We start from the raw sequence: 71,815 nt of genomic DNA, 5'->3' as shown, positions 1-71,815 counted from the left end.
GCTCCCTTCTTTTTCCTTGCTGAGCTCATCTCAAGCTGATGGAACATAAAACCTTTTTCCCCTCTTTTCTGATAGGTTCCTAAATTCGCCTATGATTGCAGATATTGAAGGCTGCAAGCTCTTGCCAGCCTTGAGAGGTTTATAGCAAAATCCTCCCACACATGCTATGTACTTCAGAGGGTGGAGTATAAGGGTGCTCTGGGGATGGCTGGGAGATGTCTGTGATGTTTTGGAGATCCCCATTTGTCACTGAAGGGTAAAGTGGGACAACTGTTGTCCCTGGGAGCCCCTGTTCTTCCCAAATGAAGGGATTTGGTGACCCAGCAGCCCAGCTGTAGCCAGAGGAGATTTATTGGGTGTTCTGCATGGGTCCTACAAGTATTCTACACACAGAGCCTACAACTAGGTCCTTGTCAAAGTAATAATTCAAACAGGGTTCCTTTGAAGCTTTTCCAGCTATTCTGGAGACAAATCAGGGACGAAGAGTCTTATTGTTACAGAAAAAAAAAATTTTCCACACAGTAACAGAAGAGAGCTGTTGTGTTGCTTGAAATTCAGGGCTGGATTAAACTAGACATCTGAAAATGGGGAGATGTGAATAATTGGAATCAAAGCTGAAGAAAATGTTCTTGTGATCCCTTGTGAATTCACCCAGATAATGGTTGTTGTGTGACTTAATTATTGTTAAACCAGAATATGTTCCTGCTCTTAGTTTGCTTTTTTCTTTCACTTTGTCTAGCAATTTCTTCCTTCAGAGATCTTAAATATTGTCTGTGTTATTACTGTCATTATTTTGCCTAAGTCAAATTTAAAGTAACCTATCCCTGCCCTGATTCTAAATAAGATCCTAAAATTATTCTTAGTTTACCTAAGGCTGGATTTCTAATGCAGGGAAGGCACTGGAGTTGTCCTGGTGTTGGGAAAGTATTTCCAGCTCTTCAGGCACTGCATAACTCCTCTGTCAAGACTTGTTCCTACAGCCTGGGCTGTCCATGGTGTCATGACAGGAGAAAACACTTGTAAAATACAGACTGTTTCATAGTAATTGATCTCTGGTCCTTCCTGGATGAGGAAGAACTACCCACCACATCCTGTGATGCTGAACAAGATGTACTAATAGACCTTTTAATCCTTCATTTCCCTCTGTCCCACAAGAAATTTGTACCTGCTGAAGGGCTGAGTAGATTGAAATGCTCCCTTTTGGCAGCTGTGTAAGTTCAGGGGAACAATTGAAATGGAAATCAGATTCACAAACCATCACCCACAAGAAGAAGAGAGGGAGCTTTGATTGACTGTGTTTCATTAAAGAAGAAGAGATAAATGGACTGAAGTTTTAGTGTGGAGAAAATGGGAAAAATATCTTGAGGATTATGGTTGGTTCTTTGGTCCTGGGGAGACACTATTCTTCAGCAGCCTGTGGAGTATTTTCCCAGTGAAACACCATTGTGGGGGCATGGAAAACAGAGTCAGAAAGGTACAAATAAGGATGAGACTTATCACTGGCAAGAAACCATGTTTCTGAGGCTTTATAGGGAAAGATTGTAAATTGGTTATTGTGAAAGACCAAAGCAGTCTTATCTATGTACCAGGCTTTGATAAGAATGATGCCGTGTCAAAATTCCCCCTGCATTTTTTTCACTGCGTTTGTTTACTTTTCATCAAGAGTTTTGGGAAGTGAGATGTGGTTTTCATCTCTTAAAGCTGTACTCTTTGGAATGCAAATTGTTCAGGTCAGTTTTTTTTTTTTTTTTTTTCTCTGTAGCTTTTATCAGAATGGTTTTGCTTCTGTGTATCACCTTTCATCTCTACTTCTCCCTCTGTTCTGAGATTTTTCCATTGGCGTCTGTGCCCTCAAAAGCACCTGAGGCCCCTGTTTCTCTGCCCAGACCCCAGACAAACCAGCCTAGGTCTATGTGAGCAGTGGAATTACCAGTACCTGATCCTGGCCTCAGTTGTAGTGTCTTTGCCAGAATTCCTTGCTCTGAGAACCAAACAGATTTGCACCTTTGAAGCCCAACCAGCATTGTCAGTATTAATTAGAAACACACAAGTGCACAAGTTCTGGAGTGACATTTTATTGTTGTTTTACTCAATGAATGTGCTAGGAAGTAATTTTTATTGTAATGCTGACTGTTAAATTGAAAATGACAATTGCATTTTTGCCAGAACTGGGCATCTAGATGACAGGAGGTGTTAACTGCAAAAGATGTTTCTGCATGGCATGTCACACTACCTCTAGCTCCAAAACCAGAGAAGCTAATTGCTAGATTTTTCTTTGTCATATGAAGACTGTCTAGCCCTAAAACTGTACAAGAGCTTAAAATTTATAAATATACCCCAAATTACCAAAAAGCATCACTGAGTGCATTGCTTATGATAACACACTCAGAGATAATTGTACTATTGAATTATGTTAAGAGAGTTTCAGGGAAAAGATAGGTTGAATTACAACTTCTGTGAGCTTGGGACATTGGCTCTGGAAAACATCCTCCATGCAGACCTGCTTTTCTGTCCCTGGGTCATCAGTAGGTGAATGATTTTTTTTTTCTTCCTCTGTGATTCAAGTGGTGAAAAGCACAGAACTTGTGAATTTTGGTTTCCAAAATGTGTTTTGCCAGCTCTGCTGAGCAGGGGCTTGCACTCTAAAGTCACTTTGATGGACTTGTTCTCTCAGTGAAACTGGTGGAAATGGTGGAAAGGGGAGAAAAATGCTTCATTTCACAAAGCACTTCAGTTAAAATCTTTAGATCAAAAAAGTCTGAAAGGGCAATTCTGCAACACAAAGGAGAGCAAGAGAAATGCAGAGCACTCATGGTTGGGAGTGCTGGAGGAAAAATCCATGCCACTGTCCTGGAAAGCTCAGCACTTGAACACTGGAGAGGGAAGAGTGTAACAGCTCTCCTGGACAATGTCTTCCAGGGAAAATTCCTTCCTGGCCTTAAGTTTGGCACCAGGAGACAGGTGAGACATTCCTCAATCAGCCTCAATCGGGAGGAAATTGAAAGCAGAGATAGGAACAAGCTGTGGGCAATTTGAATTGCTTTCGTTATTCAATTAACCTTGCATCAGTATGTGATGCAGAGATGGAGAGTTCTGATAATGCAGTGAACTATTACTCCGGAATCCTCTGGACTTTCAGGACTTTTTGATGACTTGCCTGATAAGAAGACTACTAAGATGAAGACCAGAATCCCTGTGGGAGCCCTTTCAGGTATTGTATTCAAGGAAGATGGCAGCTGATGTCTGGAAAATAGGTTTCCTTAAACTCTTAAACTAACCTAATCTGGACTTTTCTTCTTGCCAGCTACTGTTGCTATTGTAAAAATGTTACCCCTCAGTTGAGAGGGGTCAGCCTGGGGTAGTTTTCAGGCTGCACCTGCACTCTAGTTTTAAAAGCCACTGCACAGAAATGTGCCTTCCTTTCAGAACAGAGATCAGGGAGCAGCAGTGACAGCAGATGGCTTAGAAGGTGTGAGCCCAAGCAAAGACTACACCTGGCTTTGCCAGCCCAGCAGCCAGAAAGAAGGGGACAAGCCATGGATGCTTTGTAAAACCCTGGGCAGACACCTTTCATCGCCAGGGATTTGCTACCAGCATCTCTCTCTTGGCTGTAAATGCCAGGAGAGAAAAGCATGCCATGCATACTTTCAGGAATGACAGGGAGGATCAGGTTTCCCTGCTGTCCTTCGTGGTGACCCTAGACCCAGGTACATCTAAATAGGGTTGTCTGAAATTCTTACAAATAGGGTCCTTGGAGCCCTTAGGGCTGTAAATAACCATTTGTAAAGGCTTTTGAAATGCAGTGGTTCTGTCAGTACTGCTGCGTTCAGACTTTCCGCCCTCCTCTTTGTTTCTTGTGTTGCTCCGATGCAGGAAAACACAGAATTGGTGATAAAGCAGCGCTTGAAATAAAGCCTGGCAAATAGACAGATGATTTTGTGGCCTTGGCCACCTGGTGCAAGAAGGGCCGCCGTGGGTGGCCCGGTCTGTGCCAGGCAGGGATCCCCTGACTGCCCTGGCGGGTGGGATCCTTACCTCTGATGGGGGCTTGGGGATCAGGGGAGGAAGCTCTCTGAAGTTAAGTTAGAGCCGTCCTGCCGGGATAGATTTGCAGTTTCTTTTCTTAGGGAAGCTTGGCCACTTAGCAAGCATGAGAGGGGAAAAAAGGGAGGACATGCCTCGCTTCTCATGCATCTGATAGGTTTCTACTATTTTTTTTTTTCAAGTCTCAGACTGATAAACATTAAACAGTTTGAATCTGTGGGGCTGCGTGTGCCCCTAAAGGCTGTAAAGGCACCTCTCAAGAGTTTTTTTACTGAGAACTTTGTTAGTAATGCATTGAGATGTGCCTTAGGGCACATGGTGTTGTCCTGGGTGCTGTTTGGGAGCAGCAAAGCCCTGAGAGCTCCTGAGTTAAAGGTGATTGAGAGTGAAAGAGATATGGGGAAAGAGTTCTACCATCCCCTCCAGTTCTCAGTCCTTCCTCAAGTGCAATTCCACTTTGGTGCTTGCCTTTTGACTTCTTGCTCAAGTTGATTGAGTAATAGGTCTGTTCCTGGCCTTTTGTTCCTGAGTGCCTCCCAGGTTAATGGGAAATCAGACCTTCTCTGACCATGCTTTTGTTTGAAGTGCTTCAGGAAACTCTACAAGGTCAGGTCATGTAGGTAGGCTTGAAGAGAGCAGTGTTGGATGCTGGAGAGACAGACCACATGGGAATGCTGTGCAAGCTCCTGCCCAAACACAGCACTAGTGGCTGGCTCCCAACCTGTGAGTTATTTATGGAGCTGTTAGCTTGGAGGATGCACAGGTCTGTAGGACTGGGAAAAACTGGAGACACAGGTGTCATCTGGGTAAGCTGTAAGGGAGTTGGAGTGCATTTTCAAAATGCAGGAATTGAGAGCTGGGAAAACCTGTACTGTGAAAAAGTTTTGAGGAAGGAAAATTAATTGTTTTCCCAGGTAGCTTCTGGTCCTCTTTCAGTAAAGTGCTGCCTTCAAAGAAACTGGGAGGGTAGAGGATGGTGCCCAGGTCAGTAGGGGAATGGCAAACTCAAGAGTCCCAGGCTCGTGTACTTACATCCAGAAGAACTAGAACAGGGACAAGCAGGAGAGAAGCACAGGCTGTTACTGGAATCTGCTTATAGCACTGAGCTCTGTTAAACCTGTGTGGAAACCCTGCAGCCAAAGGTGGTGGCCAGGAAGCTCAGCAGCATGAGGGAAGTTCAGAAAATTCCCAGAATGTTCTGAGATAGAAGGGACAAGGATCATCAAGTCCAAATCTTAAGTGAATGTACAGGGATTAAACCAAGTTCACTGCTTCCAAACAAGCAAATAAAAGGACTGTCTCCAGCACAAGTTGATTTAGCTGACAGATGATTACTCGTTGTGCCCACGGGCAGGAGGTGCAATCAGACTGATTTTAATTGAAGTTCCTGGGTCTGCTGGCTCAACTGCCTTGTTTCAAGAATAAATTACAGTGTATTCTGAGAAAATAGTATAGACTTGAGTGTTGGTAGGTCACTTGCAATAAAACTTCCCCAAAGTACCGGTGAGATGATGATTAAGTAATAGCTTGTAATAAACTAAGATGTGTGTACTGTACATAATGATCAACAGCAAAGAGAAGCAGCAGGACAAGGACAGGAGAGGAAGAGAAATGTTTCTGGTGAAGAATATAAAATGGTACTTTCTTATTGGTGTGGTTTTTTTTTTTTTTTTTTTTTTTTACAGAGCATGTGGAGCACGTGGGTGGTTTGACTGGAACGTATTTAGAGTTCTGTCCCTGTGGTGGCTCTGAGGGAGTGAGCGATGGGTGTTCTGTGCTGCCAGGCAGTTTGTTCCTCACAGGCATCACTGTAACAGATCTGTGTAAGAGCCACCCTTAGCACGTCAGTTAAAATGATAAATCCTGCATATTGCACAGGGTTCAGTGCATTGCAGCTCATGCAACACAATCAGGAGAGAAATTGAAGATGCAGAGCAGGGCTATATCGTGCCCTAGGGAGGCACAAAGTCTCCCTGCTTCTCAGTCCTTTCTGCATGGGTGCAGGGAGCTCCCTCCTTGGCCCCCCCCACCCCTTGGGTTTGCTGCTGTTTTATGTGTTCCTCAAGAGCAGCCTCTTAAACCTGAGCAGCTCAGCATCAGCTGTTTCCACCCTCCTCTGGGATGTCACAGATATCTGTGGCATGACTCTGAGTCAAACTGTGTCACTCAGCTATTCCAGAGCACACACAAAGCTCATCTAGGCCTTTACAGAAAAGTTCTACAATTCCCTTAGTGCCTGTATAGATTTTTCCACAGTGTGGTATTTGGCTGCTTAGTCACAGAGTTATCTTTGTGTTTTAAGAATAGACTTGTCTGCCATTTCCTTGGCTGTACAGCAAAAGAAAGACTTTATTTGTCTTAGCACAAACACCTTGTATAAGTGTCAGATGTGCCAGCAAGTATGTGCTTAATTAAACAGGCTCCTTAATAGGTTTTGTTATCATTTTAGAGCTCTGCACTTGAGCCACTTCTCTTAAAGGACTGTTTAATGAATTTCTGAGGCTATCTGACAAGTAATGTTCTTTGCTTGCTTGTTATGCAAAATTCATTAATGTTTTCCTTTGCATGGTGTATACTGAATCACAAATATTATGACTTAATTAGCTTATTGCAATTTATGGTGTGGTGGATGTAGGTTTTTTATTTACTGATCTTATGCAGAACGAACCTGTTTAAAACAAGCAAACAAATAGAAGCTCAAGTTGTTTTGGTATCCCTGCTGACAAATACCTCCCCTTGACCCTCATTGTCTGGGGACTTTTCCATAGCTTGCTAACCCTTTTTTTTTTTTTTTTAATTTTTTTGGCCATAGAAAGGGAGAAAATATGCTAGAAGTAAGCAGAGCTTTAGTTTTAGGGGATTGGCATGACTCAACCAACCTCATTGCTCTAAGCACAGAACTTTCCATGTATATTTTCTTCTTACAAGCAAGTCTCTAGTACACATTTCCTTTGAGCCTCACAGAAATGTTTTGGGGTAATTCCATGGCTGGCATACTTGGACGTGCTTCCCTCACCAGTTCTGAGAAAGGGACAAGAGTTATTTTTCCTCTGCTTCCTTGGGAGTTGAAATTATTCATACTAGTAGACAGAATTGCCACTTGTGGGCAGGCACACAAATCCACAGCAAGGCTGTGTCTCTGAAATGCCTGTGCTAGCAGCATGAAGGAGAATCAGTGTGTGACAGTTATGGGCCAGAAAGGGCACGATGTCCCTGGAAAGACCTACCTAGTGCAGGTAGCTCTAGATAACCATCAAACTGAAGTATCATGTTCCACTTGTACCTTCCGTTGATGTATTTATTTTCCTGTGTCTTTACAACAACCTGGTGTGAAGTTACCATCCACCTAGGCTATCCACATATACTTTCCTAATCAACAGTTCTGCTGGATGGGAAAAATGTGCAGTGGGTCAGAAATCAGTGGGATGGTTTCTGCAGGGTGACACTGGATGGGAGGGGTGTTGTGGTGCCTGCTCCCTTGCAATGCCACAGGCTGGTTTGCACTGGGATTGAGACTGTCTCCTCTACAAATAATGTAGTTATGCTCCCATCTCGCTGGGCTGAGACTGCACAGAGGCAAAATAATAACTGCTTGCCCGGAGCATACAAGAAATCTGTGGCAGAGAAACAGGATTTTGCCAGAGATCACAATGGCAGAAATATCCTTTTTTCCATCTGTGTTGATTCGTGCTTCGTGCTCCCTTTCTGAGTTTTACTCTCATTATAACTTGGGCAAAGTTGAGCTGCTCAGTGGTCTCTCCCCTTCCACTTTCCTTCTCTTCCTACAGCAGCCTCATTGCTATTTTTTGCTATGCAGGGCACTGAAGTCCTTAGGAAATCAGCTGCTGGTGGTGAAGGCTGGACCTGTTTGGAAACTGTAGCCACAAAAGCCAGAATTTCCAGTGTAATAAGGCCATTAAACCTTCTGTGGGAATTTTTAAGGCTGGCTTTATCTGCCCTGCAGAGAGGAGTGTGGGGAGAGGCTGTTTCACCTTTGTTCCTCCTGGTGATGACGCAGACTGGAATTGCTTCTCCTTGAACACTGCCTCCATTGGGATGAAGCCTGGCTTTGTGTTGTCCTAATCCCTCAGTCCAGACCACAGTGACCACATGAAGTTAGAGTAGCCCTGAGGCTGTTCCCTTGTTCTAACACGTGCCACCAGCAAATTACTCAAAAAGATAAAATCTTTGACTAGACTCTGACCCAGTGTCTCAAAATGCTGGTCTGTGAGCAGTCCAATTGAATTTGGACTTTACTAACATAAACAACTGCTTAGAAAATTCAGAGCCTTGTTTCCTTTCTTTCATATCCTTCGTTCTGTCTTCTGTCATTACATGTTTCAGCCCATGACTGTAGACTTTGCTGGAAAGAGTCAGTCTCTCTGGGAGTTACAAATATTCATGCAGTCTCATCCCCATTTTGGATCAGAGGGATGGATTTAGAGTGAAGAGGAAGTTTTCTCATGATGTAAGATTGTTTCAAGATTTTGATTTTCAGTATTTTCCTTGCAAACTGCAGTGAGTTTTATTGTAATTTTGTGTTTCCTGGTAATTGACAAAAAAATCCAAACTGGTTGGCAGCAGCAGAAAAGGCACATAAGGTACCCAAACCTTCTAAAACAAGAACAGTTCTGACCTGTTCCAAGATGCCTCCTCCTCCCAAAATGTTAAACTGGGAGATTGCTGAAGCTGTTATGTTCCCATAGCTGGATTAGACCTCAGTGAATCAGCCCTCTGAGAAATCTCCTTGGGGAATTCCTGGCAGGCTGTACCCCAGGATCCCTTGCTGACTAAGTTGGGAGCTTCCTCAAGTAGTGCTGCTGTGTAGGACAATGGGTCAAACCTTGGTGCTGGAATCCTGGAGCCCAGCTGTGGATCACAGCTAAAAGCCCTGACCCATCCTACATCCCTTTTGTCCTCCAAATTCCCCAGAATGGGAGGGAGCTGAGCCCTTCACTGAAGGTGGTGGATCTGGGATGAAAGCACACTCCTGGCTGCACTGAGCCCTAGGCTGCTCTCCCAGGAATGTCAGTGAATGCTGGGCTGCCTCAGAGAGTGGGGCACCAGGCAGGAGTGTGGGAGCCAAAATATGTACCTGCAGCCTCCCAGACACTGGAAAGTCTCTTGGCTGTGGGGTGCAGATTGGCCACAAAGCTGCAGAGGACAGATGAAAAGACTGTGGGGTTTGTGTTGCTTAGGAGCTCACCAAAAGCTGTTGGAATAAACTGGAGAGCAAAATTCATCCCAGGAGGCATTAGACACAGGCAGAGAGATTTTGCTTTTGAGCTTTTAACTTGATTTGCCTCATGTGACATGCCTGCCTTTTCTCTATTTGGAGTTATCTTGTCCTGTTTGTACCTTTTTAGTGCTTTAATAAAACCCAGCCACGGGGCCAGAAGCCTTTGACTTCTGGCTTGGCTGCTTCCAAGAGCAGATGTAGCAATTTCACCTCCCAATCTGTCTGATTCAACCCAGTCCCAAACAGCTTTTAACTGATGAAGAAAAGGAGACAAATGCTTGTCAAAGTTGCCCTGGTTGAAAGGAGCAGAGCTGGACAACTGTTTTGGCCATGAGGGCTCCAGCTCCCTGCCCAACCAGGAGAGTTTGCTGCCTGCAGTGCTCAATAATGTGTGTTTATGTGGGGGCTGTTCTGTACATACTAATTTTGAGCTGTACATTTTCTTCCAGGAAATCTGTATTTGGCTTTATAACTTCCTAGGAATAGTTTGTGCATTGGAAAACCCCCTCCTGCCATATGGGAAGGAGCATTCTCACTTGTACTCTGTAAAATATGCATGAAGTTTTTTTAATGAAATGAACTTCCGATAATTGCAGAAGTTTGGAATTTTCAGGGACTTTGATGAAATAGGTGTAAATTTGTGACAATTTCTGAGATGCACCTGGCAAAAGAGTGTAGCTGAGTGGGTCTGTCCCTTGTTTGCTCCATGGTCCACGACACAGAAACCACCAGTGTGGTTTGGTACCAGAGCAGCTGGTGCTGCTCTGGTGGTACAGGGTCCATTATTCACCAGCCAGTGGATACAACTTTTGTGTAGATGGCTCAGATCAGTTTCCCATGTCCAGAGGCTGCAGCTGGTCCTGCCTTTATCCTTTCACTCCCTGGTTTCCAAGGCCAGTTGTGCTTGGTTGGTCAATGCATGACAAGGGAATGTCCAAGAGGATGAACCTGTTCTTAATCTTCATTTAATCAGCTCCCAGCTGCCCACCCCCAAAGCTGACTACTCATCAACCTGGGTGCTCCTCACCCTGATTTTTGGGTATCTTTTTAGTGCAGCAGAGCTAAATTATCTGGACGGAACGAGTGCTGGAGGAGAAACAGGACTTCAACAGAAATCACTTTTTTCAGCTTCCCAGCAGTTACAGCTCCTTGAATGGAGACTCTTACCTCCTCAGCAAACAGTTTACACTGGCATATCCTGCTGTTTGCAAGGAATGAAACTTGACAGAGGTTCCATGTGTAAAGCAGGCTTGAGTAAAAATGCTGTTAGTGTCACAAATTCCTGCCCCTTCTGAGGCTCTGTTGTTCCTACAAAACTGTTTGGATGTTGATTGTGCAGTATTCTGGTGTCCCTTGTGTGTATGAGGGTCAAAGCAAAGCAGTTAAATGATATTTTGCATCTCAGAACTGAAATCACCTTTTCCTGCAGGATGCTTCAGGTGTAAATTTGCTAAAAAAGCCCAACCAACTCAATGACTTGCCCAAAATTCCTCCCAGGAAGATTTGCAGGTACAGATTTTGTGGTAATTGGGAGTGGGGCTGGCCCAGCCTCATCCCCAATGGGCTGCAGCTGTGAGCAGCAGGTGAGCAGCATTAAAGGTAACGAGACATGGAGTGCCCAGGGGCACTGACCAACCACCAAAGGGAGCAGAGGGCACACAGGTGTAGTGCATCAACAGGAGGGGATAAAAGTTGGGCTGATAAAGGGCAGAGCCCTGCAGCCTCCTGAAGTGGGGAGATGCTCCTCTGTATGGGCAGAATCTGAAGCCTTCAGAAGAGGTATGGTGTTACTGTATGGGTTGGAGCTTTCTGAAATGGTGCGATGATACTCTGTATCCTGGTCATCTGGACTGCAGTGTGTGCTGTGACTGAGTTTGAGCAGGAAGAGAGGGGAAGTTTGGATAATTCCTTTGTAGAATTCATAAACATTCATTTTGTCACAGTTTCCTTTTAGCTTCCTTACCTGAGCATGTGGGAGGAAAACATGGCCCAGCAGTTACAAAAGGGGCTAAGAATGAGCAGAAATAAATCCTCTCTTCAGCTGCCCTGTGCTGGCCAGTACCACCTCCACAAACAGTGGTGTCCATCCAGTGCAGGAGCAGCTCAGTGTCAGCCCAGCCTGGTGTTTCTCCAGGTGCTGGGGACTTTTGAATGGCATCACAGATTGAGTGTTTCCCGGAAAGAGAGAGTCTCTGTGTAAACATGCTGAATAAACAGGCATTCTCTCTGTCCAGCCCCATCCTGTCAAGCATAAGGTGCAGATGCAGGAGCCAAGAGCTCTTCCAAATTAATTCTTTCCCTTCTTGCTGCCTCTCTGTTTTACCTGTGGTGTGAAAGCAAACCAAGGCCAACAGCCTTGGCCAGGGCCAGACTGGCCCAGTGCTGCCTGCTCTGCTTCCAGCATCCCTGTGCTGTGGACCTGCACCCAGCTCTGCCTCTTGATGGACTTGCTGGAGTTGGGAAAAGGATTGCTGTTACCTTTGCTGAGGCAGAAACACAATCCAATCCAGCTAGCTGGGTTGTAGGGCAAGGGGGATGTGAAGAACCAGCTCTTGCTCATACTGGTAATCTGTAGATCTTGGGAAATAAAAGTACATAAGGAAGAGCTGGCACTGAATAACTCTTGTGTCCTTCTTTAAGGTGGCTACTAAAGGCTCAGGAGTGGTAGAAAAACACTAGCATGTGACAGATAAGGTGTACAATAGGGTCAGCAACTGCTAGTAGAAACACAGGTTTTGGAAATTGAGTTCTGGCTATCCTTTGTCTTAGAACAGCTTAGTGCCTTTTTTCCTCTAAATCCAACCAGCCTAGATTTAGGGCATTGTTTTCTGTGCTGCTTAAAAACTTACACTGTTAGAAGCATTCAAGAAACTGAAACTAAGGCTACAGGTAAATGTTTGCCATATATTTTTCAGTTGAAAAATGCTTAAGCTGCTCTTGCTTCAGTGGAAAACCCACAAAGCTGTTTGATAGTTTCTATTGTGTATCTATTACAAGAAGGCTTTGATTCTTTCCCCCTGGATTGCTCTGGAGCTTCCTGAGGACTTGTGTAGGAACATGGGCAATATTATTTCTGCAGGGACTGTGTGAGGGGAAGAAAACCCAGTCTCTAAAGTGGGATGAAAGACTGATGTGTTTTCACAGTTTGGACTTAGATTTGGGAATTGGACCTCTCTTGAAGGAGGACCTGGAAACTCGGAAAAGCCCTAAGATTAATGTTTTGAGTCATAGAAGAATTGTGATTTTTCTGCAAGAGCATAGCACACCCATCCTGTACCAGATGCAGCAGTTGTTTGCTCAGTAATGTGAACCACAGAGTGGTGGTGATATAACCTGTGCACTCAGTTCTGCACCTAGTTTTTGGGGGGCTTGAGCCATATATTTAGGATTTTGCTGAAGGAAACAGAAGTGACCTTGGTGCTGTCCAGATCTCCAGCTCCCATCTGCTGCCCTGGCTCCCATCACTCTGGCTTCCTGCAGTGCTTCTGTTCTCTTTCCAGGCTGGAAGAAAACTGTGTGTGCTTGTATCCCCCTCAGAGCTGAGGCCACCATGGTGGCACTGTAAGGGAGGGCTGTGTGCCATGGCCCTTTTCAGCTCTTTGGCTAGAGTGCTGTGAGGATCCAGCATTTTGTGTGTGAGAGAAATCCCTCTGGCATTCTCTGTTAGAGCTGGATTTACTGGAAACAGGTCCTTGGTGAAAACCTTCCTTGCACAACAATTTTCCCACCTACAGGCAGTGGTAACTGGCACAACCCAAAAGCCTTTGACAACCAGTTTTTCTGTAGATGTGTGGAAGGAGGCTCCAGATGTGGAGAACAAGGCTTAACTTGGGGCTGCTTTAATTGGAGACACTGCTGTGGGTTTGTGTATCAATGAGCAGGTGATGACCTGGTGGGTTCCCAGGCCTGCTCACTCATAATAGCTCTCAGGGCTGTGTTTGTAACAGGATTTTTGGAAGCAGTTTTCACTGCACTGACAGGTGTAGAGAGCTGAATTTTCAGCCCCAGATCCTGATAGTTTCTGGGAGGGAATGTTGTTTAGTTTCTATTGAAATGTGAAGGTGCTCCTTCAGAACTGCTCTTTTCTAGTACTGTTTTCTAAATGGCATGGACTGGGGAGAGAGTGTATGTAGAGAAGAGAATATGGCATTTCTGCCTTTTGATTTAATAGTACTGTGTAATTTTGAGGAAGTCTGTGGCTGTTATTTGGTGCTATTCCTGCTTCCCATGCCAGCCAACACTGGCAGCACAGGTGTATGTCTGCTCTCCTGTTGACTCAGCCCCCAGTAAGTTCCTGGTGAAGGCTTCAGTCTCCTCTCCTTTAATTGATGTGGTTTGCTGTGCTCTGATGGAGATTGTTTATGGACCAGACTATGCCTTTGGCCCCAGCATGTTACTCATGTCTACACAGATGAGCACAGACACACCTGAGCTTGTCTGCCTATGCAAAGATGGAGCTGACTGTGAGCCAGACACCTCTCAGCATGGAGTCAGAGCAGAAGCAGCTGCATGCCAGGCTCTGTGTAACTCTGCTCACAACCTGTGGCAGTGCCTCCTGTAGCTGCAATGAAGTCCTTGCTGTGAGCTTTCCTGTTTTACAGTCATTTGTCAGTAAATCCCATCCAAGTGTAAGCAGGTGTTTGGGATTTGCAGGCTTGTGGGAGAGACCTCTCCTCACTCCTCTGCCTGGTGACTGTGTTTTGGGAGATGAAACAGAGATACAAAATGCAGATAAAACATTGAGACAGGGAGGTATGTGCTGACCCCTGTGGATGTGCACATCCAGGCCTGGTTCAGACTTTGATTGACTGGATCTCCTGAGCTGGGGCCAGGGTGTGTTGCCAAGGTCTGACAGGACAGCAGGGGCTGCCCGCTGAAGGGGGCAGCTGGTGGCAAAAGGCAAGGAGCAACCCTTTGTGCTGGCAAGGAGATCCCCCAAGGAGCATCGTGCCTCAGAAAATGCCAGTTGTCTGAGACAGAACAATTTTGTGGGAAAATGTTGGTTTTGATGAATTTCAGTTGCTGAAAAATATTAGATGAAAATGTTTTGAAAACTGTTTGACCTTTTCTAAATGGCAAAGTTTCAATGTTTTTAGGTCCAAATGCTGCTTCATTTTGATAGCTAGCATTAATTGAAGGTTAAAAAAAAATGTTGGAACTGAAATGGAATTCCTGAAAATGAATAGAAACAAAATGTTCTCTTCCTCTTTTCCTCCCCCAGCATTCTTATTTCTGGAGAAATTGTGAGATTTTTTTGACTTTTTAGTTCCTCTGAGCGGAGATATTTAAAACCTCACAAATTGTTGTGGGAGGGCATCCCATCCGGCTCACTATCCACCTGCTCCAATGCAGTTGCTGGTTATGAAGTGGTTTTTGTTTTATTTCATGATGGAGTTGCAAGCATTTTTCAGGCATTCCAAAGGGAGAGTCTCCAGATCTGCTAAGGGACTGGGGTGCAGCCTGTCCCTGCAGCCCTCATATGCCCAGCACCCTCTGTTGGCTTCCTGGCAAGTCTTGCATCTCCCCATCTGAAAGGAAAGAGTGAGAGCAGTGTGCTGTGATTTGTGCTGTGGCTGAGTGACAAACACACTGTGTTTGCTAAACTAACACCCTGGGAAAGCATGGAATGATCACTCTAAATGCATCATGGCTAAAAGGAGTCAGTTGTGTGCACAAGTTGGGCTCACGTCAGAACATAGGAATAGAAAGTAAATAGGATTGTGCAGCAGGAGATGCCTTAAAAGCCTCAACAAGAAAATGCTGCTCACAGGTCCAGAGCCACAGAGAGCAGTAATGTCCTCTGGCTGAAGTGGCTGGAGCAAAAGCCTGTGCATTATGACATTTGCACATCTTACAGCCAGGTGAAGGAACTGGGGTGGAGAGAGCAGGAGGGGCTGTGAGCTTCCTCCTGCCCAGCTCTGCACTGGAGTGAAAGTGCACTTTTCCACCTCTTCCCTTAAATGCAAAGGATTAATGTATGATCTGTCATGTGGTGTGTGATGGCAAACAGGCTGTGCTGTCTCCTCCAGCATCCCAAGCCTGTTGCCATGTCTCTGGCTGATGTGAAGATCATTCATTGCTCCTCTTTTAGCTCTGCTGTCTTTGCCTTGTCCATCAGGTGATGAGTCACAATATCGTGGTGAGTGGTGTTTTCTGACTTCCATAAGATGCTGTACTGGCTCTGTGTTTGGAGAGCTTTGTTTCTCCTTTGGAGGGGATGTCTGACAGTTTTATTGCATCTCTTGGACTGTCCTCAGTAGGAACAAGGGTTTGCATTTCAGCCATCTTAATATCATGATGATGACCATTTGGATTTTGGCCTTGCACAAAAATGATTGAGTTCAGTTTTGCTTTTGAGGGATGTTTGTGAAGTGCAAATCCATAGGCTTCAGGAAACTGCTAAAAATTAATATGTAATATTGGTAAAATGATTCCCTTTACCCCAAGGGTGTTCCAAAAGCCCTCCCAGAAGGCAGGGTGGGTAAGATGAAGACTGGAAGCAGTTTAGGGGCTGGTAGGTGGTGTGGTGTAATGTTCCTATAAATAACAAATACTGGTTTCATGTTCCTGACAATATTGGTTTTATATGGGTCATTGATCTATTTCTGGAACACAGAGTATTTTGAAAATCCTTATCAAGTTAATTTGCCTCAGAAAGGGCTCCTCTAGGGTAGCCAGTAACTGGACCTGAATCCTTTCCCTCTTCTCTGAGAGCCAAGCCCTTTCTTCTTCATTTCCCTGTTGGTGTTGGCAGAAATACCAAACATGAAGAGGTTGCAATGTAAGCAAACAATTTTTAGGAGACTATTTAAGAACAAAGTAATGGCAAACAATAACAACAACATAATCCCCAGGAAAATCTGAAGGATTTATAAGATGTTTTTCCTCATTCAAATGGGTGCCATTATGCTGGGAGAATGAGTGGATACAAGTAAAGGGGAGCTGGCATGGAAAAATCAAAACACATAAAGAAAGTCTCTCAGAAAGTGGTCTGCTTTCAAAAATGCAACTTGCAGGTATTTTTATTTTGAGTATCCATGTAACTTGTGCCTTGGCAGCCATTCATTCTGTTTGAATACTCCTCTGGCTGAACATCTGCTCCTTTGAGCAGAGTATAGGCAATGCTGTGTTCCACCAGTGCATTTTCTGTGCTTCAAACTCACCTTGAGCTGAGTGGGTGAAACTGTCCCATACAAGTAGCTTGCGTTCCTCTGGGCAGTTCCCTTGCAGAATAGGATGTGAGGCTTGTGCTAAGAATTTATAACCCTTTCCCCTCCCTGCTGGTTTTCCCTAATAGTTCACATTGCTTTCATTTCTGCTTTTTCTCCAAAATACGTAAATGGATTTTTAAAAATTAGCGTCATGAGCACTTACCACAAGAACTTGAGGTTGGGCTGTGTCAGAACAGAATGATGGAATACCTTTTTGCTTCACTCTGCTGTTCTCCCTTTCAAGCTTTGTGTCTAGGTCCTACGTATTTAGAAAGAAAAGAAAAATTAGCCTGATTTTTCAAAAAACCTGAACACCTGGATTCACCATCTTTTTCTGCTGTGGGTATTGCCTTTAAGAACTGGAATCCACTTTTTCTCCACTATCATGCGCAGAACCTGACTGTTACCATGAGAAAGGGCTAGAAACTCAGATTCTGAGAAACTCAAAGTATTTGGTATATAAGGAGCCCTTCAAATAATTTGAAAGCATCTTATGGGATTTTACAACCATGGCATGTTTTGCTTTCATTTTGGATTCAAAGAAATCCTCAGACTTAACGTTTAAAAACCCACTCACCAATCTATTCTTGTACCAGCTTGTCAGGTTCTATACAAATTGCTCAGTTGCTTCCATGTTAATTTTAAGCTGCTGTATTAACTGGTTAGAAAATCTTGGGAAGGTCTCAACTGGCTACAGGAGCAAAAGCCAGGGTTTTTTTCAGGCTTGGAAGTTTGTCAATTTTTTGGAGATCACTGCAGAATTTGAGCTGTAGCTTGAAAGGATAAGGGTTGCATGTGTGTAAAATAAGCTGGGCAATCACAGATCTGTAATGTAACCTGATTCTTTACATTTTTATGTTCCCTAAATGTGTTTACAGTCAAGAAAAATAGTAGTTTTTCCATGAACACATGGCTTTTTGAGCTATTTCTTGGATTTTCTATCATCAATGCTCTCTTTATTATTTTCTGTAGATGTAACTCTGCATATGAGATTTCCATAGACAAATAATATCCTCTCTTTTCTGGAACTTTGGAAAGCAACAAGGAAAGCCAAACCAATCCTGTCCCCTTGTTGAGGTTCTCTTTGAAGAATGATTGCTTTGTGGTTTCTTTAGGGCACAGCTTCAAGTTTGGAAGCAAATGCAAAGTGAGCAGATTCTAGCCAGCAATTCCACCTGCCAGCAGGGTGCATTTCTTAGGTTTTACTGCCCTTGTGCCCAGAACTCTCTCTGCAAGACATTAATGAAGCAATTAATGGAAAGGGCTTGTAGATAACCCCTTGGAGAATAGTTAGTCTCCTTTTCATGTAAAACTCAGCATCTAGAGTAACCTGATGCAGTTGGCTTTCTAGGATGACTCCTTATAAGTCCCAAAGCACCTGGACTTTGGGCAGGTATCCTTCTCTGCTTGTTGTAAAATGCATCAGAAGTGTGACCTGTCTAAAAATATTAATTACCACAAGCTCAGACCTGGCACTGCTGCAGGCAGTGCTTGCCAGGAGTATGGCAGCTGTATCTGGTAGAGCTCCCTTTTAATGAGAGGAGCTTGCTGCTTTGGCTGCTTTAAGCAGCTTTCTTTGAAATATTGTCTCCCAAATGCAGGAAGAGGAGAAAGCTACCTCCTGTAGCTGTGCATGGAGATCACACAATCATGGAATGGTTTGGGTTGAAAGGCACTTTAAGGCTATCTTGTTCCAACCCCCTGCCATGAGCAGGGACACCTTCCACTAGCCCAGGTTGCTCAGAGCCCCATCCAACCTGGCTTTGAGCACTCCCAGGGATGGGGCATCCACAGCTTCTCTGGGCACCCTGTGCCAGGGCCCCACCACCCAAACAAGGAAGAATTTCTTCCTAATATCCAACCCTGCTCTTTTTCCATTAAACTCTCTGAATGGGGAACCACTCTGAGTCTGTTGGCAGCTCTGGCTCAGGTAGGAAGGCAGAGGTCACAAGCAACATGGTTCCATGAGGCATCAGAACATTGTCAGTCTCTGTCACAAGGTTTAGTTAAGTCACTCGAGTTTTCACCAAGCTGCTGCCTCCAAAGGAAAGAAAGTTTCCAGACACAGATGGGAACAGAGCCTGAAGCTGCTGAAGTGTGATGCCACAGGGTGTCAGGGCTGTGGGCTGGGTTGGGAATGCACCACATCTGCACGAGGCTCTGCCAGAGCCCAAAAGTTGTGCCTCTGTTGTGTCTGCCAGCAGTGCTGGCTTTTCTGTGACACCTCTGTGTGTGCCTGAGGCAGAAGTGCTCTCTCTCAGGGTGATTAGGAAGGGTCACCTCCAGAGAGTCACAGCTGCCTCCTTTGTAATCTGCTCATGCTGATGCCAACATAAGGCTAAAACTTCTCACCTAGGATTTTGTTGGGGTGTGGATGCTTTCTACCCTGGGCTGCAAAGGACCCAGCAATACAAAGTGGTGGAAAAACTGTGCAAGATACAGGTGGTTGTATATTTTCTCACCTCTTACTGCGCTGACTCTTTGCTATCCTGTCCCCATTCCAGGCCAAATCTCAGTTTCAAAAACTCTTTGGTCATGATATTGATAAAGGCAAATGAATAAATTATTTTTAAATCCTGGTAATTATAAAAGGGAAGATTCTTCAAGACACAGGTTAAGATATTTGAAGATGTGGCAGTGATGATTGTGCAATGGGAAGCAAAAGAAGTTCTCTTCCAGATGAATTACAGGATGAGTAAGAGCAGCCTGCCTGTCCAAGTCCTCCCCAGGGCTCTGGTGGGATCTGATCCATCTCCCTTCCTGTCTGAATTTGCAGCATGACTCTTGGGTGATTATTTCACAGGTCTGTGCCTGAAGCTGGCCCTACCCTTGGAGCACCTGCTCCTTCTCTCCAAGCTGTGCTCGTTGGGTTTGCAGGTCCTAGATGCAACCAGGGCTGAGACTGACACAAAGCTGCTTTAGGAATGGTGTCCAAAGCCTGCAAAGAAGCTGCTGTGCTTTGCTGTGGCCTCTGTATCTGGGGGTTGTGGTGATGGTGAAAAACAGATATGGGAAGGAAAAACCAAGGGTGGGAAGCACAAAAGGTTAATGCACTGGTGCAACAGGCAGGCCCGGGAGGAGGGTGGTAGGAAGGGGTTTGCAGATGCAGCTTTTCTGTGCTCTTATCTACCCCTCTGGCAGCAGCCTCAGCGAGACTCGGGCTCTTTGGGAACTGGCCCAAAGCTTTAATGAAGGCAGGCGGGGCGCAGCGCGTTCCTGCCTCTCAGGGGGCCCTTTGTCTCTCAAGGCTATCGGCTTGCTCTGAGGAGACACATCATCACCCAGCTCGGAGCTGGATAAGGGCTTTTGAAGTTCTGTGTTTGATATGCGTCACTGCCTCCGTCACACAGCACAAGACCTTCTCGGTTTTATCCTTTCGCTGCTGCAGTTTCACCCACCTGGTATCGCAACCAGAGATAAAACCGAGCCGAGCCACACGTGTCTTGAAATAGCCGGAGTTCGGGGAACGTGCTTTCCTAGAGAGAGCAATTAGCACCTTCGGGAGGTCTTAGCAGGAGTGAGGATGATGAGTCTCTCCTCCCATGCACAATCTGGGCTTTATTTCATGTAACCAGCTCGTTGATGGTCTCAGCTCTTCTCTCCAGATCTGGCTGCTGAGCTGTGCTTTCTGGGGCTGCCCTGGCTCCAGCTTTTCACCCGTGTGTTTGGCTGTCCAGGCAGGCTCAGAGTCCTGCCCTCTGAGCTCCAGCACTGCTCCCAGGTCAGGACATCCTGTGGGTGTCTCTGGAGGCCACACAGCCCCCACGATGACAATAGTGCTGCCTCTAGTAAAGGATTTGTTGTTTAAGTTCAGGCTTTGGTCGCTAATGCCTGGTAAAGACACACAAACAGAAACCAATCTGGGCTTTGAGGGTCGTTGTTAATTGTTTAGGGAAGGGGATTCCTGGTTTCTCTACCAGTGGCAGGAGGATGCTTAGAACTGTTCCCTGGAGTGATGAGCAGGTAGCTGGTAGTTCTTTTTTCTTGTCTCAAAGGCACATGGCTCCTGTTAATGGAGCAGTGAGAGCAGGCAGCGGGGCAGTGCCTGAGTGTGCTGGGTGGGATGGCCTACCTTGGTGACTGTGGGCCAGGATGTGTGAGCAGCTGGTGTCCTGGTGACACCAGGGTGCTTGCAGAGTTAATGTTTGACTGACCTGTGTGTCAGGTGACCTCTTGCAGTTTAGAAGTCAAGTCATGCATGGAGTCAACCAAGGAAGAAGTCATGTGGAGGGGTGGGGTGAGGTACTTAGCCAAGAGGCAAAGCAAACAAATGATGAATGAGTTAAAACAACACTTCAGGTTATAACCAGAAGGGAGGCTCTGCTGAGAAGCTGTCTCCAGTCTCTGTTTGTCTTGCCATTTCTAGTGAGGGAAGTGTGAGCACAATGAACTGTGCAAGATCAATAATAAAATACATTCACCTTGGATCTTGTTATATCTGCTGTGCAAGCAAACAGTATTTCCCCTAATTGCTGAGAGGAAAAAGCTAATTAAAAGAGCTGCTATTTAATTGGCCTAGGTTCATCTTTATCTAATAGTCAACAGCAGACAAGTGAGTCTGAAAAGAAAAGCTCCGGAGGGTTTAAGTGACTTGACCAAGATTGAAATAAACCCAGCTTGAAATCAACTCTTGTAATTCCCAGCAGAAGGAGCCTGCCCAGCTGACCGAAAAAAATCTCTTGCTTGTGTTGCTGGCAAAGATCCTCAGCTCAGAGCAGAATACAAATGCCTCATTTTAAAGAAATTACTTCTGTAAAGCTTGTTCTGGTGCTTATACATCCACATGAGCAGTGGTGGCTTGGAGAGGACTGCAGCAAAGCAAACTGAGGCGAGGTGCAGGTGTGCAAAGAACCTGGACAGTAAAATTCCAGTGAGAGGAGCACACTGAGCTCAGCAGTGGTTTTGTTCATCATGAGGCTGGGGATGAACCTGTCCTGGGAGAGAATTGGCAACACATTCAAGGGGGTTGAGGGCAGTCTTCTGTGCTTGTTGGTGCCTCTGCTCAACATGCCACATTTCTGCAGATTTATCCCCAAGCTTTCCTCTTTTGGGAAGTTCAGCCTCTGAAAGTTACAGTCCCTGCATACAGTGGTTTTAGGATCAGGCCTTGTAGATGCTTAAGGTGTATCAGGAGTGTTGTTCCTGAGCAACATCTGAACCCTGTAGGATAGAGGCAAGGTAAAAACTATGGATGGTGCTTTAATGGCAACTGTGTGTGAATGAAGGGGGGATGTAACTCATCCCCATCACCTCTTTTTATGGGATGGTACTGGCCAGATGAGCTGGTGTCAGGAATGCTACTGGCAGTTTCCCCTGTTCCTTGGAAGCTGTTCTGGTTCAAAACTAGGGAAGCTCACAAGACAAAACGTGGGAAGAAATCAAGTTTCGGCTGCTGAACAAAACCTCAATTCAGTGTCATGTCTTGGGATCTTCTGATGTTTCTGGGGACAATAAAATATTGAATGTTCTATGGCAAAGTCTTGACTTTTGTTCTCTCTAGTGGCTTTGCAGTTGATATCCATGTCTCCTGAAAAATCACGCCAGGCAGGCACTGATCTCTGCTGTCTATGGTTCAGGTGAATCTGCCCATGTAGCTGACAGGGCAGCCAGAGCAGTGTGTGCTAGCAATGGTATTCTCCAGGCTGAGGGAGGATTGGCTCCTTGTCCATGTCCTACAAGGATATTTGTGAGTGGCTGACACCTGGCACAGCTCCTGGGATACCCACTTGTCACCTGCAATCTTCCTGCACATGCCATTGGTACCTTCAGAGCAGACCCTGCTTTCCTGAGGAGGAGGGGATCAGGTCAGGCTGTTTCTGGGGCAGCATTTACTGCACACTCCTGGGGTTGACAGCTTAGCTCTTCTGACAAACTTGTGCCTGAGATTTAAGAGACAAAACCACAGTGTTTGTTACAAGTGATTGCCCCTGTCCTCTTCAGTCCATCTCATTTTCCAATCTGACATAGCCAAGTTATCAAATCAGTGCTTTTAGAGGTTGGATTCATTTTATTTGTGACCAGGCAGTCCCAGGGACACAAGCTGCCAAGAACCTGTCAATAATCAACCAGAGGATATCTTATCTTTTTTTTTTCCTTGGCTAAACACATTGTAAGGGCTAACACACCATGAATAATAGATAGTCATAAAAAAAACACATCCCCTGTAAATCTGTCCCAGCTGTTACTAGGCTGAATTTATGACAGCAATATTTAATCAACTGTTTTCAAGAAGAGGGTTACAAAAACACTGTGCTAAAAGTGGTGGGTCTAGCACAAGTTTTCTGCTTTCTAGCCTCTAAGAGTCCTGGAAATGGAGAAATGTGGGAGGTGATATGGATAGACTTAGGGGCTTTGTTTTTGTTTTAATCTAGAGCCATGCTGGTGTGCTGTCTAACCTGAGACAACCCACAGGAAATGGATATGCAATCTCTGTGTTTTGTGCAGTGGTTGTCTGGTAAAAGCAATGCCTGAGAAATCTGACTCTGCTCTTGTTAACCTCTCTTGCTTTTCAGATGTTTGTTTGTCTCTGTATTATGAGATGTAGATCACTCATTTGCTGTGGTAGTTGAGATTTTAACTGCTGTACCTTTTCCTAGGTGTCTACCCCTGCATTAAGGAAACCTGAATTCCCATTAATTTCCATTTGACTTCAGACTTGAGGTCAGCTTTCTGGTCATCTTTGTGGTGTCACACCTCATTCTGTTGTCTACTGGAGCTCTAGATTTTAGCCTTTTCCCTGTCCTCCAGATTTTTCACATGGTGCATGATTCAGAAGTCTGGCAAATCATAGGTCAGCACTTTTCTGTCCTTAGAATATCCCTTGTGAAAACAATAGCTTGAATAAATGAATAGAAATTTTCATTTCCATTCTGGTGTTTGAGACTTCAGGGTCCATTTGTTAATCTGTGCAGCAGTGATAGCTGTTACTTTTACATAACAACATGGCTCCATTATCTACACCTCCAAGAAAAATTTAATAGTCCTGGTGGAAGACTGAGAATCAGAAATTGTCTCATTCAAAAAAAGTTTGCGTGGAAAAGGGATGGTTTCAAGTCAATGTGTTGAGGTTTAAGCAGAACATTTCCTCACATTGCTGAGGAGCTTGGAGCAAGTATCTGAAATGCCTTTTCAGAGCCTCAAGCTTAGTGGAATCCAGCATTAGGGGAAGTCATCCAGGTGATTTCTGCATCCAAGCATCTCTGGATACAAATAGCATGCAGGTTCAGATAAGGGTAATCAAACTGGATGCCCCAGGCTGTGAGATGATATCAGCAGGGGTTGGGAAAGCTCTGCTTCCCATTCCTCCCCAATGCTCCCCACTGGGGCTGGCCAGTGGCCAAATTTTGCCATTGATTTGCCTGTCAAGCTATTAGGGAAGCAAAGTTCCATTCAGTGTTAATAACAGTAATGAAATCCATTGCTCTGCTGTTTGCTTTTCTTTCTTAAAAGAATTGTGCTTGGAGGTGGCCAAGAACACAGGTTATAGAACACAATCTCTTCTTCTGAGCTTCCTGCTCTTAGGCTTTTGATGTTTTGAAAATCTTCTGGGGCGGGTTAGACGTCCCAAAAGTGCAGTTTCTCTGGGCACAAAACCCTTTTTGGTTTTTGACTTGGACTTGTGATTTTATGGAGAGGATCATTCCTGGCCTGTGTGGTATTTGGCTAACAATGAAGATATATTAATACCATGCCCTGGAGAAATGGCTGCTGAAATGAACTGTCATGCCAGTGTAAGACTTGCTGCTGTCTGAGGGGATCTGGGCAGAGTCTGCAGCCACCATGAAGATTTATACTCAGTGCTGCTGCAGCTGCAGTAAATCTAATATCAGCTATGTCATGCCAAAGGCAAAGCTTCTCAGGCATGTTGCAAAGGTGACTTTCAGTGTGGTACAGCAGCTAGCTCTGGTCCTAGGTAAACAGAAATGGTAAAAACGCTCAGAAATTATAAAGAATATGGGGGGGAGATGTCACACCAAAATATTTTATTGGGCTGGGGTGCAGGAGGGAGGTGGGTTTGTTACCAGATTTACTGCCGCTTTTCTTGGTGCTCTTGCACCAAGTTTCTTATTTTGTTTGTGGTTTGGTTTCTTTCCCCTCCAAAGGTGTTGTGAAGTGTGTATCCTTTCTGAATATTGCCTTAGGTCTTTTGAGCAAAGGTGAAGGATCAAATATTGACTCAGTTTTGAAATGTAGGTAAAAAATGGCTATTCCTCCCTTTTCCACCTCTAACAACTTGCTTACAACACTGTTAGCTAGGACAGGTTGCATTGCTGTAGACCTCTGTACCTTGGACTTCCAGGTGTATTTTGCTGATCCCACTGCTCTCCAGCACGGGCTGTTAGCAGCAATTTTGTTTCAAGGGAAGGTTAAAACTCACCAGGAAAGCTACAACTGCATGAGATTTAAGCCTCTTGGCTTTGTGACTTATTTTTTATTGTTAGGTTCATGATTCACTGGCTGATCAAACAAATTCCCAGCAATAAACAGGAGGAAGGGGAAAAAAAAAATGTGTGTCATGTTGATAATATGATGACTGAAGGGACCAATGACCCTGAGAGGAGAGTGAACCAGTCCTGTTGCAAAAGATATGGCTCATCCTGTTCATAGCATGGCACTGCCAGGAACCTGGGGCAGAGAGAGATGAGATAAAGCTTACAAGGAGGAGAGAAGGGCAAGTGACCACAGGCTCCAGCTCAGGGAAGCACAAGCGCCTTCCCTGCCACTGTACCACAGACCACCAGCCATGTGGGCAGTGGGGCTGAGTGTGGGGTGCCCATCATGGCCTGGGATACCAAAAAGCCCCACAACATGGTCATGGCTCCTTGGTATGAAAGGAGATTCATGAGGGTGGCTGTGATGACAAGGCTGCTTCTATGCACCCTCAGCAAATTTCTGTGACTCTTCATCTTTCTCTTACAAGAGAAGATATCAGTGGCCCCAAGTACGAGAAATTTTGGTTACTAGCCTGTGAGGTCCTGTTGGTTTCTCAGTGCCTCTACCTTGCAATTTTGGGGCCCAACCAGCTGTGCAGCAGCAGTGCAGCTGCCACATGCTCATTTGCCTAATGAGCCTCAGCCATCAGAAAGCAGCCAGGGAAGGGAAAAGTGAAGTTGAACTTTGACTTGATGGGCTCAGCAGAACTGGACTGAGCTGCAGATGTGAAAGAAAGCACAACAAGCTTGGTAGAGCAATACAGCTGTATGGTTTTGGGTTGTTGTGTGGGTGTTCCTGTTGTGATTAGAAGCCTTATCTCCAATTGCGTTGCTTTTTATCCTCTGTTTTTCCTTATGGTGCCTACTTCATCTCCCTGCTGGAAGATGTCCTCACCTGAAAACATGAAATTGCTGGTCTGGATGGTGTTTTCATGTCCCAGTGGCTCATGTGAGTTATCTGGTTTCCTCAGGTAGAGCCTTTTCCAGCAGTTCACAGGTCCAGGGCAGCTCTTGGAGCTGGGCCCTGCTCCTTCTTACACTCAGGGTTCCACGTAGTCACTTGCTTTTCTTGTCCCTCTGCATGACACGCTATCATGACACATCTTATCAACAGCAGTGCTGCCTTGAGGAGAGCTAATTTATGTGATAAGGCCTTATTGCTCGTTTCTCAATCTGTACCAGCACTGCCTGCTCAAAAATAAGATTATGGTGATCAAAAACCTGCAGGACAGTCACCTTGAATAGTGTTGTGCTCCTGAAAATGTTGTACGTGACATAAATCTTTATCAGGATGTCATTTAACAGGGAGAGAAGCTATTGTACTTCCACCGCTTATAGTGAGTGCTTAACATTTTTATTATGTGGAGTTTATTATTTTAATGGATCACCATGAATATGCAGCTGCACTGTTCAGCAATAAAGAGAGGGAGGTTGCCTGGCTAAGTCCACCGGCCCTGGATGAGGTCTCAGTGGTGGTTGCAACCACCAGCAGTGCTAAAGCAGCCACTGCTGTGGCCACCTGCTGTACAAGGGGCTGAGTGCGGTGGGAAAAGCTGGCAGGTTGTCCTGACAGTACTGAGTCTCAGAACTTTAATTGTGGCTGGTTTGTTGTTATAAACAAGCCAAATCCCTCTAGTTCCTCTTTAAAAACAACTGGCTTAATTAGGCAGTCTATTTATGGTGAGATGTGTATCTAAAGTGAAGGGCATTTCTTCATCACCTTCCACTTAGCTAATGATAAGCACAGCTACAATAGATTGCCTGCCTTGAGAGAAGTGTCTCCACAGATTTTTTGGTTTGATATGGAGGGTGCCCTTAAACTTGGCTTAACGTGACCTTGCGTGGTTAATTTTTCCCACTGTGCAAAACAAACACACACACAAAATAAAAGGGTAAGAAAGTATAATGTTGATTTCTCAGTTGCTATGAACTGGCATAGACCTTAAAAAATGCATTTAATGCCTGGTTGATAGTAGCAAGAAATTTATTTGTGGGCATACCCACCTGTAGAGATACATTGGCTGGGTACTGGTCTTTTGACACTGGCCAAGGGCATAAACCAAGAGTACTGGTGATACTTCCTTCTGGGATGTGCTCTGCAGTGGACATGTCCTGTGCTTAATATCTTCCAATAGGCTTCCTGTGAATTTGTCAAATTGTTTTTGGAATCCTTGGTAAGCCCTTGATATCCTGGTCATCTGCTGGCAATTAGCAGTTTTAGAGGTTGTGGTTGAAGCCTTCTGTGATACTTTGTCCTGGTGCTGGGTCCTACTCTGAGAGCTTTAATCAGCCCTGTTTTCTAGCAAAGCCTGTGCTCTTGTATCTCCTCATTAGCAGGTCTCTCTTCTCCTTTTGTGTTAGAAAAAGGTGAAATGCACAATGTCAGCCAGCAGTGGTTTTTTTTGGGAGCAAGGATATGAGTTAGCAGCACGGGAACAGTCAGATAAGGTTTTTCCATGCGCAAGTATTGCAGGGGGTTTGTAAGTCACCTCTATATTTGACCAGCTCTTCTGACTTAAATATACAATTTAAATATAAAATAAATTTCAAATGCCTCCTTATCTCATCAGTGACTGAAAGAGATCTCTATGGGAGGGCACTGAAGGAGATGTGGTGTGTAAGTAATGGCATTCCCACAACCACATCACAAAGGATGTAACACCATGGCTTCTCTGCTCTTGCTTCCCAGAAAAACTGATTTGTGCTGCCTTTGGATTTTTCTGTCCTTGTCCCTGATAAGGCATTACCCTAGGAACTTGCTCCTTCTGAGAAGCTCAGCAAAGACTGTGACCAGAGCTCAGCCACCCTGGGTCATGCAGTCAGGCAATAGGGCACCTTCAACCTCAAACAGCAGGAAAATGTGTTGGGGTTTTGCTGCCTGGGAACCTTTGCCCTCGGCTCCATGACTGCAGTCACAAAGGTCACTTTGATGCCTGGAATGGGGGTCCTGAAAGCAGGTTGTTTCCCCTTCCAAGAGAAGGGGATGCAATCATCTGTACCAGGCAGGATGCTGAGGGGACCATTGTATCTGTGTGCAGCTGGTCTAGAGTGTAACATGGTGGTCTGTTGTTACCAATAATTTCTAAATTGCAAAATCTACAGATTGTTGTAAAGTCCCAGTTCAGAAATACACATAAAAATTACTGAAGTTTTTAAATTGTTTATACTCCCAAGTTAGGTTTTAAAATCCACTCACGGTTTCTGTGTGCCTGATCGCAATTTGCCATTAGGAATCTAAATGCCTTGGGAAAACATTATTTACTTGCTACACCCTCCCACTTCTGGGAAATCACATCCCAAACCTCCAAATGGGTCAGATTGGAGTCGGTCCTGTGAAGGGAGCCAGGAGGAAAAAGGGGTCCTTGAGCTTGGTCAGTCTGCCCAAGGCATCTCTTGTTTCCTGAGCAGTGTCTGAGTACCTAAGCAGGGGCCCTTTAAAGTAACCCAGAAAGCCATGACACTTGCCTACGCAGTACTCACAGGGACAAAAGAACATTTCATAATTGTTTGTCCAGATAAACAAGTGTCAAGCCTGCACTCTGAATTAGTTGTGGTGGCTTAAGTTAGCCTTTATTATCAGCAGAAGAACACTTGTTATTTGAGCTCTCTGAAGAATGCCTGTGCTACTCCTTTGCTCACTCGCTTAAGTAACACATGATAAGGTTTTTCTTATGTCATGTATTATTTTATACCACCTAGAGAAACAGATAATTTGACTTAAAAAATCAAACCCATTGCTTCCTAAATGCCAGTGGAGATTAGTCAGTTTAAACCAGCTCTAGCTGTAAAATGAGTGAACTTCAGTCCAGGGAATGTTTTCTGTAGCCAAAGATGGTGAGTAATAAGAGTTGAAGTTGAAGGTTGGGTAAGGAAGCTCATAGCTTGTCAGACAATTTCCAGGTATAAGGAATAGGAAAGAAAGCAGGTTAGCTATATTTTAAGATGCTGATTAAGTATAGAAGAATCACAGATTTGTCTCAAAACCCAAATCCAAAATTGCCTGTCTTTAGTAACGCCTCTTTAGCATGTATCAAGATACTGAAGCCAAATGGGTGGTTCCAAAATGAAAAAACAAACAAGGCCCAAACCAAAGCCCAAGGTGCTGGCAGCCTGGCAGCCTTTCTCTTATCTTCAGTGAAGAAAGAATTGCTTGTTCCCAACCTGTGACATGGGGTCATTTGAAGGTGGGTTGCAAAACAGGGAATGATAAAAACAAGGACATTTGAGTAGGTTTGTGCCATGAGGAAACCTGTGTGATCACCTTATCTAATAAATCCGTGTAGAATGTAAATTGAAACTGCCCTCCTGGTGTCCTAGCTTGGGTATGGATGCTAATGGAGATAGTGAGGTTTCCTAGCAGAAATGGAAAATAAAATTGCAGTCTTCCTATGGTCCCAGTCATATATTGGCAGACAGTTGTTTATTGTGCCAGTGGGGCTGCTGGATTCAGCTGTTCTTGCTGGATAGTTTAATAATGTTGATGCAAACAGGTGTGTTACCTTCAGAAGGCTTGAGAAAAGACCCATAATCCTTACTGATATATTTTATACTTCTGCAAAAGGTTGGTGTTTACCTGACTGTTGAAAAAACCCTCAAAGTCCAGAAGCACAATCAGTTTAAATGTGTTCTGCCTGCCAGCTGGAGATAATTCCTAGCTGGTCAATATATCACTACTGGCCTCTCTGATACAGCTGGTGAATGGTCAGTTGTGTAGACCACTGTGGGTCCTGCTCTGCCCAATAACCCCAAATTGTTATGCAGCACTTTCTATTCATAGGTCCTGGAGCAGTTTGCAGAGGTACATCTGTATTTCACAGAGGGCAGAAAAAGCATACAAAGGGCAGTTACTCAGCTGAAGTGTGCCAGTGGCAGGCTGTAGACTAGAAAATGAGTTCTACTCTATTTTGCTAAACCTTTGAGCCTATCTCTGTTAGACTAGGCTAACAGTTGCCTGGTTCTAGACTAATATTTTCCAATAGTTACTCCTAATATGGTAACTGGTCAACTATTATTGAGAGTGTGTAGGTTAGGGAAAATTCCTATGTCAATCTGATGAGGATCTGAAAGCTAAATGAGTTCGGGCAAGGAGAAATTCTTAATGTATGGCACTGGAAATGAGCATTATGGATATCTGAGTGGATGCCTGGGCTCTGATTCAGTCCTGCAGCTGGGAAATGTGCCCTGTTTGTTGTGGGAATGAGGCCCCTTTTGCCTGGGTAAGAAAACCACATCATGGGGAGCAAGTGACTGTTAGAGCTGTCCTGCAGTTAGGGACTTTTGGGGTGAGGTAAGCTTCACTTTCTTTTTTACTTTCCATGGAAAATGTAGGGACAGAGACTCTCCTGAATCTTCCCCCTGCCTGAAGTGTGTTTGCTGTGGCACTGCCAGGAGGGCAGAGCTGAGCACCAGGCTGAGCCCAAGGAGGATGGTGTCCCACTGAGCAGTGCCCAAGCCGTCACCTCTTGGGAAGCCATTCAGGGACAAAATGTGAGACACTGATGATCTCTGCTGAGAGAAAAAGCAGGTCTGGCACTCCTGTGCTCCTTGGGGGACATCCTAAATATGATAGCCAAGGAGAAAATAAAGCCAAAAAGCACAAGCTGTGAGGTGCAAAAGCTTTCCTCTTCAGCTTGGTGGGTTGTCCTAGGTTTTGGTACGGAGAGGTGGAGGAGGGCAGGATGCCAGGAAACATGGATCTTGGTTTGTTTTGGTTTTCCTTCTCTAAGGTAAGGGACAGATATCGAAAGGTCAGGAAAAATTAGTCACCCATTTGCAGAAATAATACTGCAGATTTCTGAGTGACAGAACAGCTCCAGCCAGAAGCCCTTATCTGTATGTAAGAACAGCCTTCATTGTAAGAGTGTTACCTATGAAATATGGGGCACAAAGGGGAAATCATTCATTGCCATTTGCAGATGCAGAGCACAGGGGGATGACTGGCCTGCTCCAAACCACACAGGTGACAAGTTAGAGGAGACCTGACCCTGCCCCAGTGCCACTGGTTGCAGACTGCTTTGTCTCCAGCTTTGTCTCCCCCTGTCCTGCCCCTCCTCCTGCAGGCTGTAGTAACAGGCTCCTGGAGCCAGGCCATGAGCTGGGGAGAGGCTCACAGCTTGCTATGCCAGGGCCTCTGCCAAGTGGCTCCACTAAGAACTGCTTTCATGATTACAGTGCTTATGCAAGCAGGGAGCAGGCTTTTGGGAGGATGTTTATATTGCACAGATCCTTTATCTGGCTGGACTATCTCCTCATTACCTGCATTGAAGAATTGCCTGCCTTAGTGGCCAATAAAGCTAAATTGCTAAATCCAGCTTTGTGTAACCCTATTTACCTTTTGTACCAGATTAACCTTTATCATATTTGCAAGTGTGTTGGGAAAGTAACATAAACAGAGGTAGGTGGTAGAGGCAAAGGCCAGCCTGGAAGAGCCAGCAGTGCCCTGTTTGCCAGGGTTGCACAGATAAGAGGAGGCTTGTGCCAGGCAGGGAGTTGAAGAGAAGCTGTTGCCAAGCCAGTGCTGATGAATATGATATTTGAAGGAGTCTTCCACGCCTTCTCTGAATTAGCAGAAATGGCTGGGGCTGAAGGTAAGCAGTGAGGAGCCCAAGCATTGCAGAAATAGTTGGTGGGGAAATGAGTCCTCAGGGCTGGCACAGGCAGGGAGCTGTCCTGGTGACTTGGCAGCTGGGTCAGTGCCAGCCTCATGTTACCAGGCTCTACCCAAATCACACCCAAAGCACAGCCACCACCCTGCCACGCTCAGCCCACACCTGGGGCAGGACCAAGGTGCTTGGAGGGATCTCTGTTTTGTGAGCTATGGAAGGACTTCAGGCGTCAGGGATGGGGGCTGTCTGCTGGGATAAATACTGCAGGGACCCAGGGATCAGCTCTTGAGCAATATCATGGCTTGCATGTTTGCTGGTGTATTCTTACTGCTAAAGACAGGAGGATTTCCAAATGTTCAAATGTGGGAGCTTCCTGTTTTTCTGAGAGCCTGCTCTGCTGGGTTCACTTGGAGGAGACCTGGTTTCTTGGTCAGCTCAGTTACACTATGCTTGAGCAGCTCCTTCTACCCTTCCAGGAGGAAAAAAAAATAAATTGCCTTGAGAATATTTGTCAGTGAACAAAACAAAACAAGTGCTGCCTGGGCAAATGATCCCCACTGCAGAATGTGTTCCCATGTCTTTTTCTTGCTGATGTATTTAAAATAAACATGTGTCTACACAACTTCATGATAATTACAGCCCTTGCAATAATTTCTAGGATAGATTAGTTTTACAAATGGATCTTGCGTGCAGTTTGCACTTTGGATTGTGTTAAGATCTTGCTGCTTCAAGTTCAGAATGTATTTCCTAGAAAGTGTGGCTGTGCAAGTTGTAGACTGAGCAGCTGAGATATCCATTGATTAGTAGCTGTATGGATACCTCTCAATTTTTTCCCTAGTGTTTTATCTTCTCTAAGATTCAGAAAAAGAACTTAAGGGGAAGAATATGAATGTATTTTTTCACCATATTTTAATTTTTATTTTGTATCAGCAGTTCTGGACTTCTGGAATATTCGGTGAAGTCAGCAATGATTTTTGCAGTATTTGAACAAGCCATTGTGAGCTGTGTTGTACCATCACTGAGTGGACAAGGCTGTGTCCCATTAAAGGGAAGCTGGAGCTCCCTTAGTTGTCACTCCAGCTTAGTTGAATGGGAGTACTTGTCCCTTTGATCTCCTCAAGAGGCCTGTTAAGCTAAACATTGCCATTTCAGTTGAGTGCTTTGCCTCATCCTTAGAAAAGGAGGTCCCAAACCCCTTTTTTCCAGTTAGATTTAACAGGGCACAAGGAAAGGAAGAACAAGGTTGGCACAAAGCACTGCTTGCCTTTAGGGCAAGGTTTCAGGGTCCTGCTGTCCTGAAGCAGAGAGTATTTCCCCAGGAGGAAATACTAAAAGAAATCCTGGGGGTGCCAGTGTTTCCAGTGAGAGGTGGGTCAGAAGGCTCATTCTCCATCCCTGACCTGGAAAACTCAGCAATGACCACACTCCTTACACGCAGGCTGTGCATCCTGAGTGGAGCTGAGCTTCACCAAGTTCTGGGGTGTGCTTTGGAAATGGAGAATTGAAGCAATGGGAATCTGGTACCCAATCTGGTACTGCATTTGAGTCCAGACTGATTATTTTGAACTCTTTCCATCCTACTGAGCTGTTAACAAAAGGACTGTGCCTTGTCTACAGCTCCTGCTTGGACACAGCCCCGTGCCAGGTGTGGCAGATGCAGGCAGGAGGGAAGAGGTGGAGCAGCAGAGCCTGTGTTTCCCCTGAGCCTCCTGGGATGCATCTTGGCTCCTTAGCTGCATGCTTGCCTTGCCCTATTTATTGCTGGTGGCTCTTGAGAGAGAAGCATTTGCTTTGCTCTGTTTCTGAGACACCTGGAATGCAGACAAGGTGAAGTTCCTCGGCAGGTGAGCATGCAAAGGAAGAGCTGGGTCTCAGAGCATCCCTGAGGGGTATTACCTCTGTTGAAACAGACACTTGCTTAAGCTATTTGTTGAACAAAAATCTCCAGTCCTCCATGTGTTGGTTGCCTGTGACAGGCCTGGTCACAAGTGGCACAGTTTACATGGCATTTTGTCAGCAGCTGGTCTGCAGTTTTGAAATTTTTTTTTCTCTAAATAATTTAAGAAAATTACATTACAGAAAATGCAAGTTCAGTGGAAATTTTACTGTCCTGGACTTTGCAACTTCTACAGAGCAAGCAGCAGCCAAGCAGATAATCCCATCTTCTCATATCTGTGACTTGACTTTGTCCTTCTTGCCTGACATGAATTTGATCATGAGGTCTGTTTATGTGCCAGCTCCTTTAGATGCTGGTGAGGACAAAGGTGTTGGGAGGGTGTTGAAGAGGAAAAGAATGATGAGAGACACCTGCAGACTGGTTAACCAGTCTCACTTGCAAAGAAGGCCCATAGCAACAGGGAACTGTTAAAAACTCCAGAGACTGGATGCTGGCAGGACTGGGGTTTGCTTGAGTGGTGAAATGGTGAAATCATGCTTAAACTCTGTTCCAAAGCTGGGGAGGCAGAGCTATTGTCAAGCTTTTGTTCCCCATGAAGTTTTGGATATCTTTGCCAGCAGAAATCAAATGTGAGCACTTCCAGTTGTTGGGTGAAAGGTCCTTAAGTAAAACTATTGCTCACTAAAGTGAAAAATTTGCCTGTTCTCTCTACAATTACCATCTTGTTTCCAGACCTGTAAGGTGCATGTCCTAGAATAGAATAAAATGCAAGTTGGCCACAAATGTTTCCATGAAAGTGTTTTTATTAGAAAATTTTGTTGAAATTGAGACCTTTGTGTGGAAGGATCAGATTTAATGAATTTCCTGTCCTGTAAGTGGTTGTGAAAACAAGTTTAACGTCTTGGACACATATTTCTTTTTTTTATGAAGAGGGACTTTATATTTTCCCCCATCTCCCATTTTGGCAAAAAGATCCATTTGAATGAAACTTTTATTTGAAATTTTAACAAGTTCCTGGAAAAAATGTCAATCAAATAAGAGGAAAAGGTCAAGCCTTTGTGTGTCTGGCTACTTCCAGCTCCCTTTCAGTGCGGCACTGCAGGGCACTGAGCTGTCACTGAGGTCTGTCCTGTGCCACTGGTGGCATGTTGGCTAGGGAGGGGAGTGCAGGCAGGGCCTGTGGCTGCTTGTGCCATTGGGGAGGTCAAGAGTCTGTGGCTGCTTTAAGTCATGTAGGGGACAAACAAGAGCTGAAAGGATGCACAGCCCTTGGGATGAGCGCTGTGAACAGCTGAGTTACCTGGATGTGCTTTCCCACCTGTCTCAGGTGCTGGAGGTAACTTCCAAGACTGTGCTGAGCAAATTGCAAGAGGGGTTTGTTTTGTTACATGACTTAACCCCCTACCACACTGCTTAAGTGACCTAACACCTGACAGTTATCATTGTGTGACATGCTGTGCTTTCCTGAAAACATAAATGGGGTTTATGGCTGCTGTCCTGCCCTCTTCAGCATCAGGGAGCATGGCTAAATCAAAGCAGCTCTAAACTATGAATTCAAGAAGCTGGTGATCTTCTCTCCCTTCTCCTAAACTTTGGCCTGGTAATCAGCCTGCTGAAGCCAGAGAAAAGGCTCCTGTTGGATGTAATGGATCCATTGTGTAGGCCAGATTTGCACTAGCATGTTTCAACCTTGTCTCTTTAACATTTGGAATAAGACTTTTCACCAGTTTCCCAGGATATGAGGGCTTGAGAAAATTCAGAGTAGCACAGGCAATGTGTGTGTGAATCACTCAGTGTGTGAAGCCTTCTCCCAGATTTTCCACATGGTTTGGAGCAGACAGGTTGAGTTATGGAGCAGGAGCAGATGAGTCAGGTGGTTTTGGGCTGTGAGTGTCACTTGTAAGCATGAGCCTCCCTTTGCTCCATGGTGACTAACCCGTTCATGGGGGGGTCTGGAAACCTGGACAGATCTGGCCTGGGACCCCATCTCAGTGGACAGATGAACTTAAATGATGGGAGAGGACATCTCCTTGCTTCTGTCCTGATTGCTGACACACTGACAGGCCAAAAATACAGGCATTTGGGGAGTTATGGCAGAGTTTGAGTAGACTCTCACCTCTTTGTTGCTTATGTCCCCAGTCTGCTTCCTTCACCCCTGGACTCAATGGTTTCAGGTGCATCCTAAGAGAGATGATGTTCCTGGCCTGAGACTGCCACAAGTCTAAAGGCTCCTCATCTGTCCAGCCTGACTTCCCACTGGTATTATTCTCTCACAGTCAGCCTGCAATACTGTGTAGCTTACATGACATTGCCACTGCCAGAACTGTTGCTGCTACCACTCTGCAGGAGCTCTCCTAGAGCTCATTGCAAAAAACTGAAAAAAAAATTTCAATAATTTGGGAATGTATCCCTGCTTATGCTTAGCTGCTACCTGTATTTAACCCACATGGTTCTGAAGCCAAAAGGCAAAGCTCTTGCTGTTCCCTGGGGCACCAAGGCTCACAAGGGAAAGGGTTGCAGATGTGTCTTGCCCATTTCTGCTTTTACTTCTGATAGTCTTCCCAGGTGGCCCATCCTGAGAGAGGGCATGGACAGATTAGGAGGGACTGGTGATACTGTGCCTTGTTGTTAAAGCAAATAAGAAGGGCTCTGTCAACAGCCTAGCTCAGCAGGATGTGGAAAACAGTTTGTTTCATCTCCTTTGGAGTAGCTGAGAACAGGATGGGATGCTCTGAACTTCCTGTGTTATGTCTGTCACTTTTCTCCACTTTTCCTTGCATACTCACCCAGCTCTTGGTATCTTGACTGTAACTGCTCTGCAGGGAAATGGAATTTGTCCTGAACCTTCGTTTCCCTTTTATTGCAGTCCACCAATCTTTTCTCTTCCATCACACAGAGATAAATATTGGTTTCAGAATTGAAGACCATGTCAGGAGCAGACTCCAGTTTGTCTAAAGTTCATAGAGTTTGTTTCATATGATGATATTAATAAACATCTCTCATCTCAAGGCATACTCTGAGCATGGGTAGGAAACAAAGCTGTCCTGACAGCCACAGCTGTGCTGTGCTCCCCTCAGTTTGGGGAGGGTGTTGCTGAGCCCCGCAGCCTGGCCAGAAGCCTCTGCCTTTTCCCAGGAAAGTTCTCTGCTCTGGACCACACAGATGCCTGACTGGATCAGGAAAGTCTCTGTGACTCCATCTCCTAAATCACTGCTCTATGATTACACATTTTCACAATTTATCCATTTAAAGAACCAGAACACCACAAATTTTGGCAGATTGAACTTGATTTAGTAAGATAGAGTGCTCCCTCTTACTGGAGACTTATCAGAGCCTTTAAGTGCTTTGTGAGGTTTCTTCTTGCTCCCCTAAATTTTGCTAAATATCTACCTGAGATTTCATAAAGAAAATACTTTGTGGCAGCTGTAGAACAGCTATTTTAAGCAGGAGCTTCTTGCAGCCAAATCAGGCTATCACTGCTCTGCCCAGTTTCACTCTGAGGGGGAAAGGAGCAGAAGCCTCCTCCTGGCTGGTTCCCATGACCTGGGCTTCAGCATGTGACTGTGCTGAGGACATGTTCTCCCTTTGCCCACATGCTGGCCCTCATCTTTGGCTTTTGGGGGCTGAATCCACCTCCTCAATTCTGCCTCACTGCTGACTAGAGGGAGCCTAGGAAGTGAGAGGTCCTGCATGAGGAGAAAGCTGAGGCCATTGACAAAGTGACACGGCCAGAACTTGTCCCCTGATTCTTGGGGGAAAGCTGAGCCCCTGTTTGGTCCTGAATGAAGACCAAGCAGCCTAGGGAGATGCTTGGATTGTTTCTCTTGCTTCTCCCAGGCAGTGAACTGTCTGCCTTCCCATTGCACAGCCAGGATGTGACCTCTTCCAGTCTCCCCTGGCCTGGCTAGGCCAGCTTTCCTTGTGCCTTGCTTCCAATGGATTATATGTGACATAAGTGGTTTGCAGCATCTGCTCTGCTTCCTGCTGCATTGCTGTAGCAGCTTGTTCCATCAATGTATTTTACTCAAAAAAAAGGTGTTGAGAGGCATAAAGAATTTAGAGTGGTCCATGATTAATGGGCCATCTCCAGGAAAAATCCCATGAGGCTTGTGACTACTGCTTCTCTCAGAACTCCTGTCCCATCTACATTCTTTCACTCCCCCAAAATTCCTTTCAGGAGAAGGGACTGGTGGTTAGAGGCAACCCATATCAGGGTTGGAGAAGGAAGCAGTTTGACTGTCTTGTCCTGTTTGATCCATTACCACAGAGTTATTTACTCTTCATGCTGTTTGTCTTAGGGCCAACTGAGATAACCAAAAGTATGCAGAGATAGAACTCCATTCATCTGAGGTTCTCTGTAGCTTGGAAATGGTGTTGGCTTGTCTTAAAGCACCTGTTCCTTACTTTCCTTTAAGTGTTTTGCTTCTGGCTCAGGTTATATGAAGGGTTCTACCTGACCTTGGACAGGGACAGGAGCCAAGTGCATTGTTCAAGGCCCCAGGGTGAATCCATAGCATGATCAGAGCCCTTGGCTGTGAATTCTTGTTCCTCAGCCCTCCCACTCCCCTTCTTGACCCCGGTGTTGTGTGCCCTTTAACACAGTCATTATCTTCTGTTTCTGCTGCCTGTTTTTCAGGGTGAGTGACAGGAGATGTGCTGCATGAGGGAGTTAACTCCACTGAGAGAAGCTTTGCAAATGGTCTGTCTGCAGCAGTGTAGGAGAACTGAAAAAGTGTCATAATTTCTCTTCTCCTATATAAGTCCTTAGTTTTCCAGAGCAGAGCCTGGGATGTGCTGCAGAGAGTCCATGAGTGGGCTGTCACACACTGCAGTGTAGGATCTCAAGATGAGGAAATCCCTGCAGGATGGTGCTGATATTCTCTGGGAATATTAGCCCTGAGTGCACTGTGGTAATCCCCAAGGCCATATTCTGTCTTCCAAGCAGACCAAACCTGTTTTTTCCAGACTCCATTTCTACCATTCTATCCCTGTACCTTGAACAATCAATTTATTTATTAATTTTTGTTCAGTTTAGGCTCTTCTGCTGTGACAGAAACCTCATGGAAATTGAACATTACTGGTGGGTTTCCAGGCCTCAGAGAAGTAAAGTTCTAGTTCCCTGAGGTCCTCTCAGCCCTTAAAGTATCCAGTCATGGGGTATTGCCATTTCATGGAAAAATTGGTGCAAGATTTGCTCTCCACTGGCCTGCAACAATTGCAAGCAGCAAAGCTCAGACAGTCAGAGCCTCCTGCTGAATCAAGATTGTCTCCTGAGCTGTGCACCTTGAGGAGATCAGGGTGAAACTATACAATGCTCCTGGCTATGTGTGGGTTTTGGGGTAGGGACTGCCCCATAGGACAGTGTTATCCTTTGAAGGTTTATGTCCAAGTTCCACATTTTTAGTACTTTCAGTTTTGTAGTAACCAATAAAGAAATCTCTACTTGCAGAAAAACTGTCCTGGCAAAGCAAATCCTTTTCCAGCTGGAAGAAGCTGTAAAACTCACACAATCTAACTTTCTTTCTAGTGCAAATCAATTTTTTCCGAGCCATAGGTGTATGAACTTGTTATGCTGGCTGATGTGGGTGCTTGTAAGCACACACAGGCTCCAGGAATCTGCATTTGGGAATGTATATACTTTAGTCTAAGAACTCGTTCAGTCTTTCTGGTACTGGTAGGAAAGGGAGCCCCTGCTCTACAGCAGTGATGGTTTTTCTTTTAACAGCCTGATTACTGGCCTACAGATGCAAACCCCCAAGTCCTTGACTCCTGAAATTCATTGTAAAAACACTTCCGCCAAAACCAGACCTGAGTTTGCTCTGCAGTCTGAAATATTTGACTGGAACATCAAAGTGAGTTTGGAGAGGAAGGGTTACTTGATAGAATTGATGTTGCAATTTACCTGATTCTTTTCCAACTCTAGATATTTCTGACATTGATGTTGTAATCTCATTTCTAAATACCCCTATTTCCTAAATATTTGGCATTTGGCCTTGTTTTTCATTGGATTCCTCTGAAAAGTCAGTACTTACCTAATCACTTTGATATAAACACTCTGTGAATCATGGCAGGGGTCTACTATATAAATTTATATATGTTCGCAGGAAATAAGACCGTGATCTAGAGGCTGTTCTCATCAGTGTCAGTGTGCAGGAATTTTAAGTAAATGGTTTTATGTGTGATTTTTATAGCATAACTAAACTGTTAATACTTGTGCTCTTCCAAATCATGATATGTGCTTACAACTCAGCAACAATAGTGGCAACTTAGTTTGTTCTGTTGATGCTCATTGCTTTCATCTGCTCAGTTGAAGGGCCCAATTCAGCCTGAAGTTGAAAGATATTTTGGTTGGACCTGACTGATCATTATAGAAGCAAAGTTCTTTGGACACACTGGCTGTAGCATTTCTGCCTTGAAGAGGATTTTTTAAAGGTTGAAGATAAGGCTGAAAGCTCCACTTACAGGAAGACTTCAAGGATTTCTCCCTTCCTCTCTTCCCCCTCGTAAAAGAGAGCATCAACTTTTCTGCCCAGCTTGGAGGTGGCTATTTTAAAATCAGATACAGACTTATCCCCAGGCTACTGAGACTGGGAGTTATGGGCCTGTGTGAATATTTCATGAAGAGGAGCTGGTTGATACAATGCTGAAACTACCTTGGGTTTGGAGGCATCAGGGTACTTGGTTGGTGGCAATGGGGACTCACAGGTCAGAGAAGGGACAAATGAGTTTGTGTGCAGGAGATACCCTTTTGTATTCCACAGCCACTTTGTGGAGACTCTGTCCCACCTAATGAGGTAAATTTTTTTTTCTTTTTTCTCTCTATTTTTGGCTTACTTTACCTACTATTATCAGATGTATGTTCACACAAATTGCAAGTGAAGCTCTCTGTTATTTAATGGCTTATAAATGGTCAACAAAGTAGGATCTGCTCTGTCCCTCTGGAACAGTCTGCAAGAGAGGAAGCAAGGCTGGCAGAGTTGGCATGATGTTGGGCAAAGCCTGCTACAAAGCCAATATGTTTGTGACCATGCACAGATAAGATCTTGCACTTTAATAGCACTGCAGATTCAAAGGGGTCACTGAAGAAATGACATGCACACAATCTCTCTATTGGAATGGTGTTCTGAGGCAGTGCTGATAAACCGGGTGATGTTGTTTTGAATGGTTTATGAGGACAGGAAGTGAAAATGCTTACTACTTGCTTAAATTTCCAGAGTGACTGAGCTCTGGAAGCACAGCAGCTATTTGCCTACCACCAAATCACTGGGAATAGCCCTGTTTCCAAGAGCAGACAAAGTCTTTGATGATGGCTCTGATTTGGGCTCAGTGTGTTCAATTATTTTCAAGTCCTAGTCCCTAAAATGGCGCAGTGCCCCAGTGCTGCCTGCATTCTGCCTTGTTGAGTCAGACACCACCTCCTGAGGAGCTCATGTTCTCCTGCAGGATCTGAGCACTGCCCACACCCAGTCCTGCTGTGCTCCAAGAAGGGCAAGGCATAGCCTGGGGCCAGGTGGTTGCAAGCTGTGCTTATGGTCTTTGTTCCTATGGCTACCAGGATGATGCTCTCCCATCCAAAAAGCAGCCAGATGACTTTCCCTCCATTCCCTTTGCCTGCCTGTACACAGCAGTGCTGGTCAGGACCTGCCTCTGAGTAATCCACTTGCCTTCTCTGGAGGGTGTCATCTTAAAAAGAACAGTGACACATGGTTTGATACAAAGTAAAAAAATATATCCTGAAATAACCAGGGCAGGTGTTGAAATCTTATTCCTTAGAGCTAAAGTCTTCAACATTTTTGATGGCATACTTCTTTTGCTTGAAAGTTGCCTTTAGGAAGAACATCCTTAGTAGATCCATCATGTAAACATTATCCATTATTCCAGTGCCCCACTCAGGATTTTTTTCAGCTGGGTGCTTCTGATACCTGAAGAAATATTCTTATACTCTTTGTACTCTTTGCCATCTTTTCACTGAGAGAGAGTCCATAAGGAAACACCACCCAAGATGTTTTGGGTACTTAATCTGAGCAGTGATGGTAATAGCTGCAAGTATGTAGTGGGTTCATGCCATTTCCTCTTGTCCTGTCTCTTGTTACGTGGAGCAGAGGTTCAGGAAGTTGTAGAAGGTGATAAGATCCCCCAACCTCCTTTTCTCCAGGCCAGGCCTCTCTGTGAGCTCCCTCAGCCACTCCTTGCAGGACTTTTTCTTTAGATCCTTTGCCAGCTTTGTTGTTCTCTGGGCACAATGTAGTGAGGGCCCCAATACTAAATCAGAATGAAAGGAGGAAGGAATCTTGTTAGGTAAAGATGTGACAGGATCAGCATCATCTCACACCTTTATACTGTGTAATGCAGTGAAGAAGCGTCAGCTCCAAAACAAAGAATCCTTCTCCTGACCTATCCTGCTCTGGAGGTGCCACTTCCTAGCACAGGACAAGGGTCAAGGCCAGCCTGTTGTTGTAACTCATTTCTGCCATTTCTTGCATTTAACCAGCTCCATTTCCAGCTCTACAATGGCTGAGGCCATCTGCTTATCAAAGCAATGATGAGGGGAGCAACTCTGTTCTTGGTAGTTTCAGCTGACAGAAATTGCCTGTTATTTGTTGTAATTAAGAAGCAGTCCAGTTGAACAGTCCAAGTTTCAAATACTAATTTCTCCAAAGCATCTGTAGTCCGAAGAACTCTATAAAATTTCTCTTCAAATGAGAAAATGTTGTGCCACCACCAGCCTGTCCATATTTTAAATAGTCTAATCATTGACACTAAAGGTATGTTGCAAATTTTGGTAGTTAAGAGTGAGTTTTGATATTTATATCATATTTTATACAGCTGTAAAACCTACAGTTAATATTTCTGGCATAGATTACACTCACAATACAAGTGGAAAGGGTTTCTTAAAAAGCTGAACAAATGGGAGGTTGGGGGAGGGGAGATGTTGCTCAAGAGGGTTTGGAACATTATAATGGAAAAGTAACAAAAGCAGCGCTGAACTCCCAAGACACTGGAAAAGTTGAAATATTGGCAGAATAATTGACATAGCTGACTTAAAAATATCCTGTCAGCGGTTAACCCTTCTAGTGCCAAAAAAAGCAATCAGTTCTTGCCTGAGAAGCTGAACACTAATGATGATGGTGATGATTGTGACTGAGTAGCAGTAGCAAAGAGATCCTTGTACTAAGACATACTCAAAATCAATACTTTGGGAAATTAGGTGTTTAAGGAGAACCTGAAAGGCACAAATGTTTCATGTAGAGTTTTTACAAAAATACAGTTAGATAATATTTGCAGTGCACAGAACCAGAGTTCTGAACAGTATCTGATATTGCTAAAATATTTATCTAAATACTAGAAAGGTAAATGTGCAGCCAACTCCTTAGGAATGTTCACCAATTTTACAGCTCTTGTCTTTCTGGTCAAGAAGTTCCAGCATGGTTAGAGCATCAAGCATGGAAAATGAGCAAAGAGCTGAGGTTTAGGGAATGATTTCTAGAGAGTTTGGTTCACCACAAGTCAGATATTCCCAGACAAATCTTGGTCAGAAATGTAGCGCAGTAGGTCTGGGCTTTGTAGTTTTGTAACAGTGGTGAAAAGTACAGGTCAGAGACCATGGAAAGGGGTACAGCCTGTTAGAAGGTACTTGGATGTAAAAGCAATTTTAATAGATCAGTGCAAAGTTTTACGTCAGCAGAATTGAGAAAGCCTTGGAAAAAAATCTGCACTTTTAAAGTGTGTTTGCTGTTTACAAAATATAGCTAATGTGAGTGAGTGGGAGCAGTCAATATTGTACATAATGATGAAGAGTAAAAAGAGAAGCTATTTGTATTTCACAACTCTCCTACTACTGTGTTAGAAAAACATATGAACCTTACATAAGGAAGTGAGTTAAATGAAGAATATGAGCACTTTTTTATGTTGTTGTTGCTTCCAGGAGAGTGTGGAGCTTAGTAGAAAAGGATTGAAAATATTTTTATGTAGTATGCATACTGAGTACATGATGCATACAGTTTATATCTGTAAAATATTATCCTCTCCAACATTTTCATTAGTCTTGCATTTGACTGAAATCTCTGAAGATTGATCAAAGTCCAGTGGGAAATGGAACTCCTCAGGCCCCTCAACTTTCATTCCTTTTCTCTGAGGAGTCTCCTCTTTTTTCTCCAAACTCTTGTTTTTGATGGTGTATTTTTTGTCCAAACACCTATTACCACAATATCTGAACACCTATGAGGAGTTCCTGCTCCAGGATGTGGTCAGGTTCAGAGGGACACAAACTGATGAATATCTCCTTACCTCACTTTGTGTGCCACCCCACACACATCTTTTTTGGCAATTGAATCAAGAAAGGAGATTGGTGCAGGATTAGTTTAAAAAATGCTTGGCAGAGAGAAGGCAGAAATGGGCAGGTGGAGACAGGACATCCAAATGCTGTGGGAGCAGCTGTTTAAAATGGCCTGGAGATGACCAAAGCTCTCTTTGAGGCTGACAGTAGGTTTTACTGAAGGATCTGGAGCAGCAAAGCCCAATATTTTTTAAATAGGGTCCCACTGTCATCACCTTCCCCCTGTCCCAAGCCTTACCTACCTCTGGTCTCCCTGCCCTTCCTGTCCATGTCCTTACAACTGCTCCTGCCTTATTCCCACCTCAGGTTTGAGCTTTCTAGCCCAGCCCTGCTGCCGGGTGCCATCAGGCAAATGGAGATCCCAAGCTGGTAGGCCTGGGGAATGCAGTATCTTAATCCCTGCTCCACATCATGCTTCAGTTTTAGTTTTGGCTTAGGTGACCCTGGGGACCTGACAGCTGAAAAGAGAGGCTTCCTGTAGCTCCCAGCAAATTTCAGAGCTAGCTGAAAAATCACAAGGAGGGCTCATAGGATTTTAAGGATGTGGGAACAAGAAATAAATGGAGATGTTTAACTTTGTTCCTTAAATAATTGCTTAAAAAATGAGAAACCTGTCTCTGCTGACAGTGAGATGGCCATAGATGAGCAAGGAGAGCCTCACTGTGCCAGTCTTTTGGCTGAGTGTGGCTTGACAGAGCATCAGCTATGCCTGTGAGACCCCCTTTCCCTTCCCCTCTGCTCTCTTGACTACAAAATGGGGTGATGATATCTGTTCACATGGGACCAGTTATGTGCAGTAGCCAGAAAAAACCTGTGTGAGGCCTAAGCTCACTTATCCTTGCAGCTTTTGTTGGTTTCACAAGTAACAACAGCTAAACTAATAAACCAAAAATTATTTCATATGGAAATATTTAAAAAATGGGATTGTGGTGGTGCTTTTCCCTGGTGAAAAGTCAGCTGGTGAAAGCATTGCTAGGTGAGGCTCAAGACTCAGTTTCAAATCCCTTCTCCATGTTCAGAATCAGAATGTGGATTTAAATGTCTCTGATGATACAGAAGGGCCTTGCCAGGTGACTGTGAGCTGTTTCATGATGGGTTTCTCTGCCTATCTATCCAAGTCCTTGTGGAGGTGTGTGCACTCAGCAGGGACAATCTGTCATCAATCTGAAAAATGACTAGGCCATCTCAGGTGTGCTGGAACAGCTGCCACTGGGCAGTCATGCCATTGCAAAACACTCTTCAGCTGTGCATGCCTTACTCATAAGATGTTCCTTTTCCTCTAATTACCTCGGTGCTATTGTTACTCCCAAGCAGGCTGGAGCACTATTAAGTAGTAATAACTACTGATACCTGGGGGAGAAATAAGTGTTAATAGGTAGCTCATTAGGGGAGCTCCAGGAGGAGCACAGAAAGGGGATTTTGTTCTTGTACAAAGCATAAAGCTCTCATGAGTGAGTCTGGATGAAGGCTCCCTGGCAGGAGAGTTGCACTCAGAAGACAATCAGCTTGGTCCTGGGAATTGAGCTCTGTCAGGTCAGAGAATGAGAGAGCAATACTGACAAGCTGAGCCTCTGTAGTTTGTTTTATTTTTGTGTTTATTGTGGTTTGCTTGTTATCTGTATCAGATGTGGCCAGCAGAACTAGGGAAGTGATCCTTCCTTTGTACTCAGCACTGGTGAGGCCACACCTTGAGTCCTGTGTCCTGTTTTGGGCCCTCAGTTCAGGACATTGAGGGGCTGGAGCAGGTCCAGAGAAGGGCAGTGAAGCTGGGGAGGGGTCTGGAGCACAAGTCCTGTCAGGAGCAGCTGGGGGTGTTTAGCCTGGAGAAAAGGAGGCTCAGGGATGACTCTGCCACCCTGCACAGCTCCTGGCAGAAAGCTGTGCCAGGTGGGAATTGGCCTCCCCTGCCTGGGACCTCACGATGGGGTGAGAGGATGTAGTCTTAAACTGCTCTGTGCTGGACATAGGAAGAATTTCTTCACAGCAAAGGTGATCAGACCTTGGAACAGGCTGCTGAGGGAGATGTGGGGTCACTGTCCCTGGGGGTGTTTAAGGAAAGGCTGGCTGTGGCATTTGTGCTATGGTCTGGCTCTCATCAGGGAGTTTGGTTGCAGGTTGGACACAATGATCTCGGAGGCCTTCCCCAACCTGATTGATTCTGTGATATCCAGAAATTTTTCAAACCAAATAGAAGACGCAAACTGGTGATGGGTCCAGCCCCTGCTCTGGCTATGGGTATATGGAAATGAGCTGGGGTGGTCAGGATGGGCTGGATCACTTCAACCTGCTTTGAGTGCCACACCTCAGACCTTTCTTCTGTACTGTGAGGAGCCTTGTGTCTCCCCGTTCCGCTGAGGCAGCAAAAGGAAAAGCTGAATGAGCTGCACCTTTCACGATGCAGCTGTATGGGGAGGTGTTTCTGGGCAAGAACAACACAGTGGGATGCTCATGTTGCCAGCTGGACAACACCTTGGTTTTCTTCCTGCTTTTTCCCTTGCTGATGATGAAGCTCTAATCATGTGATTTTCCACCATTTTGAGAGTGGCCTTGGGTGCTGCTTGGAGTCTGAGTTTTCAGCACCACTTGTCCAGGCTGCCATCTGTGGCCTTCCAGGGCTCACTCCCTCCTTCTGGGAGATGTGTGAGTTTGTGAGTGTGTGTGTTATCCTGGGAGGGCAACACAGGTGGTGCACTCTCAACTGTAGCTTCTTAAGGTGTAACTTTAGGGCTTTCTAACTGCACTCCTGATCCTCCTGCTCCTTTTGCCCTACTTTAAGAGAAGAGCAGGCTCTGGTACTGCTGTCCATCTCAGTGCTGTTCTTGCTGAGGCTTGCTCTAGTCTGGGGCATTAAAAAACTAGAAAGGACATACCCTGTTATCACTGTGCTGTGGAAAGAACACAGTTGTATTCATGTAGAACCATTGCAGTCTGTAAGACATGATATAATTGAAAAGTCTGGCACATTTCCCACAGCAAACATTGTTAATCCCCACTAGCTAGGATTAGTCACCACTCCTTACAAGCCTTGACACAAATCTAGCAAGTTATTCAGTTAATCCACACTTACAGGATAAATATTGCATCCTATGGGAAATTAGGCAGTGTCTTCTTCCTTTCCTATTGTGCAGTGATGCATTGTGTCCTTTACATCTGAAGGTGGAAGGGAAAAATGCAATAACATGTGATAGATGTTAGCAGACACCTGCTTGCACAATGCAGCTGGATCAGGAGGGAAATTTAGTATAAAATAGCTTGCTGAAACCAGTGGATATAAACAGCATCTTTGTGCTCTTTGTAGCTCTTCAGAATTTTCCCTTTATACAACAATGAGCACTTCATGCCTCACAGCTGCCGAACTCTTCTAAGGGTCCCATCTTCCTTTTTGCTGGGGGTTTTCTCCTTGTGTCATCTCAAGCTGTGTCTCCAAGTTATTGGAGTTGGGTGGTGCATTTCCCATCAAACAAAAGCCTCTGAGAGGAAGGTGTTTCAAGCTCTGAACATTTGTAGTATCCAGATTGCAGCTCCAAGTTTCCTCATAGGCAATCTCCAAAACAGCAAGATCTTACTGATTGGGTGGCCTGAGATCCTATTTGTCTGGGCAAAATAGCTGAGTGGATCTGCAGAGACCAAGTTTCCAATTCTTGGGGCATTTAGCCAGGGAAGCTGGCTTGAAGAAGAGCTCAACCAAGGAAGCTTGGAGACTTCAGTTCTGTTATTCAGTTATTAAACCCTGTCAGAGAGTTTCTTCCAAGCCTGCACATTGCAGCTGTCCAGTGAAACCATGACCACCAGTGGGCACAAGCAGGGAAAGAAGGGGCTTTTTGGCTGGGGAGATCTTGATTTGTGAGGAATTCTGGAAATATCTGATTCCAGTGTTCTTTGATCCAAAACATTTTAAAAATAAATTATTATTAATGAAGAATTTCCTTAGACATTTAACTCTGCCAGTGCTTTAGAGCAGCATACACTCCATTTTATCTTGGGTAAATAAGTAATTACATAAATGAATTAATGTTTCTTCACCTCATTGATTTATCATCTCATTTGTCTGAGTAATGTTTTCAAGGATTTTAAACTTAAATTTCACTCCCAGTCAGCAATGTGGGTTTGTAAATCTAAGCAAGGTGCTTTTGAAAAGAGAGGAGTCATGCTAAGAACTTCTGCTTTGACAATCTGTCTGGTTGCTTACCCTCATTACTGTGTGACTAAGTTTCCTTAAATCTGGTAATGAATTATGTTCCCTCTTGCCCCATACCAAAAATTGTTGTAGTAACCATGTGTTACTACAGACCAGCCCTGACTCCTCAGCATCTTGTCTGAGTGAGTGCTGGCTGCTGGGAGAAGTCAGGCAGGGATTTTGTAATGTATCATCACATCTGGTGGTGTTTGTCTTGTCCTTGCCCTTTGCTTTTGAGTATTGGTTGTCTGCCTAGGAAAATTTAGGATTAATTTCCATCTTATCATGCACTTAAAGGGCTGAAATAATTGTAGACATGATAGTGGATTTTAACACAATTTTACTGTTCTAAGGTGTGAGTCCAGTGGAACTGGGCTGGTTTTAACACTTGTGCCTACTCCCCATGGATGTGGTGAGGACCTGTTGTCACACTTGGTATCTGCTCAGAAGCTCCCCTGCCTGTAGTCTGGATTTTTAGACACTTAAACATTTCCATCATGTTTCCTCCAGGCAGGTCAGTACTGCAGGAAGGAAGCACCCAGCTCACCAGCCGGGCGCACAGGTTGTGATGTTCCTGTGCTTCCCAAGGCCATCTCTCCTGCCTGATAAACCCTGCTGGCAGGGCTCTCTCTGACAGTGCCCTGCAGCCCCTGGAGGCAGGAGCTGGTGTTCCTTTCATGCCTGGAGATGACCAGGGGGACATTGCAGACTGGTTGAGATAAATCACTGAGTCAATTGGAACCTGCCAACAGTATTTTTCTCCCCTCTGTCCACATCTAGAATTTACACAAGAAGGTCATGTTACTGTTGTTTCCTCTTCCACATTCCCTGTCAGACAAGGTCATTTTCGAAGCCAATGACCAGTTAAGCTTTAATTCTGCAGCCATGGAAAATTATTATCAAAAGGGACAAGTTTCAAAGTAGATGATTAACTGGCACATCCGACCGCTGGTTACAGTTTAACAAGATCCTTTTGCACAACTCCCTTCAGCTGCAGTGAACTTGAACTCATGTGAAAATGAGTGAGATGTAAGGGGTGACTCTCCCTTACAATAAATTCTGGCTGAATAAATAGATGGTGAGAGAGAGAACAGGGTCCCCACAGAACAAACTCCTTGCAGCTCTCCTTGGAAGCCTAGATTTTGCTCCTGCTCCTAGTCCTTTGTTGCTGCTAGTATAATTCACTTTGTTTTCTTTTGCCAGAGTTGTGAGAAATACAGCACAGTCTCAGTTGTGCAGGTACAGCCTGTCACAATTCTGAACCAGTGATGGCACCAAGGTGGATTAAAGCCAGCCCCACTCAGGTTTTGGAGTATTGAAGAGCCAGGCCAGGTTTGTGTGAGATGTAAATCATCAAAGAGGGAAGGGCACAGATGCACAGCCATGCCTGCAGGAGCAAAAGGAAGGATGGGTTATCCCAACATGGCCTAAATTGATCCTTCTACTGCTGTGTTTCGGCAGTGCTGTTTCCTAAAAGAAAATGTTGCAAGGCTGTGCCTGTTTTGGTGCAGAATGTGTATCCAGTGCTTATAGTCCTCCCATCTGAATCAACTGCAGGGTTTGAACATTTAAGTTTTAATACAGGATGGAAAAGAAGGCTGACAAACCAAAAAGGAGCACAGCTATGAATTGAAACCTTAAGAAGAGAAAAATAATGTCACAAGGGGGGCTTTTTTTAGTAAATTGATTAATTGCTTCGGGCAATTGCATCAGGCTTTGCTTTCTGGCTTCTCTTCACCATGTCTGAAAGGTGCATTGGGGAACTTCAAGCCATCTTGCCCCAACCTGAAATGCAGCATGTGTTGATGTGGTTAAAGCCATTCAGATCCAAACCATTATCTGCCAGTCACTGATTATCACAGACACTGACATCTGCGGAGCTCTGCCTACCTGTGTCAGTGGAGCATCTGGCACAGATCATATCCCCTTGTTGAAAAACTCATCCAAAATTACTATCCTGAGCCACTGCAGCCACCCTGCTTATGGGTATCCAGGCAAGCTCCTGTGCCACTGGCACAGATGTGTCTAGAGTGGCTGAGGCTGTCCCTGTTTGACTGCAGTGCAGTCCAGAGTCCACCTGCTTACATAAGAAATAAGCAGGATGTGCCTTGCTGTGGTTCTGGGGAGGCAGAGGCAGGAATGCATCCCCATCCTGGCAATGCTCCCCAGACTCAGTTGTCTTGTCCTCCCTGAATGACCCCTTCCAGCTCACCTACAGCTGAGGGCAGAAGTTGGCCTTTACTTTGGTTTATTTATGGCAGCTTCATTTTGGTTCTGTTTCCCCTATTAGTAATAAGGTGTGAATTTTGTTCTTGGCTTAATCAGGGTAACTGTGAGCAGGCTCACGTCTGTGCACTTTTGGAGGCTGTTTTTAAAAACTGGCTGCTATCAGTGTTATGGTGTAAAGCTGACAAATCTTTAAAGAGAAGGTCACAGAGCTGCCTGCAGAGGCCTGACATTACCTTCCACTGACAGTGACATAAACTGGTGGTGCATGTCTCTGGGGTATCAAAGAATGATATCTAAAATTCACCCCTGCCTAAAGGACTAATCTCCTAAAGTCCTTCTGAATGGCTTCTGAGCTGGGCTAGAGCAGGGCAGGCATTTGCATTTGTCCCACTGGCTGTGCCTGCCCTCCCCTTCCCCACAATCAGCTTTGAGGCAGAGCTTTGACAGCTTTGTATGCACAGCTCAGTCAGAGACCAGAGCAAACTGGTGTCTCTGCTGGACAGCTGTTAATTGAAATCTGCAGAACTGAAAGCCTCTGGCAGTCAAAAACCTGGTTGTAAGGGTTTTTCCCTTTTCCTTGCTATCCACATGAATGGAAACGGAGATCCTCACTTAGTGATGTGATCCCCACTCCCAGACCTTACGTGAAGTTTCAGATGTTTGGATGCAGGAGCAGAGGAGCCAGCACTGGCAAACACCTTGTTCCTGTTGGAGGTGCTGTCCTTGTCCTGGTGGAGGGAGGCTCAAGTGTGTGACCTGTGCAGTTACACTCCAGCTGGAATTTCCTGACCTTCACTGCCTGCTGTTCCAGTTGTGTGACTGTTTGTGAGGGGTTGTCCAGCGGTTTATGTCTGCTAAAATACTTCCATAAAGTGCAAGATGTTGAAAATAGGGAAACAGAGACCTGTCTCTAATAGTGCCAACAAGACAGGGTTTCTAGGAAGAATATCTGAGAATAAATCAGCTGCTATGTCTGGGGATAAAGCTGACAAGAAGTGGCCCTGTAGATCTCTATCAGGTCTGAAATAGAAGCTGATAAAGTTTAGGAAGGTGTTAAATGGTTAACCATCCTTGGGCCACTGTGGCTACAACAACTCTGCTGTAACAACAGCAGCAGAGGCATTTGCTAACATCTTTCTCCATAACTCCACTGGGACCCATTAGTCCCTTGTTTCCCTGCTCTCATCAGCCTTCTACCTTTTAAAAGGCAGAATACTTATATAAAGACATTAAAAAAAAAAATCCAGAATTGATTTTACATGACAGACGTTGCTGTCAGATTTAGGAAGATGGCCAAAAGGCTAACAGAACTGAAGAACAATTGAATACAAACATTTTTCAGTGCCAGCTGATCTACTGTGTTCTAGAATGTTTTTTTCAGAGCAGCTTTGTCTATGCCTGAGCAAGACAGAGGATTCATCAAGGTGCCCAGGAGAGTGCCAGTGGGATCAGTGGCCTCATGCTCCAGCAGCCAGTACTTGTTGGATTATGCATTTTCTACAATGATTACCTATGTCCTTTCTTTTGTTGTTCCTGCCTGGGTGAAGGACTGCCCTGTAACTGCTGCCTCTTGGGAGCAAGGACCTGTTTGCATTGTAGCAAATGATTCCTTGATAGAAGACTAGATTTGGTGTATTCATGTGATATTCAATATTTTTGAGCTCTCTCCATCCAGCTTAGCTAAGGCATTGCAGCAGCTGACAGTGCCCAAGACTCTGTAGGAAGCTGGTGGTCCCAGCTGGAGGCTGTTTCCCACAGAACTGGGATGGGTGAAAATTTGCCAAGCCTTATGTAGGTAGGTTTGTGGTAATTGGGAGTGGGGCTGGGGCTGAACCTCATCCCCAATGGGCACAGCTGTGAGCAGCAGGTGGGCAGCACTGACCAATGAGCCAGGGAGTGCCCAGGGGCACTGACCAACCACCAAAGGGAGCAGAGGGCACACAGGTGCAGGGCATCAACATGAGGGGATAAAAGGTTGGGCTGAAGAAGGGCAGATGCTTGCAGCCTCCTGAAGTGGTCTGGTGTTGCTGTGTATGGGTTGAAGATTTCTGAAATTGTGTGGTGTTACTCTGTGTATTGTGGCCATCTCAACTGTGACATGTGCTGTGACAGCCTCAGGGACTGGACCCTTGCTCCACTTTTCCACAAACTGAAGCTGTTTGCTGCATGCTGAGGAGCTGGGTCAGAGCTGGACTTTGCAAACAGGTGTAAAGCCACTGCCTGATTGGCTTTGCACCTGATTACACCAGGGGAGGCTTGGCTCACTCTCCTCCCATTTCCTCCTCATTTGACTGCAAGGTTAAAAGTTGTGTTTGCTTTTGTAGCGCTGACCTGATTTCACTGGTTTATACTGCAGATTATTAGTGGGAAGTACCTAGGCACTGAAATGTTAATGGTAAATATTTCAATTAGCATGTTTTCATGTTTTATTTTCTTATTTTGTTAGGCTTGTGCAGTTTGTAGATGGCCATAAGCAGGAACATAGTGTAAGTCTGTATTGTTACACACCTTCCAGTGTCAGCCTCAAGGAAACCCCAAGTGCACTTCTGTTCTTTAAGGACAAGGGCAAAGAATCAGCTTGGATCAGAAACCTCAGTGCACGGAAACCTGAGAATTTGTCTAGAAAAATACAAAATCAATAAGGCTGTTGGTGAGGGTTTAAAGAGGCAGCTTTGGTGGTAGGATTTTATCTTCCAAAGGGTGTGTGGGGAGGAGGAAGCAAGTGGCTGTGAAGGATGGATGTAAGGAGAAGCTATTGTATCTGCACTCCTTCCATTTTATTGCTTTATTATCTGTCCGGAAGATGATGGAGAAATACAGAAACCAAATAGTTGTTTGTTTTAGAAGTATTTTAGTCTTTAGCTAGAAGGTTGGGAGAGCCCTGTATTGGCCTTAAGCCACATGTTTTGATTTGTTTTTTCTCTAGGTGTCAAGGAAGGATAATTTTCTTTTTTTTTTTTTTTTTTTTTTTTGCTTACTGAGCTGAGACTTGTTGAAAAAGTTCCTCCAAAATGAAACTGGCTTGGGCTTGGCAGAGTTACCCTGGAATAAACTCTGCTTGTGGTATATGGGGCAATGGGCAAAATATATAGCAGGCCTTTTGCAGTGGTCTCTCTGTTGTGTCTTGCCAACCACACAGGAATTTCACAATTATTGCAGTGTGGAAGTGATCCAACAAAACTTGTTACATAAAGGTTTTTTTTTTTACAAAGACAAGGGACAAAAAGAAGGGCAATGCACTCAGGAGCCTGAATGTTAGGCATAGAGAACACCTGGTTTATCTCCACTGGACAAAGTTCTGCCACAAAACCTGTGTGCATCAGCACAAATGTCAACAGGGGTACAAGAGCCCTCTAGGTCTGACCAGCAACCTCAGTAGTCTAGGCAGCATTTTCTCTTAAACTTCTGATAAGGACACATCCTGCCCTGCTGTTACTGCTGTAAGAATTGTTGGGTTTAAAACTCTAATTAATTCTAATTTGCTAATGAACCATGACACTGTTTTGGGTCAGCCTGAGTGTTAAATCCCCAAATCTGTTCTGTAAAAAGAAGGAAAAAAATGTTTAGATTGGAGTTTAACAAAATAGTTTAATTAAACAGCTATTACTGGGCTAGAACTCCTTGTTCCATTCTTTTCTGGAAGCCAGGCTTGGTGCACAGTGAAGAGAAGACCCCCTTTCCTTTTTGAAGTGTGATATAGCAATAATGGATTTGAGGCCATTTCCTTCTTTCTTTCCATTGCTTTGTTGGGCAAGTGAAAATGCTGTCAGGGTCAGGTACTTTATCCTCTGAAGGACACAGGTTCTGCTTTGCCTTCATTTCTTGATGTCAGACAAATTCTTCTAATAGATGACACCAAGCTGAAATTCACTGGGTGTCAAAACTCCTGGTAATATGCAGAGAATGCCCCTATATATTCAAATATTTGAAGAATGTATTTCAAGAGGATTTTTACAATGAGGGTGGTGAGGCACTGGCACAGGGTGCCCAGAGAAGCTGTGGCTGCCCCATCCCTGGGAGTGTCCAAGGCCAGGCTGGGCACTACCTGGTCCAGTGGAAGGTGTCCCTGCCCACTGCAGGGGGCTTAGACTAGATGACCTTTAAAAGGTTGCTTCCAACTCAAGCTATTTTTTGATTCTATGATATCAACTTATCACCTAGTTAGTGATAAGACACAAAAGAGCAACTCTGCCAGAGGAAATGAGATTCCTGTGGCACTGAATGAAATATTATCTCGTGTGAACCAGACAAAAAGAGGGCCCAGAACCTCCCTGTTTAGCCCAACTGCAGCGGTTTCAAAGCAGATCCAACAACACTAAAAAGAGCTTTTCCTTTTTTCCCATTTCCCCTAAACAAAGCACTTATCATGGAAGTGAGAATGAGAAAGAACAGGCCATCCCATGGGCTGTTGCTAGATGAAACCTGGTAGGAAGCCTAACTTCCAGCTGGCATGTTACAGTGGCCAAAGGAGGTGAGACCAGAGCCTATCTCCCGAATTTCAGCTTGCAATCAGATCCAGGAAGAGGCTGGTTCAGTGCAATTCTGCCTTGTACACACTTTTTCCATCAGACAGCCATTTAATGGTTTTAACAATCAGAGGCTGTGTCCAATGGACTTTTTTTTCTGTGAATTTGTCTAAGTTGGTGCAAAATCCAGTTGTGGCCTCTAAGAGCTCTTGGCATGTGGTTGCCCAATCCCACCATACCTGAAAGGGTACAGTTAGTTAAGCTGCAATATTGCTCCTTGTTAAGCAAGCCACACCCCAAGACCTTGTCTATAACACAATGGGAGGGACCACATTTGCAGACTGTTTCATGGCAACTGAAATCATAGTTAGCACAGCTATCTTCATATGTTGCAAGATAATTTTTCTTCTGGAGGGGGTGGATGTTAAAGGTTATGTAAATAATCAATTAGAATGAAGGACTCAATACTGGCTTGCTCTCTAGCTGTGGTATGGTAGACAAAATTGGCTAACACACATTTTTGAGCCATCATTGTAGTTGAAATTATAAAATGGCAAAGGGGTTTTAGAAAAGGTTCTTCTGCTGCTTTCTGGTTCGTGTCACCCTTTTCAGAGGGAAACCAGTCACTTCAGTGTGACTTGAGCTGAGTGTGAGCTGTGCAGGTAGTTTAGTGCCATGTAGGACCTTTATGGTCCTTCAGCTCTCAAGCATAGCTGGGAGCAGAAGTGACAGCACAGCAGCCTGTATGGTATTAGCTATAATTACAGGCTGCCATTGTTCAGCAGACCAGGAGGAGAAGTTGAATATTTACTCTTGGGGATGAATGGAGGAGGAGGCAGTTTTTGAGAGTGAGCCCAGTCCTGCACTCTCAAACAGACTGATCTGAAAGGTGTCAGCACCTGCTCCTGCTCTTTGTCAATAGATGCAAGCAATGCAGCAGTCAGGTTCAGAACTGGCAGCACATGGTTGACTTTGGAGTTTTTGTATTTTTAGCACTGCTGGTGTCAGAGATACCGACAGCAGAATGATCCCAGTGATTCTCACTGAGTGAGAAATGATTCACGCTCTGTAAAAATAAAGCTTGATGCAAGCAGCCTTGTATCCACTGAAATGAGGGCTGCAGCCCCCAGACTTTTGAAAGGACCTTTCTTCCCAGTTCTTTAGAGAAGACGTGCAAGTTTTCCCATTAGTGTGGATCCCTGTTTCTGGGCACCTCTCCTGAGCAGTGTTTTCTGCCATCACTCTCTTTTGCCCTGGCCTGGCACTGAAGCTGAGCATTTAGGAGATGTGAACTCAGATTACATTTGACATCCCCAATACTGACATGAATTGTTCTGTTCTCCACTGCAGCCAGATGTTGGTCTCTTCAGTGAAGAAGACTGTAATAGTTAATGTTTCCCTCTGACCATTCCTCTGATGTGTAAGGGGGGAGAAAGTGTGAGATTGTGATCCTGGTGTGTCTTGGCTCTGGCCATGTGCTCCAGGTGCTTTTTGAGGCACAGAGAAGGTCTATTTCCAGACAAGTAGCACTTGCTTTCAGTGGGAGAATCTGGATCTTTAGTAAAAGGTTTTAAATAGACTTGATATAAAAAAGGGGGAGGGAGTGTGAGTGGGAAAAAATATTTTAGTAATGCTTGTGGTTTACAAGGTCTTATGATATTTCAACAAATGGCATGTGCATGCCATACTGAAACAGTTGTGGAAGCAAATTCAGAGAGTTGATATGTCTTTTAATGAATTCATTACTTGGCCTCTATAAAAGGGTGTTGACAGATGTGCCAGAGGCAGATGATTTTAGTACAGAAGGCTGGTTCTGAGTCTCCATACCTTTGACAGTTGTTGGTCATATCTAAACCCTTCTCCTTGTACAGCACATTTAAAATGTGCAAGGTCCCTCTGTGAGGCTCCGTCTGTGCAGTGGGACCAAGGAAAAGGCTTGAGGTTTTGCCCTGGGATCTGCTGCATGAGAGCTTTAATAAGCAATGTTATTCTCCCACCGAGAGAGCTCTGCATCCTCACAAAACCATCTTGAGATGAGTGGAGAGGCTCATTGTATTTCCACACCCAGGGAAATTCTCCTGTAGGATAGAGGTGGTTTGCTCACCCCAGGCCTGTTCTGTGGTGCAGAGCTGCTCTGTGCGTGTTCCTGTGCCAGGCAGATGAAATTACTCAACTCCAGGAACTGAAATAATGATTCAACTAAAACTTTAAACAAAAGTTGCAGAATGGCAAAAATACCTTCTTTGGACTTTCCACTGTTCCAACAGCTACTTGTGACCTTTCATAGCATCAGATAAGTGGCTTTATCAGACAAAAACCTGAAGCAGGAACCCAGCTTGTTAACAGAACCACTTGGGTTGCAAGTGACATTTCTTTCCTTCCCTTTACAAGCTTGATTGCCACATCTTAAATGGCAACATTTATTCTGAGAAGAGTTGACTGAGACTTTAGCCACATCATTGATTTATGCACCAGATACCATCAAATTGTATTTGCATTAAAGAATGAGTTGTAAGCAGGGAACTAGAAACTGTAGTTTAAAAGGTGAATATCTTCTGGACATCAAGGTTCAGATTTCAGGTCACAGCTTAAAATGAGTATTCCCAGCTCCTAGAGTGTACAGGAGGGTGTCTTTCTTTTCTCTTTTTTTAATAAAATTCCACTGAGTAAGGCAATGCAGAATTGGCACTGTTGAAAACAGGATGGAGACTTGAGATGTATCTGCAGAGCAGTGTATAATTATATATAAAAAGTCCAGTTTATAAATTGATTGATTGATTAGATTTATTTGCTCATCTGAGGCATTGAGTAACCTCATCTACTGAGAGATAGCCCTGGCTATGGCAGAGGGTTGGAGGGGATGATTTTTTAAAGGTCCCTTCCACCCCAAACCATTCTATGATTCCTCTCCATAAGGGGAACAGCTCCATGAGGGGGTGATGCCAATATATGGAGCATTTTAAGGTTCTTCAGAACTGATTGTGTGCTTTGCAAAATTCCCAGACTTTGACGTGTAATCATTGCAATGTATTATATTGCCTCTCTTCTATCTCATGTAGAGAAGCCCAAGATAAAATATGCAACAAGAGGAATAAGGAAAGCAAGGAAAATGTCAACCTATTACAGCTGTGTGCCTTGAGGAGTGCTCCCAAGTCACAAATCTTGTTCCCAAACTCAAACATGTGGACAGAAGTCTTTCTTACTGAAATGCTTGTGTGGCTTAGCTGTCATGGGAGAGGGGTTTAGGCTGTAAAAAACATCTATTTTCTTGGATATAAGATTAGAAATAGCTTAAAAATCCAGCTTGAAGTAGTTGCCTGTTATGGAAAATTGCAACACAAGGAGCTAAAACTTAGCCAAGTTATGTGCAAAAGAGAACAGAGCTGGATGCTGAAAGATCCTGGGCAGGCTGTACCAGGAGCACAGTAATGCAATCTGTAACCCAAAGAATATGTTGTGTAAACATAGCATTTTCTGTAATGTGAAGTATAGCAGAGAGTGTGTGATGGGGAGAGAGGGAACATTTAGCAGCTTCTGGTGTGTTTACTCTCGAGAAATTGTGAACGGATGTTAGAGAACCTGCTTCATGAATGCCATTTAGATTAGGAAAGCAGGCAGATAAGCAATGCTATTGAAAATGCTGAAATTGCCCAAGGGAATGGTATGAAGCTGTGTCAGGGGAGGTTTAAGTTGGATATTAGAAAAATGTTCTTCTCCCAGAGGCTGGTTTGGCACTGGGACAGGCTCTCCAGGGCAGTGGTCACAGCACCAAGCCTGTCAAAGTTCAAGGAATGTTTGGACAATGCTCTCAGGCACAGGGTGGGATTGTTGGGGTGTCCTGTGCAGGGCCAGGGGTTGGACTCAATGATCCTTTGAGGTCCCTTACAACACAGAATGATCTACAAAATCTACTGATTTTGATTCTACAATTCTAAATGCCAAGACCCTCAGACATTTAAGGCAATGTTCTTTTGGGAACCTACAAAGGACAAAGAAAACCAAGCAGATCACAGACTGCCTTTACCTAAGAATATAACTCATCAGAGTCCTAGGAAAATCAAATCAAGCTGAGCATGTTATCTGGGCTGTTTCAGTTTCACAATGACTCTTTTGAAATGTAGTTATTTGGTCAAAATTGTTTTTTTAGTACTTTCAGCATGAACAGAAATCTTTGTTCCCAAGTAACTTCTGGGGTACTTGTTTCTTTGAAAGCAGGTATTGTTGCACCATTTTGATTTCTGCTCTCTGTTCTGCCTGTCAGTAATCCTCCAGGGCAGGTTAATTGAGAGGAGCAGAGCATCTACAAGGAGTTTCAGGACTATGATCCTCTAAGTAAGGCTTTCCTGGGACAGAGCACATCTCCTGATGTGAGAGCAAAGCTGGGCTGTGAAGTAAGGAAGTTTCTGCAGGACTGCTCGGAGCCCGAGGCAGGAATCAGCAATAGCTGCTTAGCCCAAGTCAGTCCTATCTAAAATGCTAATTAGGAAAGTGAGATAACTTGTTTTTCTCTGACTGCACTGTCTAGTGAAAGCTACTGGGTGAAGCTGGGAAAGCTTCCATGTCAGGTGTGGTAGTAAAGTGTGGGCAGAGCCCTGTAAGCAGCTGGGAGGAAAAAATAATGAAGCAGCTTAAATATGTTCTATGAATTCTGTGGTCCTTGAAACCAAACAGATGTCTTCTTAAAAACCTCATATTCTAATACTGTGCTCAATAACTGCATGAATAGAAGAGTAGACACTGAAGTATTGCCATGTCTTAGCAGTGTCTGAGCTCCCAACCACCCCTAGCAATGCCTGACCTCCCCTTCTGTTGGCTGGAAGCAGTTTATGTTTTAGGAAAGGAGATCCAGGCCCTGTGGCATCCTCCTGAGTGATCTGCTGATGTTCTTGGAGTCTAAATATCACAATATGTGGCATGAAAACTGGGATGTTAAATTTCACTCATAGCACATTTGGACCCAGAGCCACTGCCCAGCTCTGGTAGCCTGTTAGGTGTGTTCTCATTACCAGCTGGGCAGAGCAGGGACTGCATCCCACACTTTGGGGACTTTACAGCACCTCTGGAGGGTGCTTTTGATAATGCACTGATGTTGTGGTGACTTGAGGCTCCTCTTTGTCCTCACTTTCCTGGGCTTGAACTCTTGCTTTTCATTTCTTTGAGACTGTGTTACTGATTTTGAGGAGACACTGATATTTCAGGTTCTTACTTCATTTTGCTTGTCACCACCTAAAGAAACTGGTCTAACACTGTCCTGGCTAGAACTTATTTTGAGCTGATGTTCAAACATACTCTACTGCCATATGAGGACAGCCATGAGGATTTGCCAAACAGAAGATGGACAAGCCACAACAGGCTGGATTTGAATGAGTGAAGTAAAGATGGAAATTACAGGAATGTAATTTTGACTGTCTCAGTGAGTCACAATCTGTTTGTTAGCAACAGAATGCCTTCTGGAGATTTTGGGAAAAAATGGGAGGAACAGTATGGAATACACCACACCATCTTTGCTCACGCTGGATGGTCTGTTGTCCTGCTCTGGGGCTCCAAAGGACACAGTCTAACCCAGCAAGAGTTTTACTGGCACAGCTGATTTCAGAAACAGGGCAGGAACTGAGTATGTAACCTGGGACTTCAAACACAAAAATCAGTTGTGCTGCATTCTCTATTCTAGATAGATCAGTGATATGTAGGGAGAGAGAAGGATACAGTGCTCTTTGATATGAAAAAAGTTGTGGCTGAATATTAATCTGAAAGTAGATGGGAAGAAGAGCCATGTTCAAATGAAGGTACCTTTGTGCTTTATCCTTTAATAATTATCTTAATGAGATCTGTGTGATGATTAATCTCTGGCTGTATTTGGTTACTGAGTGTTATTAATTAAAAAAAAATCTAAAAGAAATGTGTTGTACTGCCTTGGACAGATTCTGTCTGGAAACTCTTTCATTTGAAGACCCCATTTCCCTGGCACTTTACAGCAATGACTGTATAAGAAATAGCATTTTAAAGTATTACCTGGCTCTTTATATGAAGAGATGTGACTCTTTTTCTCTCCATATCATCCTTCTGTGCAGATGCTCTGAGAAAATACAGCTGGGACATGGCCTGTCTCTGTGCCAGTCACTGCTGAATTAGCACTGGGCATGGTCTTCAGAGGAACCTCCCCATAGCCATGAAGCTCCTTGTTTTTTAACATGTGTGTGGAGCCCCCACCCACCCAAAGCATTTGCTTGGAGCAATGTTGTAAATTGTGAGACTTCTGGGAGCACAGAGAGTTTTCAATGACCTAACGAGGAAGGAAGACACTAATGCCCTTGATCTGATCCTGTCACTTCTTCTGATGCTCAAAGAAATCTGTAGGCTTGGAGAATTCAGGAGTGCAGGCATGACCCTGCCATGCTGCTAATGATACTGCTCTTGAATGTCACATTCCTTTTTGTAATGCAAGACCGAGACTTCCAGTGAATTCTTTACAAGCTGGTTCATAGTCTCAGTTAAGTAACACATCCATAATTCATTGACTTAATTATGACAGTTCCTAGGGAGAAAATATGAGCAGGGCTTAATTACAGTGGGCATCAGAGCCCCTGCCCCCTGGTCAGGCAGTGTAGAAGAGGAGGGGGTGGCTGCAGGGCACTCAGTGTCAGACTTCACTCCAGTGCTTGTGCCCAGCACCTGATTTCTGTGCTGTCTGCATCTGTGTGGGGGCTGCACAGATGAAAGCTATGAAGTGTGCCAGAACATGACATGAATGAAGAGTAGAAGATTGCTCTGTTCCATATTTCCCTTTCTTCTCTTTGTTAATATTTTTTCTCTTTCTTTCATGCCTGCCATTTTTTACTGATCCATCTTCTTTTTGCGTCATCTTTTGCAAGTCAGATGGGTTGCCTTGGAGCAGAGGTTATTTTCAAGGTGTGATGACTTAAAACCCAAGGTCAGTCCTGGTGAGCAGAGAGGCCAGATGTGAGTGTGACTCAGGCTGGTGTCTCCTGGGCTCACAGCCTTGCTGAAGGCTAGGGAAGCTGGGAGGTCACTGTCAAAGGCTTCTTTTGTAGAGTGCTGCTGGCTGCAGCTCTGGCTGTTCCCTGCCCAGGGGTGAGGCTGTCCAAGCAGCATCCACCCAGCCAAACCTTTTTCTGTCTTCCACCTCAGAGGTATTGGAGTTCAGCCCCCCCAGGGAAGAGCCCATGGACTCAGAGGTGGAAGGGTTCAGCTGCTGTGAACTCTGTGCCTGGTTTTGACATTCCTCCTTGAGCACATGAGGGTTTTTGATGTGTATTCTAGGTATGTGCTAGCTAGTGTTACTTGTAGCTGGATCTGCCCTCCACGGGTCTGTCCTCCACCAGTGTGTTTGGCAGAGCCTTCCCAGCTTCAGACCTTTCTTACCCTGCCACCTGTAATTTACTGTTTCTGCCTCACAACGGCCTTCTAGACCATGGATGCTCTGTGTGCTACAGCTTATACCTCTGGAGGTGCAGGTGGGGGGTTAATGTCTGCTTCCCTTCTGTTCCTGCTATGGAAACACCAAAGAGCCTCCCTGGTGTGCTCTGACCCCTGAGGAGTGTGCACAGCAGCTGGAACATGGCTGTTGGGATCCTTTGGGCAGCAGGTTCCATTAATCCATTGTCACACAGGTTGTGTCAATGTTGTTCTATACCCGGTGCTCTTCTAACAGGTGTTGGAGTCAAGGTTAACCACAAATTTAACCACAAACTCCTCTCTCCCCTGGAGTTTAGGAAGTTTGGCATCTCTTTATCCACAAGAAATGACCCTTTCTTTTTTCAGTCTGGTGCTAATTAACTTGTAAACTAAAGAAAAAGGACTAAGTTGGGAATGACTTATGGAACTGATGGACATGGGCAGACTCACAGCTAGAGACTTTTCAGTCCAATCTTGGACTATCCTGCCTCAGCCAGCATTCAGTTCACCTAAAAACTGGAGACAGGAGGGTCTCTGTGCCCCTGGGCCCTGTGCTGCTATAAGTGTGAGGAAATATACTGGCTACTTTTATTAATAGAAAAAAACCTTTACAAATCTGTTTCCTTCTGCTGTTATGACTATCCTGTGCTGAATGTTTGTGTGTGTGGGAATTCTGGTTACAAAATATCTCTTTGCTTGTGATTTCCTTATCCAAACTGGAGGCTATCAGAATTCTCTTATGTGCAATTTTATGGGATCTGGCCAGTGCTATTTTCTTGCCAAGAGTTTTTTCTAGTGCAGATAAGAGATCTAGGAGGCATTCAATTAGATGGAATTTTTTGTTTGGTTGGTTTTTTGGGGATTTTATTGTTTGTTTTGTTTTGAGTTTTTGATTTTTTTTCTTGTTTGTTTGTTCTTGGTTTTTTTTTTTTTTTTTTTTTTTTTTTTTTTTTTTTTTTTTGGGGTGGTTTTGAGGTTTTTTTTGGAGGTGGGTTTTTTGTTTGGTTTTTGGTGTTTGTTGGCTGCTGGGTAGTTGAATACCAGTCATATATATGGGTTTTTTTTGATATCTTCATTTCTCTGTTCATGAATGTTAGACCAGCATTAGTGTCACCAATATAAAGTCCTATAAGTGTCTTAGAGTGGAAAATGCTGGATATGGCTTCAGTGGTGATGCTACCAAGATTTGGGGTGTTCTAGAAGTGGGATGGGAGGGATGCTCATCATTTGTTCCTTTGGCATCTACTACAAACAGATGTGGGGCTTTTCTACAAAGATAAAATTCCCCTTTCAGGTCTCCGTGTCACTGTAGAAAACAAAGAGCATCCTCTTTCACTTTTGGAAGGAAATGATCCTAAACAGAGCCCTGCCTGTGCTGTGGGCTCTAGGCAGATGGTCAGTGCCATTATCCTTTAAGGGTGCATTAACAGCAACCTTCAGTTCTGAGGCACTGAGTTCTATCTCTCCCATGAGGTGCCACAATGGGCACAAGGCATGGATCCCTCTTGTCAGTGCTGCTGGACCAGACAGTGGCAATGGAAAAAAAGTTTGTTCTGCTCTTGGCCTGTCTTCTGCACAGGGATTTGGAGACAACACAGTAAAGGTGATGCTGTAGATAAACACAAGCTACCAGACAGAAGCACAGATTGTAGGATTTTCTGCAGCCAGATGCAGTTAATAGATGCCACCCTCCACTGCAGGCCAAAATCATGGACTTCTATTTTCACCATAATGATCTCTGGAAAGAAATTTCTCCCTGATTACCATATGCCCAGAGGGTTTGCAATGAATAGGCCTTACAGTTTCATCTTCTGAGCACTGCAGACATTTGGTCGTATCGTCAGCTGGTGGAAACTGGCATTGCTTTGTTGCCTTTCCAAGTCAATTTTCAATGAGTGAAGATTGGTCTTTCTGTTCTCCTTCACATGAAGGTCATGTAGCTTTTGTGGCTTTGTGCAATATGTTCTTCCTAAAGAGAAATGAATGTGCAGTTGTGTTTTATTTTGCAATGATCTTCTAAAGTACCCAGTTCAAAGATTGGGTGTGCTTGACACACTTTCCACCCATTTCTTTCAAATTAATAATCCTCTGATGCCTCTCACGTGATCTGTTGGTCCTGCAACAGTTTGAGCTTTGATGGAGCAGGAGTCTTTGAACAACAAGGGAGTACTGGAAAATCTGGGGAACTTCTGTTTGAGAGGCTTTGATACTGTGCTGGTACAGTATCCTACTGTTAGGCTGCTTCAGTGTTTCCAGTCTCTCAGGGTCATTCCATAAAAGAGATGGGAAGGATTCTCACTTGGATTGTCTGAAGTTGTCTTAGTTGCCTGGGGAAGACTATAACTTACCCACTAAAACTACCTGTACCCCTTATTTTCAAAGGGATCTAAGGGCAGGATGCTTCAAAGGAGCAATGTAGAAAGTTGGAGAAGAACCAGCCCCCAAGGAAAGTTCTCATTCTAAAGCCTCAGTAAGAGCTGGGAGGCAAACATTTTTCCATCCTCCCCTTTCTTCTCTGTGATTTGAGGAGTGTCAGCTGCCACTCACTGTGAACAAAGATTTAGGAGTTTCTCTCACACATAGTGTGGAGATGAGCTGTTCTGCAGGCCTGCAGAAACCAGGACTCAGCTTCCTGCCCAGTCAGGCTTTGACTCAAACCCCCAGCATGGCAGGGAAGTGGCTGGTTAGCTGGGGGTCCTCCAGACCTGCTCCAAAGGGATCCTGCAGATGAGAGCCCAGGGCACTCTAGGAAGCTGGAGGAGTCCCTGAACATTTACAGGAACAAATTGACTTGAGAGGCTGTCAAGCACTGCAAGCAATGAGGAGAAAAAGTCCCCTTTGAAAGCCAGTAGAGGATTTCAGGAACTGCTGCTTCTTGTGAGAGGAAAACCACAAACTGTGAACTATGAATCCAGAGCTGCCCCCAAGCTCTGGGTAAAGGCAGAGAATCTTTAAAAGCCAAGCCCAGCAAGGCTGGCACAAGTGGTCATGGGCAGGAAGTGTCCCACATGACAGGATCTCAGCTGCTTGGAGAACATCAGGGAGCATCACAGAGGAAGAGAGAACCTGAAATATGCTTTCTAACACATCCTTCTGGATGTTCTTTGGTGTCAAGGGAAAGCTCAGTTTATTAGTTCTTCCCTTAGCAAGGCACCAGCAGAGACTTCTTGCTCTGTTTGCCTCCCAGTTTTCTCAAAATTCATAGGAACTCAGTATGTTAGTGGTTTTCTCCTGGTTGAAACGGGACAATTCCCAGAGGAAATGGGGCACATGGAGTGACAACCAAGAACAGTTGCCTTCCTTATGTATTGTGGGGAAATGGCTGCAAATCACTTCTGTGAAGATGCCACTTTTATAGGCCTGATGTCCAGGAAACATCCCCTCTAAAGAGAAAGAGGTGACTGCCCTGTGACACTGAGTGCATCTGTCAGTTCTGTTTTACTTTAAGCAGCCAGTAATTGATCTCAAAGGTCTTGTTTGCACTTGATGATGCCTCAGAAATCCTGAGTCACTCTTTACCTGAATTTACCCTGGTACATCTGTTTACTCTATGGTAGAGTGATAGTTGGGAAAGTCCTCAAGTATGAAGAATATTGAAACTGTCATCTTCCTAAAAACATAGTCCTGCTGCTTTTATAATGAGAAAGTAGGTTGGATGTCACATTCCTTGAGGAAACACAGCTGTGCATCAGTCCCAACATCTCAGGTGTTGAGACAGCTCAGTTTTGCTTGTCTGCTCAGAATCTCCTGGTTATTAACCTCCAGGAGAGCCAACACAGGTCTACACCTCCAAGATGTTAAATATTACATTTATGTCAGACAGAAATATCTTGGACTACTCTCTCAGTTTCTGCCCTGGACACTGTATCAGTGTGGAAGAAGTGAATGAACTTTTTTTTTCCTATTTCTGGCTTTGAAGGGTGTTTGGGGCTGTGTTCAGCTTGGCTCTGCCTTACATTTGCTGCTATGTGCAAGCATGTCTGTGTCACTTGGATCCCTCTGTCTTTGCTAAGGGTTAAGACTGTATACATAGCAAGTTGCTGAGGTCATCTGAAGTGCATTTGCATTCATTTTGTGGCAACTTGGTCACGAATTTAAGCTCTGAAGGGCACAAAGCAATTGTTTTTATCAGTAGGAGCCGTGGTGCTCACCGTTTGCTATTGGGCTCTTTTCTAAGTTATCTTCAACCTCAGTCATCGCTGGCATCCAGGGAGCTTAACATCAGACAATTGTCTGAGTATTCATTAAGCTCTAAGTGCTTAAACAGTGAAACCTCTACAAAAGCAGCTCTGAAAGCTGAAGAAGAAAAATATAACTGCCTGTGAGGAAACTTTCCTGCTGCTAGCCATAAATCAGTGGGTTTTTAGTAGCTTGTGATGAGCATCTTAATGGGGCCTATCAATCTGACTGCATTTAAAGTTTCAGCCATTGTTACATTACCCAAGTGATCACAGATCCTCTGATGGCAGAGATAACTTGGGAAAGATTGAGCAGAATATGAGTTTATCTGAAACTGTGACCTGACAACTGTGATGTCTCTAACTGCCTAAAATTACTGGTGTTCATCTTTCTAGGATGCACAGAGACTGCATTGATGTCTCCCTGTCTTTTGTGGCAGCTGAGTTATTTGTCTTCTCCTGTCTTCTACCTTCATTTTCTACCTGCAGACAATAGCATTCACTCCTGTCACACTTGGCCCAGGGGATTGGAGTTAAAATGCAGATAAAGGAGGGAAACTAGGAAGCAGTGTATGAGTCCATGTCATCTGGAATTTGGGATGATGCAAAATTTGGGTACCCCTGCTGCTTCCCAGTCATATAATTCAGTCTCATCTAGCAGTGGGTGCAGCACAGCTACTTGAGAGTCTCACCATTTTTATTTTGCTCCTGTTTCAAAGCCACCACTAAAGAAAAAAGGTCCCTATAAACATCCTGTGGTTTAGGAACATGAGAAAGCATAAATTGCTGGTTTTATGCACTTCTCTTCAACCAGCTATCCCAAAGGCTGATAGAGCTGTAAAGCCCATCCATCACTTGGGCTACTGACGCCAGGGCCACTGCCAGGGAAAGATCAGTCAAGCTGGATTGTCAAAGCCAGAGACAGCTCTTGTGGGAAGTGGTTGAGAAAGTCTCATGTCTTAATTCCTCTCTGTGTATGAAATAAAAAGGGGATTGTGCACAAGGGGTGGGAATACCCTGTTTCTCATTAACTGAATGCATGGTCTTGAAAGAGAGGGTGGAGCCCCTGTGCAAAACAGAAACCATATTAATACAGTTTGTCTCCCTGTTTTTGCCTTCCAGTGCTCTCCTCTGGGAACCATAGTCCAGTCCCAGGGCTTTGCATGTATAGTTAGCAGTAGAGATGGGTTGGTTTTTATGTGCAAAGTAAAAAACCAAACATGGGAAAATGGAAAAAACAGGCCTGGAAGATGGAGTGAAAGCTCTTTAACCATAAGAAAGTTGCTGCTGTGACTGCAGAGGTGCAGAGGCAGGCCCAGCCCTCTGTCCACACTCAGCAGTGCTGGCTGTGCTCTGGGCACTGGCTGTGAGAGCCATCACAGCAGAGCTGTCACTGGGGCTGACAGCCTGGCTGTGCCACGGGGAATGGATATGACTGGTGGCATCTGTCCTGCCGGTGGTGGGGATCCCCTCCGGGGAACAGAGTGGCCCTGGCAGCTCAGCAGAGGGCACAGCTCGGGAGCTGCAGCTCCAGCAGGCGGGAGGAGGGAGCGCCTGGAAGCGTCTTTGGGGCACTGCCTGTGAGCTGCACTCTGCTGTGATTCACTCACCAGCCCTGTCTCTTGGTCTATTGGCTTGGTTCAGAACATGAAGTAACTCAGAAACCCTTGGTTGTATGTTGGGTGGGTTTTTTTTGCTTTTGCTTTTTTTTCTTTTGTTTTTTTTTTTTTTTTGGGGGGGAGGGTGGGTTATGCTCGTTGGAAGCTGAGGCTTTCTGATAGGCACATATGCTCCAAACCCAATTATTTCCATCAAGACCTTTCAGGACTTTTGATGGTAGGGTGTGTGTGACAACAGGTTTTGCTGACCAAAACCCAATTTTTCTTACATCCCTACTGTGGGATTTCTTGTGGGGGGATGTATGTGTGACTTAGATTTTAGGAAAGAAAACTTACCTGAGAACCAAAACTTCCTTCAGAAAAATAGAGTGATAAAACTTTTCCATGAAATGTTTCTCAGAAGACAGGAAACAACTCACTGTGGTTAGACAAGGCTGAGCAGTGGATGGGCAAGATGAAGCTTGATGGGGGTGAAGGGCCCTGCATGCCCTGGGGCTGGCAGCACAGGCTCCAGGCTGGGGAAAGCCAGCAAACTCCCACCTACGCCTGCAGCAAAGCAGGAACTGCAGCATGGGAATGTGTCCCGAGCAACTCAGTAAGCCCTGAACAAGAAGATACAAGTATTTGCTAAAGGTCAGGGTCCTAACTCTGTCTTGAGGTGGAACTTTGCCTAGAAATCCACTAAAAACCAAGAAAGTAGCATCTTTTTTAGACATTTTACAGAGAAGGTCCAACACCATATATGCCAATTAAGCAGGGAGGTGAACTATAGTGAAGGAGCAGAGCAACTCAGAACACACAGCCATAACTTGCCCTGCATGGTCGGGTAGTGCCCAGATACCCTTAGAAGGTGTTTCTCTGGTAGCAGACTTGTAGGAGCATTGGCACAAGGCATGACTGCAGTGCAGGTAATGTGCTTCATGCATAAATTCATGGCTGGCTACGTTGTCCCTCATCAGATTTCATTAAAGTCTCTCAAACTGAATTGAAAATGGAAAGAATTATGCTATTAGTTTCCACAGCTGCTGATTACAGAGGGCTTGTTGCATTAGGTAGTTCAGTGGTCAGGTCAAGCTGTGGTGTCCATGGATGAGAAAGCCAGATGTGCCCTGCAGGGAAAAGTGAGCCCTGTGCTGCTCCTTGGTGACTCCCTCACTCCAGTGGGTCTTGCTGGAGTGGTTTGACTTGTGTGCCCCATGGACAGGCCATCATGTCACAGTGAGTGACTTCCATAATAGCTACTGGTGTTGGCTGTCTTGGCAGAGAGGCCGAGAGTGCACCGTGGGGAATGAGCTCTGGGCTCACTCTAGAAGAGACCTCTTTAGTTATGGGTCAGGGCACATGGACAGGCAGCAGTAAAGGGGGACTTTGGGATTATTTGTGGACTGACAGCTGACATCAACTTGCAGGGCTGCTTATTGCAGTGTATTTCACAGTAAGTTAAAATTGGGTGTATTTTTAATGCTGAAAAAGAACAGGCCAAAAGGAAGCAACAGGAGGAAGGCCTGAAATAAAAGGTTGCGAGAAATCAAATGAGCATTTTCCAGGAGCTGCATGTCTGAGTGTTGCTTGGGGTGGAATGTAGCTTGTGACCCAGTAGTGAGGCCATGATCACTGGAGCATCTGCACAGGCTCTGGCCAGAGGCTCACCTTAGCTCTTATCTTCTCCCTGGCTGGAACCAGTAACGTGTAGGAGGAGTGTAAAAGAGAAACTGTTTGTAGTATGATCCATCCTCTGGCATAACCTCAGGCCTGTGGTCACATCTGTTGGCATCAGCATCCTGATGTTTTTTGGGGCATCCTGTGATTCCAGTGGCTTTAGATTTGGGTTTTGGGTTTTTTTTCTGGGGGGGAGGTTTTTGTGAGAAATCCCAAAACTTTTACTTTAATCACCTTTCTGCCCTTTTTATCTCTACAGACCTTGGTCTCCTCCCTGTGCCACTTTTTGTCTGAGCTGAGGCATCCTCCCACATGGAGAAAGGAGCTGCAAAAATCACTGGTCAATCCGTTCTTCTTCATGCCTTGTCAGTCCTTGCTAAGAGGGGGTGTGGGACATTCTCCCCATAAGTCACGACTTAGGCGAACCACAGGATCATCTTCTCATGGTGGCTTTTAAAAAGGAAGGCTTTGCCTTCCTTTGCTTCAGCCTTTCAGTGATCCTTTGAGATCCCACATGTGTTTGTGACCATTCCTGAGCCCCAAGCTGGAATTTCTAAAGCACTACCAGCAGCAACCCCAAGCAAAATAATGATGGCTGAGAGCAGAAGGAAGCAACGTGTGCTGGGGAACTGCACATGCAGGTAAGCTCTGAACAATTTCTGATTTTATACTTTGCCCATGTGTTATTTATGCTCTTGGATCATGAGGCACATCTGCTTGGTCAGCCTTGAAAGTGGCCTGGCTCCAGCAATCAAGACAAGCAGACTAAAGCATTTCCAAATTCCCTGGTAATGTTTGAGACCTGCCTGAGTTCCTGGCTGGGTTATGTGAATGCTGTGCTAGAAAGAAAGAGGAAGCATTGGTTTGAGTTGTAGATTGCAAGTGTTTCAGAGTGGCCTTGTAACCTCCTGGATGTTGAGTCAGCCATGTGTCAGGCGCTGGTGCTGGTAATAACACCAGTGTAATCTGGCCCTGGGTTTGTTCTGTGTACATCCCCTACTCCTTTTGGGGTTTTGAATTTCCCTAAAAAAGTTTTTTTCCTAAACTTTGGTAATGAATATGAAATCTCCCTTCATTGCATTTTTATTCCTTTTTATAGATGCTATTGTCTCACTTAAAAAATGAATTTAATAATGAATTATCATGTTTCCATTGCTCCACACTTCCCCTTTGTGTCTGGATACCTTTGTTCCCTTTTGTAAGTGTTTTGATATAAGACTCTCGGACAGCAATTGTGTTACATGGGCATGTGCTACCTACAGAGTACACAGCAGATTCTTCACTGAGAATAGGTTGGCTCATCAAAACTGCAGTAAGGGCTGCATTTCCAGTGTTTGCTTTTATTTAAGTTTCTTTTATTTACCTAAATATGAGCCATCCTCCCACTCTTGGCAATTTCCACTATTTCACTCGTATAGGGCTGCATTTGTTCAGACCAACCTCGATGGTCAGGGTATTCTATCCATTTTTATTCAATAAGAGAGTTAAGCCAGTGACTCTGAACTCTCCTCCGAAGCAGATAACACACCATATGTGTGACACATTTACATCTATCCCTTGGATTTACATCTCTCTCCTCTGTGGACGTGAGCTATTTTGTCAGAAAATTCAAAATAAAAGAAAAAAGACAGAAGTGTAAATAGACATGTATTAATTTAGATACTGAGGCAATATCTATAGAATTGAAATGGTTGAAAACTTAAAGTGGACTTAGGGATATAGCAGCAGTAGCCCCTGGGCTATATGCAAGAGGAGCTGTAGCTTTTGTGGAAGAAGAGGAGAAAGGAGTGCTGAGGTATTTAGATGACTGCTCTGTTTTGTCACAGGAAGAGGGATGGTGTAAAGGGTGAGGTGGGGGGCAGAACAACTTTTGTTTGGGCATGGGCAGGGAGAAATAACTGTAATGCTGTAAATATTGCAGCTGACACAGCAGAGACCCATTTGGCTTGGGATATAGGGCAATAAATGCAGTCAGGTGATTCAGGGGTGTTGTGCATGAGTCTGCCAGGTAGTCAGGCGAGAGCAGATCAGGAAATAATTATGGCTGATAAGGGGAGCTGTAAGGAGGCCAGCACCTTCTGCGACCATGAAAGGTGTTAATGATTAACTGTTATGGAAAAGCTGGAAGCACATTCTCCCTTCCTTCGGAGTCACACCCGGCCGCTCTCCCGCACCATTAACTCGGGAGCGCAGCTGGGCGTGACCCGGCTCCAGCCCAGGGCACAGCTGCGGATGGGGAAGCTGCTGGCAAGGGCACGGCTGGCACCCTGCTCTGGCTGTCCCGTGCCTAGATCCCGGCGTTAATTC

Source organism: Ammospiza caudacuta, chromosome 12 (genome assembly GCF_027887145.1).
Source record: "Ammospiza caudacuta isolate bAmmCau1 chromosome 12, bAmmCau1.pri, whole genome shotgun sequence".
NCBI lineage: Eukaryota > Metazoa > Chordata > Aves > Passeriformes > Passerellidae > Ammospiza > Ammospiza caudacuta.
The sequence above is the reverse complement of the archived record's forward strand: the minus strand, read 5'-3'. Positions refer to the sequence as shown.